Here is a 72,089-nt window from a genome sequence, read left to right as displayed (position 1 = left end):
AGAATAGGCTAAGTTTTCTCAAAGAAAAATATTCTTGGTGTATTTCTTGTATCTTAATGATGTGAAAACAGGCCACTAGATGGCATTTTCAGACTACTTATCACTGTGCCCCTTCTCTCCTTATGTGTGCTGACATTTAAGCATAATACCTTTGTACTTCTATAGCAGCTCTCCCCTGATGGTCTCAAATCACTTGATAAAAACTAATTGAGTCTCATAATATTCCTGTGGGGCATTATTATCCCCACTTCACAGACAAGGAAACAGGCACAGAGAATGGTTTAATGATTTGCTCAAGGTCTCACGGCAAATCAGTGACCGTGTTCAAAACAAAACCCAGGAGTTCTGACTGCCAGCCTCCAAGGCTAACTATAATTAGCTAGCTACATCCATTTTACAACACAATAGCTTTTTTTTTATTTAATAAAAGTGACATTCTGGTCAAGCTGAAACTACTTGGTGTTAGCTGATCTGCATATTCTACAGCATAGGAGAACGAGTAGGAGGGGGTCATGCTATATGGGTTCTGTTTCTCTAGAAACTTTAGGGCCTCATTGTACCTTCATTTTCTCCTCTCCATGAGAGAGCACAGTGCACATAATTTGGGTTTAGATTTTAGGGATCAAATTTGTATTTTTGTTGAGCTATCACAAATGACATCTGATGTAAAGGGCATATCATTTAGTGCTGGGGAATATTCCATTTCATTGTTCACCGTGGTAAACTACTTTAAGAAAAATCTGTTGTCTTTAAACAAGTCTACATCTGCTTAAGAGTTCATTCACAAACAAGAATCTTTTAGAACCTTTACATTTGTTGAAGGCCTTCATAGAAATGACAATGGACAGTCCTAAGCAAAACAATAACTAGAGAAGGGCACACAAGGACACCCTGCACTACTCTGGTAAACAGCCAAACAGAGGACTGTGTGTTTGAAACTCACTGCATTGTATAGCAACACAGAATGCATATTCATGGCCCAGTCCAACTCCCTACTGAAATCAATTCATATTGGACTGGGCCCATAGTGACTTTCTAAACCATGGAAATGAGTCTGGTATTCTTTACCAACAGGGGCACATGCAGGAATTTAAATTCCACCACTTTTGGAGGGGCACGTTCTGTGCCTCCACTGGGGCCAGAGGAGTTTGTGCCCCTGCCAATTATTGCAGGGGTGGGCCTGCCCCTAGTTGCCCCACCAATTGTGCACACCCATGTTTACAAAACAGGACTGATAAAGGGTATGTCTATACTTACCTCCGGGTCTGGCGGTAAGCAATCGATCTTCTGGGATCGTTTTATCGCGTCTTGTCTAGATGTGATAAATCGATCCCGGATCGATCCCGGAAGTGCTTGCCGTTGATGCCGGTACTCCTGCTTCGCGAGAGGAGTACGCGGAGTCGACAGGGGAGCCTGCCTGCCGCATCTGGACCTGCAGTAAGTTCGAACTAAGGTACTTCGACTTCAGCTACGTTATTCACGTAGCTGAAGTTGTGTATCTTAGTTCGAAGTGGGGGGTTAATGTGGACCAGGCCAAAGTGTTCCTTTTACTAAGAGGCTTGTGAAACTTTAATGCATTTCAGCTGTCCCTATTTATTTAATTTATTTATTTATTTATTTTCATATGGACTAATACATGGCTCAGGGATTTGTAATGGGCTATAGAACCTTTCACCTTTAGCCCCTGATTGCAGATTTGACCTAGGTCATCAGTGACTGATCATCATTAGTGAATGAAGGCTGTTCAGCAGCCTAAGTAAATTGGTGTTCTTAATCAAAAAAGTCCCTGTAGCAAGGCTTATCTAGTCTGAATTTGGAACCTGCTGCTGCCTCAGTTTCTCCTCAATTCCCTAGGGAATGAGACTTGACACTAGAAGCGTTTTCTCCTCTTTTGGGAATCTGATTTATTAACATAAAGCTCGAAACATCAATCTTTCTATCCAGCCTTCCTCGCTGGGCACACCTTTGTGTAGGGTTCTAAGTCTTGCCCCTGCTGAGGCTCCTCCTCCTAGCAGGTCTCCCTCCCAGGCCTTCTGCCTAGACTGTTACTCAGCCTACGCTTCCTCACTGGCCCTTATCCATTCTTAAAGAAGCACTCACTGCCTGTAACGGGGCAGAACGCACTACCGTGGCGCCTCCTGCTGGCCCTCCCAGGAATTAGCTCAGTCTTTTCCCAGGACGCCCTCCTCTGGTGGTGTCTCGCCACCATCACTTTTGCTCTGCACCCACATCACCTCAAGGACCTCACCTTCCGGCAGTGCCCCATTACAGTCTCCTCCCCTTCTAGGGGAACAGCAGTCCTCTGTCCAGCCATTCGCCTCCTTGGCCGACTGCAGCCCAAGGTTCTAGCCACTTGCCTCAGTGGCAAACTGCAGCCCTTCACTGGCCACTCCCCTTAGTGGCAAGTGTGGGTGAGGTGGGGGGAGACCTGGGCCCGCCCACTACTCCGGGTCCCAACCCAGGGACCTTCAAGGCCACAGCCATGCGCTGTATCTTGTTCAACCCCCACCGTCCGTTTCCCTGGGCCACTTCCCTGTAGCCCTAGCACCTTCTCTGCCCCTGTATCAGGGCTTCAGTCTTTCAACCAGTCAGGCTGGAGCTCCCTCTTGCTCCCCTGACCCAGCCCAGGGTGTTGGCAGTTCCCTCAGCCCTTCAGGGACCCAATCCCTTCTCCCTGAGCTCCCAAGAGGGAACTGACTCCTCTGTCCTGCAGCTCTCTTTATATATATATGGGCCTACTCTGCCCTGATTGGCTGCTTATTGCAGCCGCTCTCTGATTAGCTGTCTGCTGCGCAGCCCTTTCCACCCCCCCGGGCTGCTTTTAACCCTTTCTCCACCAGTGTGGGGCAGACACCCCATCACACTGCCAGATCTACTCATTCTGGACTTTCTACCCATTGCTCTTGTGATCGGCGTTGGCCCACCTACCCGCTAGGGGGCGGTGGGGAGCTATGAGGTCACTGGCCGGCCTGGGTCACGCCTCCGTCAGCGGGGAATTAGCGGCGGGGCGGCCGCCAGCCAGAGTCTGTAGCGCGCCCCTCAGGCAGCGGAGCGCCGGCAAAGGTCAGTAGCGCGCCCCTCAGGCAGGGGAGCGCCGGCAAAGGTCAGTAGCGCGCCCCTCAGGCAGGGGAGCGCCGGCAAAGGTCAGTAGCGCGCCCCTCAGGCAGGGGAGCGCCGGCTAAGGTCAGTAGCGCGCCCCTCAGGCAGGGGAGCGCCGGCTAAGGTCAGTAGCGCGCCCCTCAGGCAGGGGAGCGCCGGCTAAGGTCAGTAGCGCGCCCCTCAGGCAGGGGAGCGCCGGCAAAGGTCAGTAGCGCGCCCCTCAGGCAGGGGAGCGCCGGCAAAGGTCAGTAGCGCGCCCCTCAGGCAGGGGAGCGCCGGCAAAGGTCCCGGCGTGGCTCTGCCGGGTAGGGGAGCGCAGGCCCACCCTACACCACTGCGCTCCAGCCCAGGGCCCTGACAGTGGCAGAACGAGGGTCCCACCACTGGGTCAGCGGGGTCGTCCCGCTACATAGACTCACCACTGTGCAGCTCTGTCCCTGGGCTACTTCCTACCCGATTGCTCGCCCGAATCCCTCTGGTCCCGTGAGTGCGTCGGGGTAGTCCGCTGCTGGCAGCTCCGGCTCCCCCTCAGGCTCAGGCTCCTCCAGCTCCTCTGGGTACTCGGCTGCTGGCAGCTCCCGCTCCCCCTCCGACTCCTCCAGTTCCTCTGGGTACTCGGCAGCGGGCAGTCCTGGCAGCCCCAGTCCGTCCTCCAGGTGAGGTTTCCACAGGTCCAGGGCCTCCCCTGGTGTGGCAGCAGGCTCTGAAGGGAGCAGCCCACAGTCTGTGTCTGCCTCCCTCCCTGGTGCTGCCCTAACTGAGCTAAGGGCCCCGCCCTTTATACTTCCTGTTCCACCCCTCCCCTTCCGGGGGGTGGGGCGAGCTTGGGCTGGCCCCGCCCACTCAGGCTGAGGGAAAGGCACTTTACCCTCAGGTTCGGAGGGAAGCCACCCTGGCTCCCTACAGCTCCACAAAGGACTCCAAGGAGTCAGTGGTCACTGCCCCGAGAACTCTGCATGGATGCACGAGGAAAGGAAGGAACAGAAGTGGGTCCCAGTCGCAGAGCACAGCCCCCATCAAGCTTCCTCCTCCTGGTCTGTTGAATTGTTATCTTGACCAGTGCCAGAAGGAGTCTGAGTAGGAGGCCTCAATTTTCATGGGGCAGCACCTGAACAGGAGGTTCTGGAGGAGCCAAAAAATGGCTGTAACCTGGCACACTATAGACAGACGTGCACTAGGATCTCTCTCTTGCCACAAAAAGAACAAGTATCAGGAGACTCTGAACCACACCAGCCATGAGCCCAGGCTCATGGCTTCATGGAAGAGTACCAACTACTATCCCCAGCAGGCTATGGGGCCTGAGTAGAAGATAGGTTGGCCCACCACAGCTCCTTGCCCTCCATTGGTGGTTAAGTGTCATGCCATTTAGTGTCCAGGCAGGACATAAGGGCAAGAAGTGGATGGTATGGAACACAAGTGCATAGAGTTGTTCACAGGGTACGGTTCAGACAGACCAGCTGGCAGCATGCAGCCAACTTGGGTCATGCACAGGGGAAGGGAGGAAGGTCTCAGTGATCAGCTCTGGAGGGCCTGGGCGCACTCTCTTGTAGAGCGCACTCAAGATAACCAAGGGAGGAAGAGCAGCCTTGACGTCCTGGAGTACATGGCAGGTGACACATCAGGGAGGCAGCCCCATCCGCTAGATCCACCCACTCCTACTGGCCATAACCCAGGAGGTCTCCAACTCTGATGACAGCACCCAGCACACTGGGGGCTCTACCACTTGTGCCCGAAGATGAGGGTAGTGCAGCAGGGGCTCAGCAAGGAGGTCTTGCAGTGGTCACTACAGACCTGGTCACTGAAATAAGCATCCAGGTCCCTGAAGTCTCTCCCAAATTGCCCCAGGCTGCCTTTTATGTCTCCCAGCAGGCCTAGGTCTTAGTCACATACTCCCCATCATGTGACCCTTGAATTCATTCTCTCCGCCTAGGGAGGTGGGCTAACGCTGGCACAGGTGAGGCCCAGCCCAATCCCCCTTAAAGGGCCAGCTCACCCTATGAGAGTCCACAAAATAACCACCACCATTGTAATCAATACTCCTATTGGTAGTAGCAGCAGATAGGTCAACGATTTTAACAGGCAAAGAAACTAATGCCTGCAGGGAACATAAGAAAGCTTAGCCTGTTGCTGCCTGTGCAATACCAGTAACTCTCCTGTGGGCAGAGAGCAAGCTTGGGCTTAGTTCTCCACTGCCTTTTATCTTGCATAGCCGCCCATAAGCACCTATGGAAAATGGGTGCCCGGTGGGTGTAAGAGTAAGGCAAACGGATTGGAGAAGTGTAAAGGAGTAGGAGTATGTCCAATCATTTACACAGTTTAAGGCACAACTACGTTTGAGCATAATGAGATTTAACAGTTGTTTGCAACCTTGAAATACCCTGCCATTGCTGAGCTGCCACAGAAGCACCTGCTACCGGGAAGTTACTTGTTCTACCTGTGATCTAACGTGTTCATGATGAAAGAGTTCCAGCTGAACAGGCTGATGAATAGTACAGTGTCAGGGGTACGTGTTATTTTGTTGTTGCTGGAATTTGTACAACTTTTTAATGTTTATCACTTTGTCTAGTAGATATAAGAAACAACTCCTGTTTTATTACTGCCACAGAAGGAGCTTAAGTTGGAAGTTTGTTCTATGGCCAGTGCAAAACATTTTCAATCTATTACCAGTAAGTTGGTGTTAAGGGCTACTGGCCTTCAGGACAACTCCTTTGGGGGCACATACACTCAACTCCTGTTCAGGTCCTTTCCAAGCTTAGACACGTACCACCTTCTTAGGGTCTGATTTAGAAAGTCTTTCTAGAAAGGCTAACTTTGTTAATGGCACCAGGTCACCCTACTCTGAGTTCTTATAAGAGTCTGATCAGCTCTCAACTGTTCAAGAGATTCTCCAATTCCCTTCCTGGAGCTGGGGTTGTATGTCAACTGGTCATTCCCCCAAACAGGGAGTGCCCAGCTCTCCTCCTGTAGCTGGGGGGTAATTCAATCACTGTCTCTTCTCAAGGAAGGAGCCCCAGCTCTCTTCCTAGAGCTGGGGATACTTCAGCCCACTGTAGACCCTTAGTCAGCTTCTCCCTCAGCTGGCCTCCCTCAGGCTCAGAGGAAGGCTTCTGCTACTAGCATCTTCTTCCTGGCAACTCAAGGCTCTGCAGAAACCTTCTTACTCCATAGAGCATCTGCCGTGCTATGAGGCAAGAGGCAGCATTTATGCTGGTTCCCTTCTCCCAGCCCATTCTCAATTGGTTAGGGGCAGAGGGGTACCTGGCCCTGTCCTCTCTGCAAAGCTCCTGGTCTTGGGCTCCTAAAGATATAGTGACAAGATTTCCTCCCAAGCACCATTCATTCCTCAGACCACTTACTTTCTCTCCACATCTCCCTTACGTCCTTAAATGAACCTTCAAACCCTTAAAGGGCCATACCATGTGGCAGGGTGGGCTGACCCTAGGCACTACTGCCTTTAAAAGGAAGACCACCCTGTCATGGTTGGATTGTCTTATAAACATTTATTTGGTCTGGTTGCATTTCAGTAAGTTCTATAGTTTCAGATATAACTACATCCTAGTTAGTATTTTGTCCATTATAATTTTGACAGTGTTGCTCTCTTGTAAATGCTGCTTCCAGATCAAGGCCCACATAGCACAGACTAGGATAGATGTAAAGATAAATGCACTGATAGACTATAATTAACTATGTCAGTACAACAGATTCAGTGGAGGAATGCCTATTATCCCAGCAGGAGGTGAAGTGATACAATGGTCATGGCATCGTGTACTGTAATATTTATCATACTCTACTACAAATGCTGAGAACAGAATTGTATTACAGCATTGCAACTAAGGCCTGGTCTCCATTACACAGTTAGGTTAACATAAACTGCCTGTTACTGGCTTTCAGGAGCCATCCCTCAATGCCCTGCAATGACAATACAATTGATACAAGTGCTCATGGTGAGTATACGCACCACTGACACAAGGAGCCAGGTGCGCACACACACACACACACACCCCACACACACATAAGCGATTTAATAACTGTGGTGACTGTATGCCGAGGTAAGTTAGGTCGACGTATGTTTGTAATATAGACATGGCCTGGGATTCATGCAAAATAGAGGGTTCTTTTAAAAGTCAAATATAATTAGCTTAAACACTTTACAGATAAAGGTTAAGGGTCTGATCTTAAACAGAATTATGTATCAGTAAGAGTGCTAGAGTTGAATCAAGAGCAAAGATACATGCTCTGCTGTACTCATGCATTTAATTTTGAAATATTCTCCATTTTCAGTTCAATCTATTTCAGTGTAGACACTGTATTTTACATATAAAAAGTGCTGTTGGCAGCTAAAAAGTAGCAAGATCTCCCTGTCCTATTAATATCAATCAGAAATAGTGCAGGGTCCTTCATTCTGGGGCCCAGAAGACTCTGCTAGCTTTAGGTGATCTAGACAAGTGAATGTCTTTTTAATAATATGACAGAGACATTAGGCTTAGCCACAAGGATAAGAGACAGACTTTGTATGTTAACAAGTGTCTCTCTCAAATAGTTCCCAAGATCATTAGAAATTCTCTCTACATACTAGATGAAGAACAAGCTCCAAATGCTTCCCTTTATAGAAAACCTGCCATTTAGAAAAATATCAGATTGTTCTCTATATCCTGCCCCTTAAGGGGGATAAACTTTTCCCCTCTCTAATTCTGTGATAATATTATCTGCTCTGTACTGCTAGCTTTGGGCTTCCTCCCCATTTGCCAAGTAGATTGGGAAGTAGAGCTCAGAAGTGAGCCTGGATCTTTCATTTGGCTGGATTCTGACACTGCTCATGGAACTGAAAAAGAGAGGTTTGGGAGAATCTGAACTCTGAGGAACTGCAGTGGTTTGCTGTACCAGGAACATGTGATCCTCATTTATCTAGGAAGGAAATTCCAGGCAGATAATTACAACCTGTTATGAATCTGCAATTTTAAAGCTACAGAGAACTTCTCATGCCCTGGATCCTAGAAGAACCCTGCACTCTTGTTTCTGGACAGAAGTTTCAGGAAGAAGCCAAAGGTATCTTAGGGTATGTCTACACTACCCGCTGGATCTACACTACCCAGCGGGGATCGATTTGTCGCATCTAGTCTAGATGCAATAAACCGACCCCCAAGCTCTCTCCAGCGCTGTGAGGGGTGCAGGCAGAGTTGACGGGGGAGTGGCAGCAGTCAACTCACTGCAGTGAAGACACCACGGTAAGTTGATCTAAGTACGTCAATTTCAGCTACGTTATTCACATAGCTGAAGTTGCGTAACTTAGGCCTGGTCCACACTAACCCCCCACTTCGAACTAAGATATGCAACTTCAGCTACGTGAATAACGTAGCTGAAGTCAAAGTACCTTAGTTCGAACTTACCGCAGGTCCAGATGCGGCAGGCAGGCTCCCCCGTCGACTCCGCGTACTCCTCTCGCGGAGCAGGAGTACCGGTGTCGACGGCGAGCACTTCCGGGGTTGATCCAGGATCGATTTATTACGTCTAGACAAGATGCGATAAATTGAACCCAGAAGATCGATTGCTTATCACCGGACCGGAGGTAAATATAGACGTGCCCTTAGATTGATTCCTCCCTCACCCCCCCCCCACCCAGTGTAGACCAGGGCTAAGAAAAAGTAAATGGAATGGGGCCTTAGCCCTGGTCTACACTGGAGGGGGGGGATTTATCTAAGTTATGTGAATAACGTAGCTGAAGTCGACGTACTTAGATCAACTTGCCATGGTGTCTTCACCATGGCGAGTCGACTGCTACCTCTCCCCTGTCGACTCTGCCTGCGCCTCTCACGGCACTGGAGTACAGGAGTTGACGGGAGAGCGCTCGAGGGTTGATTTATAGACGCAATAAATTGATCCCCGCTGGATCGATCGCTGCCCGCCAATCCAGCAGGTAGTATAGACATACCCTTACTCTCTTGCAATCAACTCTGCTTCATTAGCTAAAATTTCCAAGATTCCTAATCTTAAATCCATACTCACATTCAGTAGTACTTACTCACACAAGTAGCCCTATTTTGTTTATTACTCAACATAGATAAAGGGTACAAAACTGAGCCCTCAGCAATTATCAGACCTGAAGCACAAAACCACTTGGTAAAGTTTCATTTAAAGTAGAATCCAATGCTTTCCATGATAACTAATTTCTGTGCAAGGGGTGCCCGGTTTTAGCACTGTATCTCAAGTGATCTGTATTGGCCACTACAAGACTATGTGGCTTTTGATCACAGCTTCTTTTGGAAATAACAAGCAGTCTTTCCCAAACCCTTTGTTCTCTACTGCATGGCTCTATTCGGAAAGAACGTGGAATATATTTTAAAACTCTGCCTTTAATATTTCCTGGAAGCTCAGCATGAATTTTCAGTCTTTCAATTCTAGAATGTATTAGACTAAATAATGCTTAAATAACAACAGAAAATCATGACTACTTGCTTAAGAGAAGACCTATTAGATTAAAAGGGTCTTTCCCAATGTGGGCTGCAAAATGAAAGAAAACATCTATCTGGAATAAGAAAAGCTAAACAACTGCAATAAGTAAACTTGACTCTGTATTACAAATATATATCTATCCTGATATAAACATAATATTTTTCCATGTTTGATTGTGTATATTAAATTGTAAAATGCTATTTGTACATGTGATCTTTGCTAAACTAGCCAGAAGATGGCAGTCACTAATAAGGAGAGTATAAGAATCTATCTGTTTAATTCCACAGATCTGTGCTGCCTGAAATACAATGTTTCATTTTCAGTTACCTGTACTGAAGTTTAGGAAAAGTTTAGGGAAAATGGCAGTGTTGCTAACTGTTCCATTTTAGCATGAGTCTCACAGTATTTGTTTTTTCTTAAACCAACTCCAAAAGCTGTGTGATTGCATGAGAATCTCAGCTAGTTTTCTTTTTCTTTCCCCCCCCCCCTTTTTTTTTTTTTGAGAAAGGGAGGTTTCTGGCACTTGTAGTTCCACAGAAAATTTGAAAATGTCAATTCTAAAAGCTACAACACCAAAAGGCAAATATCAAGAACAAAAAGGAACTTATTATTTTAAAAGAACTCATGAATTTTAAGCCAATCTCATGATTGCAGGGCCTGATTCTTGATTTTTTAATACTCAGGGTTGGCAATATTGTAGAATCATATAGACAGAAAGATGGATTAGGTCACCCAGTCAATTCCTCAAGGATCAGTGCAGGATTGCTCCCTGAAACATATTCTCTAGTGCTTTTTCTAACCAAGCTTTAGTGGCCCAACCAGTGTGAACTCCATCACTTTCCTGGGGACACTATTCCAAAATCTAAGAGGTAAAACACTTCTATTTTGCCTCATAATAAAATTAAAATACAAGGGAATAGAAAATTCTGAATGTGCAAGGCTGGACATTCAAATCCCCGATCTCTTACCTCCTCCCCAAAATGGCCAGTATTTCCCACTGAAGGACTAACATAGTTAGTGCTATAATGATGGTGTAAATACACTAGGTCAGATTTTTAAGGGCAGCTTGATCTAGCTCCATTCAAGACAATGGGAGTTTTTCTATCAATTTGACTGGCAGTAGGACTAAGCCTGATTACACTAGTTGAAGACCTGATCCATAATATCCTCCATTTTGATATGGCATTTCTCTTCAGGATCCACAGGGCACCAGCATAACACATGCAAGTGTTTGCAGCCATAGATGTGTTTTGACAACTCATCCCTTAGCAGCAGTATTTAGTCATGCCATATTGAAGAAGAAGGTTTTGCATGGGTAATAATACAACATTATAACAAAGATGATAGAAATACAAGGCTGGCAGTATGAAAAATATTAACTTTTTTTTGTTTTGTTCTTGTTTTCTCAACTCTTTGCACAGCATCTGCCATTGATTTCAGTAATATGCAAGGAGAGTAATGGAATTTATCAGGAAAGTTATGAATCAACGTTGTATGGATCAAAATACAGTAGAACCTCAGAGTTACAAACACACAGGTTACAAACTGACCAGTCAACCTCATTTGGAACCAGAAGTATGCAATCAGGCACAGAGACAAGGTAAAAAAGCAAATATTGTATAGTACAGTACTGTGTTAAAAATAAATTACTAAAAAAATGTAGGGAAGTTCAAAAAAGATTTGACAGGGTAAGGAAACTGTTTCTGTGCTTGTTTTATTTACATTAAGATGGTTAAAAGCAGCATTTTTTTCTGCATAGAAACGTTTCAAAGCTAGATTAAGTCAATGTTCAGTTGTAGATTTTTGAAAGAACAACCCTAAAGTTTTGTTCAGTTACAAACATTTCAGAGTTACAAACAACCTCCTTTCCCTAGCTGTTCGTAACTCTGAGGTTCTACTGTATAGAGAGATAATTTCTGAGCCACATCTTTCAAGAATCACACCAGACTCCTATTTCTTATCATCCCAGATTTCAGGAGCAATCCCAAACAGGAGATGAGTGGTTCTGTGTGTTACAGTTCCCTTCTAGAGCCAAATCCTGATCCCATTGGTAAAGCTCCCTTGAATTCAGTGGGATCAACATTTGGCTCATTGTGACAATGTGATTGAGCCGCTGGGCACTGAGATGAAAGCAACCATCAAGGGAAAGAACAGAGAAAAGCAAAGACAGAATTGTTTCTGGAGTGTCACGGGGGTGACATTGTTGATTGGCCTGGATTAAGGTGGAAATATTTTTGAGGCAGTTTCCTTTGGGAACAAATGTTATCTTCATATTTAGCAATATCTGGGCTAGCAGGAGGCTGTGTTAGATTTTACAAAATATATTCATGTTTATTTCTGCAAGTCCTTAACCATTTGGAAGATGTTCTTTACTGGAATGTAGCATTATACAATATTCATATTTCTGTTTTTCTTAAAGCACTGAATCAAAAAGGGATCAAGTACTTGAACAGAAAAAAATATTGCTCTGATGCAGTATAATAGTGGTTTTCAATCTTTTTTCATTTGCAGACCCCCCAGAAATTTCAAATGGAGGTGCACGGACCACAGGTTGAAAACCACTGTACTATGGTAACTACAACTTTTCACAGACCCCCAGGGTCCGCGGAGCATAGGTTGAAAACCACTGCAGTATAAAACCAATAGATAGATAGATATGCAGAAATTTGTTTGTTTACTATTTAGCTTAGTCACTGAGACTGTGTATCACATTAGGATTTCTACAAACGGGATATGCTATCTAAAACGGTCCTTGGTTATTTTAATCCCTCTGATTATTATACCACATTTCCTGGCTGACGGCTGGTGTACCGCCAGTTTTGGACCAATACAGTTAAATTGCTGTAACCCATTAGCACTTTTAAATAAATATAAGTGTGTCCACACTAAGGGTTTGCACCAATTCAGCTTCTGTCAGGCTGGCACTGAATTCCAGCAAGTTACAGATTTCCAATGTATATAGCGCTGACAAAGATAGTTGTGAAACCAACCAGATGCCTGGTTTTGACACTGGGGCCCAGATTTTTTTACTGTGCATGTGCAGTAAAGGGCATATACTTTGTACAATTGTCATAATTGCACACACAAATGATCACATAGTTGGCCAATTAGCTGTTGATCTGTACAATCCAATATGCAAAGTAATGCACATAGTAGGACTTTATGGAATATTTCATTGGCACGATCTGTATTATTTTCCACAGGGTAATACCCACACATTTGGGGAGGACATAATATGACAGAGAATGACCATCACTCTCCCCCCTCTGTACTAAAGTATATTCACTCAACCATGGAGCTCCAGACACATGGACTTGAGATGGAGGGGCTTCTGTGTGGGATCACATGGCAAGGGAGAGCATGGGTTTTGCTCCCCTCTGCTGATTTTAGCACATGGGATAATATAGGCTCATCTCTGAGATGCCAAACCTGAATGTTGGGATATGCTTTTAAAAAACGTAGCCATTCAGCTTGATCATTTTGAAGGTTAGAGGATCAGCATCTATGCTAGGAACAGTTAAGATTCGACAGTCTGAATGAATATGTGCTCTTATTTCTAAGGGCACAGTCATTAGCAGAACTGTGCTAAGTGAAAAAAAAATCCATCTACTCAATCAGGCTCTCCATGTTACATCTTCTGAAGAACTGGTTAGATTGCTGCTTTGTGGTTTGTTAGTAATGAGTTTAATTCTGTATGCTACATTTTTTGGGTGGGAGGTGGATTGCATATTAGAGATCTTTTCAACTTCTAATATGAATGGTTCCATTCCTTTTTCAATATTCCACCTCCTGCTATCAAGATATCAGCATTATAACATTCACTCCCCAGGAGGTGCCAGTAGCTAATGGTTGCTGTTGGTTCATGACATTTCAACTGCACCTGTTATGAGTTTGAGTAGCGAACAATATAAACAAAATTCTGCTCTCATATTACAATGGGTACTACAAAAATGCTTCTCTAATAATGATTTTTAAAATGGAGAAATGCAGTTACTGTTAATGGTAAGATTTCTTAGAATGTATTTTCCAATTACTCTGTGCTTGTGGTTTACACAATTTATGTTTCATTGTCACTCTATTGTGAAACTTAACATATCTTATAAAATGCTGATATTGTCTTAAAGCTCTGTAGGTGAAAGACTCACTGTGACAGTCAATGCTATTATGTTCACCACTTTTACAAGACTAGGATAAATGTACGAAGTATGCCTTGTGAGGTAGCATTTGAAAACTCATCATGTGCTGAACATTATTGTCCTGGTAAAATAAGTGTATCAATATTGTATGTGAAGTTATAAGATTCTGCTGTATAGCATTGTTATAACATGCTCCAATATTAAGAAAAGCAGGCCCAAACCAATTTTTCAGAGACAAAAACACACTGACACCCCAGCCAGGTGTTAAAGGGCTGTCACCTGCTTACACAGCCATTCTCCAGCAACAGGAAGGTGTGAATAAGAAATTTACATTCCATCACAGGGACGAGTCAGACCTCACAAGAGACTACTTGTCTCCTGCACCCCAACTGGGGGCAAACCTCAAAGAGAGCAGGGTGGTATAGGAACGAGAGACAGTGGCCTCCAATTTACCTCTCTCCTCCGTCATCTCTGCTCATGACATCAATGACTTTCAAAGAACAGAAGTAAAGGGAAAGGGTCCCAGGCTGAAAGGAGACTTAGCCTGTGAAATTTACTGCAGTGTATTGGGAGACAAAATCTTTTGCTTTTATGTTCACTAAGTTTGTTAAGTTAGGTATTAGCTTGCGTTTTACTCTTTTATTTCTTTTGTAACCAATCCTGACTTTTACGCATCATCACTTGTAATCACTTAAAATCGATCTTTCTATAGTTATCTTGTTTTATCTTAACCAGTGTGTTTGGATTAGAGTGTATAGGAAACTCCATTTGAGATAACAACGCTGGTGCATTATCATTTTCCTTTGATGAAATGATGGACTTCTTATGAGCCTGTACTGTACTGAGCAGTACAAGATCCACATTTCTAGGGGGTGGTGGGGATTAAGAATTTGAAGGTGTCACCCTGTATGTAATTCATGAGTGACTGGTCAGAGAGCTCATGTATTTCACTGGGAGTGAATTTGCATGCTGAATGCTGTGTGAGCAGGCCAGGAGTGGATGTTCTGACAGCAAAGCAGTGTAAAAGGCACCCCAGGCCAGAGAATTAAGGGGACACAGCTGATCAAGGTCCAGATTGTACCCTGGATAATGTCACACTCACCCCTTTATAAATGCAAAATAATTACAAAGGGAAGTAAATTTCTGGAGTGTGTACAGCATATAACTATGACCCATATTGTACACTTATGCTTTTTTTACAGGAAATTCCAGTGCTTATGCATTTTGACTCCATCAAGAAAAACATTAAGGAATTCATAGTGTAACTTTCCTATCAACAGATTACACTTAATCACCGTAAGAACAGTTCACGCTTTCTAACCTCAAAGCAAAACAACTCCTAAATATGGGCTTGTTTACACAGGGAGTTATTCCTGATTACCTGTTCCCAATTAACCCCACTCTTATTCTGGAATAGTGCAGACCTTTACAGAAAGAATGGAAGTTGAGAGTACTAAGCACCTCTCAGAAGCAGAGCAATTTGTGGGATTGGGCCCCTAAAGCTCTTTACAAACAGTATTTAAGGGCTTGTGTATATGAACACGTAGTTCTTGGCAAGCTGGGCTGTAAATCTACCATGTATTAGTCTGCTGCACACTAAGTGTCCATGTGGACTGCCTAGTGAACTTTGATCTACCCCCTCATCCCCTTTGAAATGGGGAAAGATTGCAGCACATCATGGAACTTTTAGTGCATGACAGCAGGTCCACACAGACATTTAGTACACAACAGGCTAGCATGGGGTAAATTTACACTCCGGCTTTCCATGAAATAAGTGTTCATATAGCTAAGCCCTGAGCCTCACAATAACCTCAAGAAGTAAATATGATCCCTGTCTCATAAATGAATAAACTGAGGCAGAGGCAGATTAAGTGACATGATCAAGGTCACAAAATGCCTGTGGCAGAATCAGGAACAGAACACAGGCAACCTTGGTTTAATTAGACTATGTTGCCTTCCTTGAGGGTCTCCGTTCATAAGAGGAGTAGAGGATCCCTTAAATTTCTTCAATCATATAGATGTGCAGAATGAGAGAATACGTTGAAAATCTTAAATGGTAACCTGGCATATAAATGGCTTTATTGCTGATAATTAGAAAGAAGTGATGTTCCATGATGGTATTTTTATTTTATCAATAAGCTATTTGTGGTCAACACAATAATTTCATTATTGCCTAAGATGTGACCAGAATAAGATTTTTATTAACCTTGAGACTATCAAATCTATGTTTTATTTTTAAATGCACACCTTACATTTTAAAATGAGGGTTTGTTTGGTAGATTTTAGCTAAATAAGAACATAAGAGCTACCGTACTAGTTCAGGCCAATGGTCCATCTAGCCTAGGGGTTCTCAAACTGGGGGTCGGGACCCCTCAGGGGGTCGTGAGGTTATTACATGGGAGGTCGCAAGCACTCATAGGCTTGCTGTGTGAAAGGGGTCGCCAGTAAAAAAGTTTGAGACCAACTGATTTAGTCCAATATCGTGTCTCCAACAGTGGTTAGCAGCAGAGCTTCATGGGGGAGTGCACAAAACAGGACAATTCCAACAGTCCAAGGTATAGGGTTGCCTAGAGTCAGCCATTGATAGACTTAACCTCCATGAACTTATCCAATTCTTTTTGAACAGACACATATAGCACTCATGACATCCCTGTTCATCTCTGGCACAAGGCAAGAAAAGATCTAGCCAAGACTAGAGCTGAATACATCAGATACAGAAAGATGGTGGCCAAGAGGTGCTTTAATTTAGATTAATCCATTTAACAAGAGTGGACCCACTGAGCCGCAGAAGACGGGTAGATGCTTTTGTGAAATAAATATGGCATATGTTAGAAATGCTTCTTAGAATACAGGTTTCAGAGAAGCAGCCTGCCCAAGTAAACTGAATTTTTTATATCAAATGTTTGAGAGGAGATAAATCATATCTGTATTTGTGCTGTTCACTATGCAACATTTCAGGGTCCCTTTGAGACTATTGAAAACTTGAATCATTAAATAGTTTGGAGCCTCCCTTGATCTCAGGCAAATCTGGTACAGACTTATACAAAACAGTTCAGGAGAAAAAGAACACACAGCATTTCTCAGTTATGGTAGTGGGGGAAAGCCCTAGAAAAAGTGAATTACAGCAGGGTGCGGGGGAGTGTTCTTCTAATGCAGCACAAGAATTAGACCTGTTCAAAAGAGACCTAGAGCAAGACCCCACACACATTTATTAAAAAAATATATTTGATTTGTTAAAGAAATTGAGAATACCTTGTATAAAGAATTCCTGCCTTCTGCAATAGCAGCCTGCACTACAGGCTGTACAGATCACATTCATAATGGTCAATCCATTGCACTTCATAATGATTTTCCATTTTGGTAGCACCTTCCAGCCAAGGATCTCAAAGGACTTTCTAAACATTGCTGAATTAACCCTCACAACATCCCTGTGAGGTAGGTAAGTATTACTATCCCCATTTCACAGATAAGAGAAGTGAAGGATGGAGAGTTTTAGTTTAATGCACAAGCTGCACAGGAAGCACCATGTCTAGAACCCTGCGCTCCTCACTCCCAGGATTGTCTCAATCACAATACAATGCCTTCTCTCCCTGTCCGAGGAGACTTGCTCATCTGAGCCAGCTCTTCTCTTTTTTAGATTCATTGCTCCCCTATGCGGTACAGTTTTTTTTACACAGCAGGAGGGAAGTGGGGGCAGCCTTGGTTGAAAAATAGAGATTAGACAGAATGGTTGAATCTTACCACTTTTCCCTCTGAATTACGCAACGTGCACGTGTCATTCTGCATAGGGCTCAGGATTTCTGGAATGTGGTGATGTCAGTTACAACTAACATCAACGTCCGGTTGATTCGCTAGTACAAAAGAAGTCTTTGGCGAATTTTGCCACCAAAGTGGCAGAAAATCTGATCATATTAATATTTTGCCCAGCTGGGACAGCACCTTTCCTCTGAGCAGGTGAAAGCACCCAGAATTAGGGTGACCAGATAAGAGAGAGAAAATATCGGGACACATGGGGGGGGAGGGGTGTCCGCCGGCAGAGCCAAAAAAAAGCCAAGTGCTGCTGGCGGAGCAAGAGGAAAAAAAAAAAGCCGAGTGCTGCTGGCGGAGCGAAATATCGGGACGCGGGACAAACACCTGAATATCGGGACGGTCCTGATTTTATCAGGACGTCTGGTCACCCTACCCAGAATTGAAGCCTCACAACTACAAGGAGTGCTCAACTTACCCCTGAAACCTAGGGGCCGATTCACACATCAGCTACACCAGTGTAAGTCAGGACTAATGCCAATGAAGGCAGTTAAGTTATAACTATTTCAGGCCCCTTAAAGAGGAACACAGCATCTGCTTAACTATGCACAGCAACATCATAAAGTTTAGGACAAGAAATGAAGGAAACCAGGCTGCAGAGGCATGCACTGAGTTGAGGTAGAATTTGAAGGGTTAACACCCAGGCCATAACAACAATCGCTACACGTGTACCCGACATAGTAAATGACAGCACATCCAGCAGCATGGCAGCTCGTCCATTATTTCACACATCTGGCACTCCCACAGAACAGCACCACCTGCAGGATCCCAGCACCATTTAATGCAGCATATAGGTAGAAATCCTCCCAGCCCAACACTGACAGGGCTAACCCTACTTAGTTTCGTAAGATCAAACAAACTCACGACACAAGGCAGCTGTAGGACTTTTAAGTGGGTGTAGGGTGACCAGATGTCCCCATTTTATAGGGACAGTCCCGATATGTGGGGCTTTGTCTTATATGGCGCCTATTACTCCCCACCCCCGTCCCGATTTTTCACACTTGCTGTCTGGTCACCCCAAGTGGGTGTCCGTGGGGTATTCTGTACTAATTCTGTTGTGGCAGGGTTGTTTGTTTTCTCAGTGATTTGTCCTTATTCCTATTTTAGTTGTGAACACAAGGAAGAGTTAAAATATTTACACTGAATATATTGTGATACGCTGACTTCAGTGGGTCTACTTGTGGGGTAAGGTAGTACTGTTCATGAGTGTGAGTATCACAATCTGGCCCCTGCTTATTCAAAAATCAACTGCCCTCACTGCTTCTGGGTTAAGTCTGCTAGCAAACTCTCACAATCCCCCACCCCATTGCTCTGAGAGAGTGGAATAAGATTAAGCACTTGTAAACACTGCATTTACTCTAGTTATTTTAAGGACAGTAACAGCTGTCTCAGTCATCTGAATGTAGCCTTATTCCTAAGGAACATCCTTTCAACTGAATTAAGCATTGAGGCCCGATATTTATGCATGGCCTACTGGCTTTGGGTGAAAGTTTGTACAAAGTACAATGATGTGCAGGGAGATGGGTTATTTGTGAAGCACTGAGTGCTTTTATAACACTAATGTGAGTTATTTTTAATAATAATTATTTTAAAAATGTTAACACTAAAATTGTGTGAATTAGGCTTCAAAGTCAACCCCATTTGAGGTGAATGGAAGAAATCACATATTTTTTAGTATGTGCTACTGTTTCAGGCTCTGGTTGCATGTAAGAAGGCAACTGCAACTAATTAGAATATAGTCAAAGTATCTTCTAAACGAGAGGAGCTGGTCAAACTAAATAGAATCCACAGGAAATATGCAGGAAGATCTAAGCCTTTGATCTTCCAATGTCAGAGCTCATTAATATTATCCCACTCTTTATTAGATTATGGACAATAGCTCTAATCATTAGAAGTTGTGTCCATCAATATTATTAGATCATTGCACAAGCAATTTCCCATTCTAAAATATTAAGATACAAACTTAAAATTATAGTTAATAATATGGAACATCACCACGCTATTCTACTGGAGTACACCCTGGATTACTAAATTATTCCTGATTTTTAAAAATGTTCTCTTTTTAAGAGAACAAGATCCCATAATAATTATTTTAAAAGAATGGATCTGGCCCATGCAAAGCATAAAACCAAGAGGTATTGACTTTTTTCTGCACCACAACACAAAGTGTTCATGGAAATGGCTGTTTTACTTTCTCAATGAGATAGTCATCTGAAGATCAGTGATCTTGTGAGGCCTTTCAGACATGGAAGCACTTGGAAGTTTGAAGCTCATTATTAATTTTCTTCTTTAGGCCTTGAAGGAAGCACGAATTATTCTTCCCTTAAGAGGTTGAGGGGGGCGAAAATTATTCACCATCTGTATCCTTTCATCTCCCTCGCTGGTGAAGAGAAGAGTTCGGAATTTCTCCAGCTGTAAATTCATATGAAATAACTTTACTACTTGCAAAGGCAATTGGTGTTAATGTCATTGAAAAAAGGTAAGAGGAAGGCATTCAATACTTTTCAATCTGATAATAGAATATTTTCAAGCTAAGAGCCTAGAAAGACTATTAATGGCAGATGAAGGCCCCCAACGGTGACTGAATATTAGATACCTCCAAAAGTAATTTGTTTGAAATGCATGATTGGCTCACTTCAATATGTTCCACTGTTTTCTATATTTGGAATCTTTAATATGGAAGGTACACGTTTCCACTTCTGAAGCTTCAGTTCCAGTTAGAGATGAAAAAGACCTGTTGGGTCATCTAGACAATACCCCCACCATTATCAGACTATTTCCTATGGTGTTTTGCTCAGTCTAGTTTTAAATGCACCAAGAGACTGTATTTCTATCACTTCCTATCGGGGAGAATATTTCAAATGTAATATGTCTCACTGCCAGGACAGTCTCCTGATAGTCAGCCTAAAGTTTTCCTTTCTTTGGGCCAGATCATACCCTCTACTGTGACTGGATGGTTCAGGAATGCAGAAGATCCTGGATAACATTCTCAGTTTGTAGTGCAGTGCAGATGGAAAAATAATAAACAGGGGTCTAGAAATATTAGAAAACATCAGAAGGAGATTCAGCTTGGAAATCTGCAAACTAATATATTTATGCAAAACTTATCGGAAACTCAGATATCCAATGGGAGGAAGAAATCTGGAAAACAGTAGTGCTAAGTGACCTGGGGGTAGAGGTTATCAAATTAATAATGAGTTATGTTGTTTGGCAAGGGGTAGGCTTGTATCTACAAAACCGCCACCACCACCACAATAAAGACCAGTTGACAACCCTGTAAGACACACTCAGGAGAGAGGCCAAGGGTTAAGTGGGCAAGGAGAAGACTAAACAAACTTCTCACCCTCCAAGGTGAAGCACATTGGCGGGGCAGTGAGGGGAACTTGCACTGCTGCTGCCTATGCTCGACCTGTTTTGTAGATAAAGAATCTCAGTCTCCAGGGCTGACAATAAGGCACTTTTCACACGCACTAGAAATTCACACAAAAGAACAAAACAATCTAGTCAATAAAATCAACAGGAGATTTACATGAAGCGAGATTCTGATGGAGGTGTTAAAGTTAGGAAGAAAAGAGTTAGAGACCTAAAATATAAAATGCTTGGAAACACGATGAATGTGCAGTTGTGACTGCTCTCTTGGAAGATGGTTGGAATGGGAGGAGGTCTGCTCTTGTGGCTAACACAAAAGAGTGAAAAGTCAGGAGATCTGGATTTTATTCCTGGCTCTGCCACAGACATCCTATGTAATCTTGGGCAAGTCACTTGATCTCTCTGTCTCAGTTTCCCTATCTGTAAAATGAGTGATGCTTGTACAGCAGTTTTGAAAATACATAAAAAAAGCGAGTACCAAAGATTTTTCTTGCTATACCAAAGATCATTTAAGCAACAATTTTAAACAAGATTGTTTGGAATGTGTGGGCACTGAAGATGGCAAATCTGGGCTTGGAGTGAGATATTACATTATGAATAATGATTTATTATTCACTCTATAATACCAAGTGTGCAAATATCATCATTGGAAATTCAGAAAAAAATTAAGCCCATTTTATAAGTCTGTGCTTTAAAATGTCTACAGATAGGTTCAGTTTCAAATCTCCCCTGCAGTCTCATGTGGCATCTACTTCCCATGATATCAATTACTATTTGGGAAGATGTTATATGAACATTTCTTTTACATTTGGTCAGACAAATATCAAAGGCTAAATCATGCTGAGTTACACCAGTTTTTGTTAAAACAGAATTTGGCCTAAGGGCCAGATTTGTAAAGGTGTCTAATGATACAAATAGGTATCTAGTAGGATTTTCAAAAGTACCTTGGTGCCTAATTGCCATTGAAATCAATGGGAGTTGGGCACCTAGGTACATTTGAAAAGCCCACTAGACACCTATCTGCATATTTAGGTACCTAAATACCTTTGAAAATCTGAACTTAAGTTTTTAAGTCATTTTCCTGGCAAATAGAGTGAAATAGATAAGAGAATGTTAATTTGACAGATAGCAAAGAAATTCCAGGCAGGTCCTTGCATTCAACTAAGACATGGTTGCATGGGTATAAATGAGGGCAGAATTTGGTCCATTATATCTTTATGGAGGCATAACAAACAAAATGTTGGCTTTCTACTTTATCCACAAAATCCATCATTCAGTACTTCAAGACTAGACATCTCAGGCTATTTGCCATTTCTTAAATTAGTCCCATTGTACAAAGAAAACAATCACTGCCATAGATCCCATTTTGAACCCTAAAAAAATGAAGTCAGGAGTATCAAAACTTGGGGACAAGCTGACTGCAAGTTTACCTGTTTCTCAGAAATCCTGACAGGCTCTTTCAGCACTATCCACGTTACACTCTCATATAGAGGAGGTGTTGTTAGAGAACCAGGATATGTCCAGTAATTTAGACTTGAGGGCAGGAGGCATTTGGGGTTGAAGGTTCTGAACTGAGCTTTTGTCCCCTGGAAAGAGCAGACACATTATATTTCTTTTTTAAAAAACTGTGTTTAAGGAGATAGATATTTATTGAGAAACAGAAACACCAGCTGATAGCTTAAAATTGCAAGAATAATGGGATGATAATTTGGCTTTGTCTAAGCACAACAACATCACGAGAATAGCACTCATCTAGTATTGTGGTGATATCACATGAGCTGTGGTGATCCCAGACCCAGATGCTGGCTTAGGGATGTATGTCCCTGCTGCCTGTGTTAGCACTGAGATAGTAAAACAAAAGGTCCCCTTGCAATTAATGCCCCTTCCCCATCGGGAAATTAGGCAGAAAATCTCTCCTCTGTATAGTGCCCAGCACGAGCTGCTAACGGTGCACACTTGATCCCTAGCATTTGCTTCTTCGGAATTGTGGAATTCCTGTGCTTCTTGTGCCTTACTACTCTGCTTGGGGTCTGGAGCAACAAGGCAATCTAGGCAAAGATTGCCTCTGCAATCAAACACCCAAATCTAGAACAAAGAGCAGGTCTATCCTGAAGCTGCAGGTGTAATTTCCAGCTCGGGTAAGCATGTGGCAGAGGATACTGAGCTGGCACAGAGTGCAGTGCCAGGAGAGGTTACACGACTACCTTCAGGGTTACAGTGGTCCAGAACAGGACTCCTGGATCCAGGCATTGTTACTGAGAAGGAGATCAGGAGGAGGAAGCACCTGGATCACTCACACTCCACAGCCATGCAACCAAAAAACGCCAATGTATCTGCAAAATTCTGCTCACCGCAGAATCCAGCAGGAGTAAGGACAAGGGCATCTCATCCTGAAGGGCAGTCCTGCCATTTTTAAAAGGAATTATAAGAAATGCCTGAATGGGGAAACGCTTCCTTTTCAAAGTGGGGAAGCGAGTTATGGCCAAGCACATATCCACAACATCAGAATTCAATAGTCCCTTCTCAAAACACACAGAGGCAGGAACAACATGTTCATTCATTCTGAACTCCTTGATAGCAAAAGGGTATTATATTGAAGTTTTGTGCATTAGATCCTACAATTCTAGGATACAAAGCAACCACGAGTGGTGAGAGACAATACATTAGAATGAAGTGTGTTTAAACTATCACTTTTATATGCCCTTGTATTATATTACGTACTAATGATGGGTGAATTTCGGGGGGGGGGAGATGGAATTTGCTGCTTTAATTTGTTTTTATTTCACTCAAGCTTGTGCACAAGTTTATACTATTTAAAAGTTATCCAAGTGAGGGGAAGAAAAAAAATACAAGAGCAAACAAAAAACTTACTTTAAATTTTACCATATACAAGGCATCAGTTAGTCTGTTCATTTTGGCATGTTCTTCTCCAGTCTACAAGTGTAATGGATACAATTGCATGAGAATATAGATATGATATAGTTAATAATTATGCTTTGAATATATAACAGGCCATTTTCTGTCTTAGGCATGTTCCCACTGAAGTAGGTTTAATTGCAGTCCGCCTTGAGTCACTGCTTCCAGTAAAGTCATTTATTTTCCCCAAACAGTTCTTCTCAACTATGTGTCTTAGTTCTTAAACAGTTGACAGTTTGATGCGCCTCTACACATAAAACACACACCATTATTTTCATGACTCTTACCTCCAAGAAAATACCAACTACCGCCAAGCCATCTGGAGCTGCTGCTGCTTCTCCAAATGTTGCATATTTCCTGGCATTCCAATGAACCAAGTGGAGCTGTGAAGGGGAATCATAAAACAGAAGTATGAACAAGCTAAATGATAAAGGCCCTCACACAGGTTGTATTACGCTTAGTAAGCAATAACATCAGTCCGTTTATCACATAATAAAGCTTTGCTTGAAGGGCAGATTTGCCAGAAATTCTGGGACAAACCAACTCAACTAGGAATTTACCAAGTTCCAAAACAGCAGTCGTTTGAGCGGATTAGACAATGAACACCCCACCACCCCAAAAAAAGCACTTCCAGGGTCAGCTAGAACTACTTCTCTTCTTCCTTATCTGCAAACTGCTATTGGCTGCCAGAGCTATGGCCCCACCCCCAAAGCCACGTTTATTAGGGTAGTGCCAAAGGGCCAACCAAGAATGGGGCCCCCTCATGCTACATACTGTATGGACACAGTAATAGACAGATAGAGCACAGGCAAATATAAGCAAGAGATGCTGGTTACTTATTTAAAGTGTGTGGTGCAGAGCTGTTGCTTCCAAACCCCATTGTGGATAGAGAGAAATGGCCAGCTAGAAACTGCATGTAGACAGCATTTCAGTTAATGAATATATAGATAGCAATATATTGCTTGGTTAAATGGATGGATGGGCCAACCTGCAAAATTCAAATCTGGATGCAAACTGTTCCAAATTTTGTTTCAGGTTTGCATCCTGGCTGTAGTAAAGTGGTTGTGAAAAAGTTCTTACCTCAGAAGGAAAAGATTTGCTGTCAACTGTGTGCTCTGATCCCTGACTGTGCTTCATTCCCCAATGAAAATGAAACTGCTTTAGCCTATAGGGACCTTCAAGGGGCCCCCCATTGATCACTGTAAATGGAAGTGCATAAAGAGAATGTAAAAGATTAAATATTTGGTTTTTTTTACTGCCTGACTGTAGAAACTAGTTGGGTCAATAGTGGAGAAACAGCATCTCTCAAGAGCCAGGAGGAAAAAAATATATATATTTCTGATATACAGTATACAGAAGAGAAGCCAAAGCCACAATTAACAAAATACAAAGAAAGTCCTTTATCTTGGCTCTCAGGTTATTAAAATTAATAACATAGGGAAAATTTATTCCTGGTCAAAGTCAATGAAGTTACATTAGGGACGTATCTGACCTATGATCCAGTGCCACCAAATCTGTTGGAAACTCAAATATCATCTGTGTAAGTAAATATCTTATGTCAGCTCCTCCATCCAAGTTTAGGAGAAGGTGAGTGAGGGTAAAGAGTTTTTCTTCCTGGCTGATCAGAGATAGCAGATTTATACTAGAAGGAGAAACAAATTTTTACTGACAATTACTTATATAAAAATTTATCATATTCCTATTTAGCCTTTGGAAAGGTAAATTTGAGGTAAGGACATAGCAGCTATCCACCAAGCAACCAAGCTATGGATGCTTCCTATTGAAATTCAGAAAGCTGAACTGGTTTTTGTATTTAAAAAAAAAAACAATTGGAATTAGAAACAGTTTGTGATGTGTTTTTAAATAACTTTTTGGAATTGTAAAGGTACCGGGACTTTGTGGAAGACAGGGAGTGGATCTGTTGAGTTAGAAGGTGCAGTTTTACACAGCCATATATCATTTTGCTACATATTTCCTCTTTAGGATTATCTTTTTCCCTCCAGCAAAAGTTCTCTATATTCTGTTTTCTGTTAATACCTGATCCTGGTAGAGGAAGTTAATGAAATACCTTGTACTTAACATAGCACCTTTCATAAGAGGATCTCAAGTCACTTTACAAAGGTGGGGAAGACAGATAGGAGAGATTATGGGATTTGGTCAAGGTAAATACAAACTTTTAACATTTTAAATTTTAAAATAATACTTTTAATAAATGCAGCCCATTAATACCTAGGCAATGTGGCCTACATTTATAGGAAGAAATAAAATTTCAGCAGGTTAATCTGAGGTGTGATATTGCTAGTTGAAATTTTTTTTGTGCTTTAAAGCGACAGGACACCAAGAAGTTCATCTTCTGTCAAACAGAACTGAAAACTGGTAATTAATTAAAAAAGTATTGTAAAGTATGCACACACCATGTCTATAATGTATTTTTTAACAACATAGTCCTTATCATTTTATTTGCTTCTAAATTTTTCATGTTATGGAATTATTTCACTGCTCTTCACATGGAATATTAACTTTTAAGAGTGCAGTCCACAACCCCACCACACGGCTCAAATTGGACTTTGGGGTATAAAGGCTAGTTTCCTACACAAAGCACATAAGCACATGTTTAAGTCCCACTGAAGTTAACTGGACTAAAGTCTATCCCCTTAAAGTTAAGCACATTCTTATATGTTTTGCTAAATTGGGGCCTAAATGGGGGCTTATAGGGTAGATGAAATGCATCCCCCTCGTCCAACCCCGCCTTCCCCTGTCACTGGAACTATCCAAGTGCAGCTCTAGTAGCTTCTCTCCAGGTTTGCTCTCCTCCAATAGACCCCTTCATGCCAGTCTAGTGGATGGAAAGTCCCTCCATAATGCACCAGGGGCAGAGAGCCCCTACCATGGATGCTGCAGTGATGCCCTCCCCTTGAGCAGCAATGCAGGGACCCTGTAGTGCAAACCCTCTGAACCTAGGTGAATTTCACTATTAAATGGACAGATTTCTATTATTTATAACTGAATTAAAATTGTCTGTGAAGATTGTAAAATGTATCTGGAAAAACTAAGTCACTTTCTAAGGCCACATGCTTAAAAGAATCTTTAAAGAAGCTAATTTTAGGCAAGCTCAGATCCATTGTCTTTACTGAAAACTCAGAAATTATACTTGCAAATTGATCATTCACTGAGCTGTTTGCTTGTCCTTGGGTTTTTTTCTTTTAAAAGATCCAGTGGCTGTAACTTAAGCCCATACCTGATAATGCTCTGACAACCTTATGGGATTATTTCAAAGGCAATAGAGAGTACCTCAGGCCATTGCAGGTTATTCATTTCCCAGCAACCATAACATTTAGTTTGAATATCAAAATAAACTGGCATCAGCAAAAGCACCAAACTGGATGAATGACCATTAGTTGCTGACATAAGTTAAAATAAAACAAACTAGCCCATCAGAGACCATTTATATAAAAGCTCTTCTCTACTTATCAGTTACTAATAGATTTATGATATTCTGTGCCTCAGAATCAGTGTGTAAGCGAATCAGAGCACAATTTTCTATAGAGGCAAAAGGAGAACAATCTAATACAGGGTGGCCGAACTGTGGCTTGCGAGCCGCATGCGGCTCTTTTACAGTTAAAGTGTAGCTCATGGAGTCCCTCAGGTCCCCCCCGTTCTCCACCTACCAGACTGGGGGGGGGAAGCTCGGGACCTCTGCCTTGCAGCAGGATGGTCGGGTAAGGGTTTCTGCCCAGTAGGAAGGAGGGTCTCGGGGCTTCAGCAGAAGCGGAGCTGAAGCCCCGAGCCCCGTCAGGCACCTTCCACGGGTCTAAAGCCTGGAGCCCCAGCAGGTGTGCCCCGGCTCTTAAACTTCTGAAGATTGTCATATGTGGCTCAAAGGGTCTGCACGTTTAGCCACCCCGATTGAGTGTTTAACAGCACCAAAACTCATATTGCCTAGAGCTGAAGATGAAGGATAAAAGGCAGCTGCAGCTTGTGTAATATGCACAGTCTGCCTCCTCAGCAGAACTAGCCAGAGAGTCTGTATCATTTCTGAAGAAGCCTGGGAAAGAGGAATCAATGAGGCACCATGTTTCTGTGCTGATAGGTCTAGGTCATCAAGAGCACTTGATATCTACATGGTCTGTATTCAGCAGAAGTGACCACCTTTCCTCTCAGGACAATTCAGAGGAACCACCACAAATTGAAATGCAGAATTTCCTGTCCGCAGATTGAATTCTTCCTTACCATGTAGGGATGTGGATCTGCTAAGTGACACTCTGCACAGAGACTGAGCACCCAGTCTCTCCACTTTTCAAACCTCTGCCCAGATTGTGATATTAAAAAAAAAAAAAAAAAAAGGCAGGCCCAAGAAAATGGTAAAACAAAAGTGGCTCAAATCACATATCCCAGGCAAGTAATGCCACTGGTCTCATATCAGAAAATTTAAATAGAGCAAAATTGTACACTAGCCTTTAATTTTACTTCACATAATGTATTTTATCATCTCTCTAGCTAAGAAGGTGAAGTAATATAAGCTGTGAGATCTTAATTCTAAGACAGCATCAAGCTCACCTGTCTTGTCATCAGCATCTTCAAAGTCCACCATGACTGAGTGGCCATTGTTGGAGATTTCAAGAGATGTACACGATTCATATGAGATAATAAGAGGCTTCAGACTAGGATCATAAACTGCTTGCATGGAGACTATATCAACAGGTGACTGACGATGTCCCTGGGCAATGGGATATGATTTGTACCACTCAGAAGGCCCTTTGAGACAAAGGAAAGGAAAACACCATTACTTCACTTTTGCCACAGAGAGAAAAGAATCATTAGAAGTTTTTATGAGCCTCGGAGTGATGCCACGTTCATTGGAAATCTTTCACTCAGTGTTCTAGCTTTAACTCAATCATGTATAAACTTGTTTTACTGGTGTAACATCAGTCATTCATCCATCCATTCTCTTCAAATGATATAGATATTGTACAAATTTTCAGGAGTCTGCTTAGTCTCCACATAAGTTTTCTTTACACATATACTTTTTTGAAGAGTGGGAGGCGCAGAAAGAGAATAACTTTAAATTAAAGGGGCTGTTAAACACCAGGAAGAATAGTATGGCTTGTTTAATAAAAAATGCCTCCAATATTTAAATACTGATCTATATAATTTCTTGGAATTCAAGGAACCTATATAGCATGAATATCACATTTTAGTCATCTTAGTGGGATCAGACTGTCCATTACCACTCCACCAAATCTCCTTCATTCAAATGATTGTTTTAGAGGGAGAAATAAAACCCCAGTTTACTATTATCATTTTGCGGAGGAGATGGCTAAAATATCTGCAGGGAAGACTCTCAATGTCCTCCACCCCCATTTAAGAAAGATGCAGGTTTCTTACACACAGATTACGGCAGTGCTGCTGATTATGACAGGACCGCAGCAGGTGAAGTTTGTCATCTCCAGGTGCCCTTCTTTTGCTGTTGTTTAATACTGATAAACTAGTTAACTGCCTGCTGCACATTTGATGCCTGCAGATGATGAAATACAGGCATCTCTGCAAGGATTAGACAAGGATATTGAGGAGCTGATGATCGGGAGAGAAAGAGAGAGAGAGTGATTAGGTTAGGAAAGGATGGATGTAACATACCATCATCCTGTCCGTATCCCCAGCAGTGGTGTCCGGTCATTATGCAGGCTGCTGTGCTCTGCTTTGCTCTCAGCTCTTTGATCCAATTGCTGCTGCTTACCTGCCTTTATAATGGCTCATTTGCAGGATAGTGTCAGCCTCTTAAAGACACAGAGCAGCTAAAGCAATTCCTGCAGGAAGAGGGAAGGATCTTGGTTCCTGATGGTCCCAGCTACACAGATTCAACTCTAATTTCTGCTGCTAGTGCTCAGCCCATTTCCAGTGCCTTCTCTGCACTGGTACAAAGGGAACCTCTAGAATTCTCTGTGCCCCATTCCCAGTATTATAGATGCATTCAGTTGGCCAGAAGACAATACGCTGTCAGGTGGCTAGTGGCATGTGTCCTATATCCAGGGTCAAAACTGGGACAAAGTAGTAGTATTCTCTCAAGCTCCATCCACAAACCGAGCCCTACCCACTTGACCTGCCAATGTTAGACATCAGTCACAATAAACTGTGCAGATCTTCTTAATAGCATCTTCCTTCTTTCTTGGGTGCTCTGCACGGAGTGACATCATCTGATTGTCATCTTTCTTCTTTTTTGAATATTTTGTTCAACAGTGAAATAGTTAATAATGTTTACATTGAAATGATCATTAAGCTTCGGAGTCAACATGATATTAATTAAAGGATTTTTCCCTTCTCAGAGCTATTGACTCATGCTGTCTGCAGACTCAGGCAGATACCACTATATCGGTTTATCCTCAATTCACAATTTGTACCTTTTCTTTGTAATCAGGTCGTCTTTGTAAGGAGACTTACATTTTGTAAAAAAAACCCCAGCATCATAGCTTAGTTTCTGGAACACAAGATGGCAGACCTGAAAGAAAAGTACCAGCTTGCTAAGTCTCCATAACCTGGTCCAGTTCAATGCCTCCTGTGTCCTGCTACACCATAAAAAGGTCAGAGGCAGCCAGATGGGCTATCCAATCCGTTGCTGCAAAAGTTCAAAAACCCTGCGGAAGCTTTGTGACAAGAGGGACCACTCCTCATCATGGCATGAGAAAGAAACGTAGGGTCTGGTAGCAACAATCTGGTTGTGGCCTGGCTTAAAGGTATCAGCTCAGATGTCTCTACTATGCCAAAGAGACTGTACCAAAAGAGACATGTAAATAAAACATTAATTTATCCTTAGCTGGACCAATAGCAACGTATACTGTAGTTACCAATTAAGATAAATGGATCTGCACCTGATTACATCTGCTCTGAATTGGTCTTGGTGGCTCACACTAACTCGGAGCAATTATTGGTAAAAGCATATTTTAGGGATGCATGTAGGCATTCAGACTAATCGTGCTTCCAAATCCATAATTTTTTGCTAGATTTGAGGGTGCTAGATTTTGTCAAGACTGCATTATACAAATGCATCAGTAGTTTTAATTACCGCAATCGCACACAATGATATGGAGGCTCTTACTACAGAACCAAGAAAAGGAAAGAGACAAAAAGAAATAAAGAAAAATCAATGAAAATATGGGTATGCAGTACTCACATTCTTGGAGTTATTTAATATGATTTAATTTTATTTTTCTGAACCTCTCAATTTAAATAATGAGCCTGATATGAAACCTTTGTGATTGACTGATGCAAGTTAATCCACTGTAAACCAGCTGTAGACTGATGCAAGTGTGTCCACACAGGACTTTTGCACTGGTTTAATCAAATTAGTTTTTACATTGATTTTAGCTAAACTGGCGCAATATCTGTATTAGGTCACTCAATAGGTCTGGGAGACCAGATGACATTTGTGAGATGGGATTTGAAGAGAATCATAGAATCATTTAACTGCAAATAGGCAGGAAAGCTGTTATACATGATCGGGGCAAAAACAGGAAAAGGATCAGCTACTCACTCTGGAGTAGCCAGGAAAGGGAAGGAGTCTGGCATTCCAGGGCAACAGGGAATAGGCCATAAAATTGTAAAAGCTGAAGTCAGAGAAGTGGAACAGGGACAATTATATAGAAAATCTTGAAAATTCTCCTCTTACATACAGCACAATGCCACTGAAGTCCATTTGACATTATATGTAATGATTAGTGTATATTTTCTCCATTCAAAACTATCAAGCTTTCATCTCCTTCTATGTATATGTTTACATGTGGATAAGAATTTGGCCCTAAGAGGAGGGCACAGGAAAATTTCTGAGAAGAGAGGAAACATGTTCCTTTCAGATGTGGGAGAGGAGATAAGCTCTTGCATTATGAAAAGAATTTAAGTTTGGATAGTTGGGATTCAAGGAAAGTGAAAATGCAGGAATAATAGTAGTTGAGAGAAAGTGATAAAGACATCATGAATAAATGTTCCAACACAGTGCTAGAGATAGTGTCTAATGCAGAGAATATGTGATGTAAAACATCCCCAAAAGCCAATCAGGTTTCTCTCTTTTAGAGGCAGTGTCTATTCTGATGTCAAGAATTTCCCTTCTAAATGGGGGGAAGGGTGTGTATCTGATTTTCATATTTGAATATGTCAAGTAGATTATTATATAATTCTGATGGTTCCATTTGCCCTGGATTTCCATTGATTCTGTCCCTGAAACACTTTTTAATGTTAAGATGAGGGTAGGAGCCAGATTCTGATCTCACTTATTTTATAAACATATAAATCAGGAATAATTCCACTGATGTCAATCAAGTTACACTGGTTTCAGTGAGGAAAATCAAGTAGTAGATGTTCAATTTTGAGCTGAAAGAGCAGCTGCACTTTCTCAGCCCATCTGAGACTGTGATGCTTTTCACATGTTTTCCATAGACATATTGCTACATCCTCAGATCATTTTCTTGTTTATTGGTAAATTGCAATAAAATATGAGAAATCCATCTACGTCAGCAAAACATGACAGGTTAAAAGGGCATTCAACACAATGATTCTTAACAAATAACTTTTTAAATATGTCAAGCCCCCCTAAGCTTCATTCTATTGACTCCTGTTTCTCCTTGATGTAAGAGATCATAGCAGTGTAGTCCAATGAACAGACCACCAGCGGGTCTATCATGAGACTTAGGTTCTATTCCTCATTCTGTCACTGCTGTGTGATGTGAACAAGTCATACCTACCTCAGTTTCCCCAACTATAAAAGGGGAATAACCTGATTTGTAAATTAATTTGAGATCTACAGATGAAAACTGCTGTATAAATACTAAGAATTATTGCTAAATAACTCCAAAGGAGACTGGAACTGGTTCCATAGGGGCTGAATAAGTCATGTTTTTCAGATTTAAAAAAAATATACATACCTGAATTTTTATGAACAGGCTCCAGACTCCAGACAGACTTTGTGTCAGCTGTGACAACATAGTTGGTGCATGCTAACGTGCAACTGTAGAGAGGAGCTAATGAGCACAACTTCAGGGACTTAAAAGAAAAAAATAGTTATTTGGCGGTGATGTAGTGAATGGCTAAGAGGTGCTTTGAGTACATATTGCTCAAGTAGATCTTTTGTGATTTTCTTTGTAGCCTAACAACAATGGAAGTGGTATATCTGAATCGGATGTGTGACACCCTGGCACCCCAATATTCACCACTGTCATGTAATTAGGATGTGTTTTGTACAAAGTGAGCCTTGTGAGGTGTCATTCTAAAAGGTTTGATCTTCTAGACATTAATATCTTGTTGGAGGGCATGTGCTATCGTTCGTTATATGTGAAGTTATGAAGTTTGGCTATGTATGTGTTACTGAAACATGTTGAGAGGCTGAAAACACCCACGAGCAGCCTTTCGTGTACAACAGTAAAAAGGCCAAACAATGTTAATGGCTTATTGAGGAAATGCACACAAGCATAAGGATTACCCCAGGAACTGTGTACAGTAGAAACCTCTCAGAGATAGCCCTACACAATGGGAACTGTTTGACCCAGGTCACAGCCGAAGAGCTTTCCAGCAAGTGGGAAGAAGGCTGGGAGGCTGGTGGTGAGAGGGCCTGCATGTGACTGCAGCTGGGTGTGTCCCTACCTGTGTGAATGCTGCTGGAAGTGCAAGGTTGGAGGGCTTTGCAACTTGTCACAGCAGCACAGTGTGAGCGGGAGCCCAGGCTGGTGGGTCAGAGGTAAGCCAGTTCCAGGTGGCACCCCGGAGGGAACCCATCACAGGGTGTCAAGTGCCTTTTTTGTTTAATGCATCTATAGATGTGGTTGACACTTCATTGCATATTAACAAAATATTGCAGAAGTACTATCAGTGTGGATATAGGCTGTTCACCTTCTGAACCTTTGAATACATTAGATCAGAGCAGATTAAATGTTGAAATGCTCACCATTTGAGAACCAGCAAGCACCTCAAGTTCCTGAAACAGTATCTAGTTTATCCTGATAGTGCATTCTCCCCTTACACTGCAATTATTGATGCTGTCAGTTTCTAGGCAATAGTTATATTAAGGTTATATTTGGATTTTATGTGTAAATTAAAAGAAATTCTAACTAGTTAGTAGATTTTTTATTATAGTACAAGAACTCCACACAGAACTTTAAAATATGTAATACATGAAATAGAAAGTAATATAGCCAACCTCAAGCATTCAAAAATTAAGTCATATCACCCAAAAAGCATGAGGTTAGTTTAAAATTCATGAAATTTTAAAAATTAATAAATTTGGGGTCTTTTCGTTTGTCTTCTGATGTCTGAGGCTTAGGGTTCATATTGTCAAGCTTTTTCCGCAACCATGAAAGTTAGAATCTAATTTTTAAAACATTTAACATTGAGATTCTCATGCAATCATATGATTTCAGGAGCTGGGGTTAGCTAACCCTAACCTTTGGCCATCATCCACCACCAAATATCACAAATTGACACCTTCCCCCTCTCCCAATCCCAAATATCATAAGTTGGCAACATTGTTAAAATGACAAAACCAAACCAGACCAGATTCCTGCCCCTAAAAGCTGATAAATCTTCTAAAGTGATATATTGGCACAATACAACTAAAAATAAGTTGTGGGCACATACTACTGCTGGTAGGCCTCACTGAAGTTTTCTGAGGTTTCAGAAGAGATTTCAAGGAGGGGAAGGGACTTGACATATATTAACTAGGCAGCCATTCTAATAGGTGGGCTAAAAGGAAAAGACTTAGGAGTCGGTGAAGGAGAGAAAGGAAGGAAAAAGTAGCATAGGAAGAAATGGAAGCCAAGATATGAAGGTTCTATTGGATTCATGGGATGGTTTACATAAAGCAAGCAACATTTGACCATTGTAGCAGTACACTTCTGACTGAGAGCTATAGTTAAATTGTGTGTGCGTGTGTTAAAACAATGTATAAAAAGGTAACTCTTTGGGATTATAATTTATAATCAGTTTGATCACTGAGGATAACAGGGAACTGTACAAAGACACCAGATAACAAGAATGAAATAAGTCAATATTTGATTTCTGTAAACAGCATATACATGCCAAATATTTTAATAGTCACTGAAGTTTCAACAGAAGGGAAAATTTACAATGACTTGGCAAACATAAAGCCTGAGAAAAATGAAACTAGCAAAGTAAAAAAAGGGGAAGCACTATATTTTCTTGCAATAAATCATCTATCCAATATACAACTCTAAATCATAATTGCACGGTTGTATATTTTAATTCAGTGGATATTTAACAGCTCCCTCATACATAGTATCCTTGAATTAGACTAAATCTACCATGTGATACGTTTTATGGGACAACAAATTGGCTAGAATGAACAGGTTTTAGGTTGCATCTTTGTTTGGTACTTTTTGCAAAAAGCATGGTTCACACCAGTGTAAAATGGGATAGTTTGGTCTGTCAACTACAATGTGTGTTGGTGCCACAGAGAGACTTTTATGATATGAGAACATCGTTACATTAAAGTCTAATGATGGTGTTAAGAGTGATCTCACAATTATAACTTCAGTGTTCTAATAATCAGGGCATTTTCAGTACATCCTTGATACTGCATGTATTGTACAATACCTCTCCTGGTATAACCGAACTACAGTTTCCTAAATGTGGGAATCAGAAAAAGGACCTTTCTCTCATTCACATTGATATTTAATGTTTTAGAAATTTGATATGGAAAACTGGAGTGAGAGTTCTGAAGAAACATGAATAACATAAATGTCAGAGTCCAGAAATGAGCTTGCAAAGTTAGAATTACAACCTTCAAAAGCTCAGTCTCACAAGGCTCTGCGCACAGAACTCCCATCAACTTCAGTGGGAGATCCTCTACTCCAAGGACCTACAGGGTAAGCCCCAATTGAGATGCAAACTTTGCTTAGATGAAAGATAATTCCACACCACCATTAATTTTCTTTATACAAGACCATGACACAAATAAGATATCTGGACAGCAAAAATAATAAAATAAAATCATAATAATCATAAATAAACATATTACCAAAGAGATTAAGCAATTAGGTTATTGCTTTACCCTTGATATTCCTATCATTTGCAAGACATGCTTTAAAAAGTATTGTGAGCGAGTAGAGTGCTGATTTCAGGAGGCACACCCTGGAATCCCTTCCTGGAGTTTGGCTTTATTATTACTCTAACAGCAACACATAAATCAGCCAAGACTGTCTCTCCAAACTTAGCTATTCCTAGTCTTTTCCATGCAAACTATCATAACTTAGTTTGCATTAAAAGGGGACTCTAATCGCTCTTAAATCCTGGCTGGAATTAATAAGATCCACCTATTAGCACGAATCAGCAAAAACACCTCTGCATCTTTACACAGTGTTCAAACTCCTAACATCTGGGTGACTTGATAGTAAAGGCTTGCATCCATATGTGGGGTCCTAGAATCTACTGTGCTCTTAAAGAGATGTCCACAATAATGGCTACTAGTCTAATGCCCTGATTCTGGAATTGTGTGCATGTGCTTAACTTCATGTACTGTGAGTAGATCCATTAAAGTCAACGGGGTTATTGACAGAGCATAGAGGTAAACACATATGTAGGCTTCTGCAGGTTCAGGGCACATGGGTGATTTACCATGCAAACTGAATAGCTATGTTTATTTTTGTTTTGTTCTATTGGGTAACTAGGTTTTAATTTTCTGGGTAATTTTAGCTTCAGTTAATTTCCATATTATTAAAATAATGTGTATATTTTAAATAATGTGCATTTATTCAGATGTATGCAATTACTAAAACTGGGAGTCTATCCGTATGTTTTAGGTGCCCTTGACATAGCTTCAAAATATCTCAAACAAATACTCCAAGTGGTTCCGTGCAATTTAATATAACCCACCTGCTGTAAAGCAGGAAATTTAAAAACTAAAATTATCCTTCTGCTTCAATAATTGCTTTCAGTGGGGTCTGTGTGGGTGCTGGGGTCCACCCACATGAAGCCCCTAGCAGAATTGAGGCATTTGGATATGACTATAATATTCAACAAAAAGAGGTCCTGGTGTCAGCAAATAATTTATTACATAACAAATAACTCAGACAGTGAAGTCAACTGCACTTTTCTCATGGTAATTATCTGGGAAAGTATGACACCATAAAAGACAGTGCATGTGTAAACCCAAAATACAATCCATTCCCATCATTCCCACTGTTCAATTTCAGCAGGTTCACTTGGGGTTTACAATATATAGACGTTTTATAAAGAGAATGAATGGCAGAATAGGAAACTTTCAGAAAGGAACATGAGACAAAACTTTCCACAGTATTACTGTGTCCCAATCAAAATGAGTTCTAACATTATTATTTGAGTGAAAGGTCCAGTTCATGTATCAAGTACATATCTCTCACTCAATATAGAAGAGAAGAACAGGGAATTGGAAAATACTGTGGAAAAGGGGGCAGAGGTACAGACAACTTGGTAAGACTAGTTAATCTTACAGATAGAGCCCTGCAAATCTGCAGATATCCTCTTTATATCCGCAGCAGACCTGGATATCCGCAGACCATATTTGCAGGTCATGGATGGATGAGGATCCAAATTTTATATCTAGAGCCCTGCAAATCTTCGGATATCCACTTTATATCTGAGGATGTGGATATCTGCGGACCATGTTTGCGGACTGGATGCAAATACAAATTTTGTATCCGCGCAGGGCTCTACTTATGGAATTCTCTGAAAAGCATCTACTTAAGTGAGAGGAGTTTGGTAGAGGTGTGCAGGGAACAAGTACTCCGAACTCAGCAGATCCAGTTACCTCTTGACTCTTCCTCACCTCCTCCTCCCATCCAGCTGCAGACATTAAGGTTGCCCTGGCAACCATAAAGCTAGCATTTCCAAACCCTTGAGTGCGTGATTTTGCAGACCTAAATAACATTCTTTTAACATAGTTTTTGAATGTAATTTCCTAGGTGTTTTAAGGACACAAGTAATAACCAATTCTATTATGTGTCTGTAACAGCCCACTCCTAATTATGCACCACCTACCTGGTATGTACCCATAGCCTTTACTACTGCTGCTCAGACGGCTTTCACTTGAGCTACAGGAATAACTACATTAGGTGGAAGCAGCAGAAGGCTGTTATCCCAGAGTGGGGTGAGTCCGGAGGGTGGGCATGGGGAGTACTGCCCAGCTCAGGTGTGTGTGTGTGGGGGGGGAGAGGTGCTCGTGCTTCATGTGATGCCCTGGGTGGCTGTTGGTACCATGTGCTGGGACTGGAGAGAGCTACAAGAGGAACCAAGCTCAGCTCCTTCTCCCCCACTCCTGGAGTTGGGGAAGCTGGTGCCACCAGGGAGGAACATGGGAAGCTTGTGCCTTATGCTAGGTCCAGGGGCATTCCAGGAGCAGCTCAGCTTGGCTCTCTTTTGCTGCTGCCTCCACCCTCCAAAGATGAGGGAACTATTGCCCTATGCGGGCCCCCATGGGGCCCAAATGCTGGGTTGGGAGAGCAGGGAAAGGGCTGAGAGGGTAAGCCCAACTCTCTCCTCCCCCTTCCTGCTACAGCTGCTCTGGCAGCTCACAGGTGTTCTCAGTGCAGTATCTGCTGCTGTTTGGTGGTAGCATGAGCCTGTCACTGGAAACTTCAGTGATTTTGGCAGGCTGTCAAAATCTTTCTGAGGAATGGAAGGGAGAGGAGAAATGGTGACTTTTAATACTATCTCACTTCAATAAATCTGAATGGAATTTCACAGGACAAAGGAAGGGCACTTCTCTATATTGAGGGGACTTCCCCTATCAAGTATCAAAGGTCTGCTGGAAACAATGGAGGTGTGAGACCTCCTTAAGGAAAAGATCACAATAAAAGGAAAGTGTTAGGCAATCTAAATAAAGGTATTGCAACCAGCTCCCCCTATGCTAATCTATAATCAAGATTACAGCTGTGCATGAAATATTTATTAATATCAAATTATTACCACAAGCCTGATCCTTATCTAGGTTATTCCATGGTGGCTATGTCTGTAGGAGGGTTGCCAGGTGTCCGGTGTTTAACCGGAACGCCTGGTCGAAAAGGGATCCTGGCAGCTCCGGTCGGCACCACTGACCAGGCTGTTAAAAGTCCAGTTGGTGGCGCAGCGGGGACCTAGGGCTAAGGCAGGCTCCCTGCCTGCCCTACCTCCGCAGGGCTCCCGGAAGCAGCCACCAGGTCCTTGCTGCTCCTAGGTGCATGGGTGGCCAGGGAGGCTCCGTGCACTGACCCCATCCTGAGTGCTGGCCCCTCAGCTCCCATTGGAGCTCTCACCCCCCTGCGCCCCAACCCGCTGCCCCACCCTGAAGCCCTCTACCACACCCCAAACCTCTCATCTCTGGCCCCACCCCAGAGACGACACCCCCAGCTGGATCCCTCATTCCCTTCCCACACCCTAGGGTGACCAGATCACCAAATACAAATATCGGGACGCGGGGGGGGTGACGTGGCGGGGGGGCGGGGCGGGGGGCGGGGCCAAAAAAAAAAAAAAAACCTTCCTCCGCAAGCGCTAGAGGGAGGCCCGGGAGACTCAGGGGAAGCGCGGGGCCGGGGTGAGTAACAGTCCGGCCTGGCCGCGAGCAGGACTCAGTCGGGTGGTTGGGCGAGGAGGGGGGCGGCCCGCGGGGCCAGGCAGCGGCTGCTCCCGAGTCCCGCTGCCCGGGGGTGAGAACAGCCGCCGCCTGGCCCCGCGGGCCGCCCCCCTCCTCGCCCAACCACCCGACTGAGTCCTGCTCGCGGCCAGGCCGGACTGTTACTCACCCCGGCCCCGCGCTTCCCCTGAGTCTCCCGGGCCTCCCTCCAGCGCTTGCGGAGGGAGGAGGAATGGTAAGCCCGGGGAAGAGGCGGGGATTCGGGGAGGGAGCCAATCGGGGGGGAGGGGGCGGAGTCGGGGCGGGGGGGTTGCGAGTACTTCCGGGCTCTAGGCTCCGGGGCATTTCCTTGTTTGTCCGGTTGTCCCGACCGCATGTCGGTCGGGACGCGGGACAAACAAGGAAATATCGGGACGGTCCCGATAAAATCGGGACGTCTGGTCACCCTACCACACCCCAAGCCTCTGCCCCAGCCCTGTGAAAGTGAGTAAGTTTGGGGCAGAATGAATGATGGAGGGAGGGGGGATGGAGTGAACGGGGGCAGGGCCTCAGAGAAGGGGTGGGGCAAGGGCAGGGCCTTGGGGAAGGGGCGGGGCAGGGAGCGAGGCAAGGGTGTTTGGTTTTGTGCCATTAGAAAGTTGGCAACCCTAGTCTGTATACACATATCCCAATTTTTTTGTTTCTCACCATCATCCCATCTTCACTGTCATTCTGGAAGTCAATATAGTTGCAATACATGCAGTAGTTCTCCACACAGAATACAAAATCAATGATTTATTTAAATGATTTTTATGAAAACAGAAATTGAACTTATTCATGGATGTCATTTCAAAAAACAAAAGTAATTTTTTTTTTCACATTTGGTTGTCTTAATCTGGTCCTTGTATGCTGGTAATTATACCCTTTTCCCATTATTTTTCAATGCTCTTTCAATGTAAAACATTTTTTCAGTTTGTACAAACTAAGCCTATTATTCATGCAATAAGCAAAACATTTCATGTATAACATCAAACCTGTGACGTATACCACTGAACTATACATGACATAATGCCAGTCATCCTGTTTACCTTCCCATCTACTCTATCTTCATTAAAAATATCTAACAAAGTTCTTATCTGATTAATTAAGTGAATTACTCTTTCTTTTTATACAAATTCAGGGTCTTTTGCGTGGTGTCCCCTTTGTACATATTTTTATCTTCCAAATACCTTTTTGCAAACTAATAATTTATTAGAAAATTCATCACAGCTATATATTAAAAATAATCAAAGTTTGACACTGAATACTTTTAGGATGAGCCCGATGTTATGCCCAGCCTGTTGTTAGCGTCACACACTTGTAGTCATACTACATGCTACTGTCATAGGCCTAGATTCAGCAAAGCGTTTAATCAGAGTCAGTTCTTAGAAATCGAGTAGACCTTGTGAAGCTATCACTGAATATTCACATGCTTGTGCACAAATGTGCTATTTTTATTTGTTTTGGGGTTTTTTACATCAGGAACATATTCTCTTACAGTTTTGTTAAATCAAATTTATCAAACATTTCACACTAAAACTTGATGTAAAGTATCAAATATATTGCCTCCAGTTCCTCAGGAAGCTTCTGCTATGTTTCCTTAGTACTCAAAGAGTTAATTATTAACTTTACCTTTGAATCGTTAATATTATCTATAAAAGAGAAATATATAGCCATGTCAAAATAAGTTATAATTCTGTTATTTTGCCTCTCTCGCCAAAAGGGAAGTCATATGACCAGCAGACAATTGTGTGAACTATGAGGCTATATGCAGACACATTATACCTATGTAAATTGACAAGGACTTCTTTTAAGCACCAAAAACGTGTATGATCATTATGAAACATTTCAGGGGAGGGGGAGGAGGAAGGAAGGCAGCTGAGTACATTATTTCAGATGGAGAAGAGCTGCCTTATCTAGGCACGGGGCTACATTGTCCCCTTTAACACCCATCCCTTCCAGGGATGGAGAACTGAAAAAGTGATCATCTACTGAGGAACACAAGCCCTCTGTCACCCACACCTTATTTTTGCAAAGGGTCTGGTTCATAAATTACATAAGACATGTTTTAGTGATTTTAAAGACCCACCCACACCTTTTAATACTTTGTAACACTAAAATAACGCAAAATAAAGGGCTCACTCACACCTGAATGCTTTAGGTAACATATGTACAGCCAGGGCTGGCCTTACCATGAGGCAAACTGAGGCAGCTGCCTCAGGTGCCAGATGGGGGGCAGGGGGCAGCACCATCAGGACCCAGATTGTAGAAAATTGTGTCTGCTGCTGGTGCATATGTATTCTCTCTGCTCTAGATGCACTGAGATGGTGGAGTGCTGTGCTGGAGGAAGGAGGCCACAAGAGACGTAACAGGCAGGCAGGAGAAAAGGTGAGAGGGAATAACAGAAAGCAGCAGGAGCTGCAGGGAGAGAGAGGAGGAGGAGCCCCTTATGTACCTCTCCAGCACCCCCAGGAGCCTGGACTGATTAACACTAGCTTCTCAGGGAGCTTCCTGTTTCCTGCTGCTTCCCTGAACCCACTTGAGGAGAACAGGCAGTCAACTGAAGTAGTAGGAGCCAGTTAGGCCCTTAAGATACTGATATCTCCCCTCACTCAGGCCCTGCTACCAGCCTGCTTATTTGTCCCTTTCAACTGAGTGTTGAGAGCCACTATAGCTGGCACAGAACAGCAGTCATGAGTGAAAGAAGAAAACGCACCTCTGGGGCAGCATTCAGAAAAAGAAAGAAAGCAAAGGAAGCTTTTCTATCTAAGCAGGAAGGAGCTCTCCTGAAATACATAGACACAAATAAGCAACAAAGAGTCCTGTGGCACCCACAAAAACTTATGCTCCAATACATCTGTTAGTCTATAAGGTGCCACAGGACTCTTTGTTGCTTTTTACAGATCCAGACTAACACGGCTACCCCTCTGATATAGACACAAATGTTCACGGTGAGCCTTCTGGCCCCAGTGAGGATGTGAGTGGCGAGGAGATGCCTGATCTTCCAGTTAGTCAGAGTGCAGGTGACCTGGCAGCTACTGCAGCATCCATCTCTCCATCTCAAATGGTTGTAACCATGCACATTCCTGAAGAAAGGTGTAGATCGGAGAAGAGTGTGGTGGAGGCATAAGAAACAGCTGCTGCTGAGTTTAGTTCCTTAAGTCTAGATGATCCAGGACTGTGGACCCACTTGAGCAGTAGCCTGAGGGACTTCCTTGTACTGCATGGGCCACAGCAAGTGAAAAACTTCATGTTCCCAAAGACAATGAAAATAGAAGTTTCCATCCAACACATTACTGGCGTGAAATCCCCAATGGTGACAAAAGTGGAGATGCCATGGCTTATGTACTCAGAAACCCAGAATGCTGCATGCAGTTTTTTTTGCTAACTCTTCCAGTCTAATGTTCCAGCCACATTGGGTTCTACAGGAACACAGGACTGGAAAAATCTGGCTAGAAATCCTGCATGGCATGAGAAGGCAGCAAATAACCAGAGAGCATGGTGGAATAGGTGGAAAGAGCTTGAGATGAGACTAAGGTTAAAGGCCACCACAGATGATCAGCATCAAGAGAAGATTGCATCAGAATCTCTTTACTGGCAAAATGTTCTGAAAAGGCTCATTGCCATTGTGAGAATGCTTGCTACCCAAAACCTAGCACTGTGTGGCACTTCAGATCAGCTGTATGTGCCAAACAATGAAAACTTCCTTAAAATTGTGGAGCTGATAGCTGAGTTTGATGCTGTACTCCAGGAGCATCTAAGAAGAGTCACCACCCAAGAAATGTACACACACCACTACCTTGGAAAGCAATTAAAAATGAGATCATACAGTTACTGGCAACAAAAGTTAAACAGAAGATTGTGGCAGATCTGAAGTCAGCAAGATATTACTCTATTATTCTGGACTGCACACCTGACATCAGCCATACGGAACAAATGACATTAATGGTGCATTTTTTAACAACAGAACCTAGTGAAAATGTCCCTGCAAGAGCATTTCTAGAATTTATTGACATTGATGATACTACAGGAGCTGGTATGACAAATGTGCTTCTTAAAAAATTGGAAGATATGGGAATTGCAGTAGCTGACATGAGAGGTCAGGGCCACGATAATGGTGCCAACATGAGAGGAAAGAACAGAGGAGTGTGGACACGGATCCGAGAGTTCAACCCTCGAACTTTTTTTGTCCCATGCAGTTCTCATTCATTGAACTTGGTGGTCAGTGATGCAGCATCAGCTTCTAATGAGGCTGCTGAATTTTTTAATGTAATTCAAAGCATCTATGTATTTTTCTCTGCATCAACTCATTGATGGCAAATTTTGAAGCAACATCTGGGAACATCCTCTCTGACACTGAAACCACTGAGTGCCACACGATGGGAAAGTCGAGTGGAGGCAATAAAGCCTATCAAACACCAAATTGGGAAAATAGATGATGCCATTATGAAGGATAATGCTATGACAGGAACTGTTCATGGGAGAACAGTGGCAGAGGGAAATGGAATCACCAGAAACATACATAATTTCAAATTTCTGTTTGGCTTAGTGTTGTGGCATGACATACTGTTTGAAATAAATGTTGTAAGCAAGAAACTCCGAGGTGTTGACCTTGATATATCTGGAGCAATGGAACAACTGGACAAAGCAAAGTCATACCTACAGTCTTACTGGTCAGATGAGGGATTTCAAAACATTCTGAAGAGTGCACAGAAGTTGGCAGAGGAACTTTACATTGAAGCTATTTTCCCACCCATTCAAGAATACAAGAGTCACCGAAGAAAAAGACATTTTGATTATGAGGCACAGGATAATCCCATAAGAGACCCCAAACAACAATTCAAAGTTGAATTCTTTAACCAGGTGCTAGATTGTGCAATACAGTCAATTGAAGAACGTTTCATGCAGCTCAAGAAACACAGCAGTATATTTGGGATGTTGTATGATATTCCAAAACTCCTCACTGTACCTGAAGAAAACCTACACCAGCAATGCAGGGCACTAGAGACAGTGTTGACACATGATGACATGCATGATATTGATGCGAATGATTTAGATGATGAACTGAAAGCCCATTCAAGATACATTTCAGCAGGATCACTCCAAAGGCTGTTCTGGAATATATGTGCACAAATAAGATAACCACTCTCTTTCCAAATGCTTTTGTTGCTCTGCGCATACTTCTAACACTTCCTGTAACAGTTGCTAGTGGAGAACACAGCTTCTCCAAGCTGAAGTTAATAAAAAACACATCTATGCTCCACAATGACACAGGAGAGGCTGGTTGTCCTTGCAACCATCACAATAGAGCATGAGCTGGCCCAGACTGTAGACCTTCAGCAGGAAGCAGTTCAAATCTTTGCAGTGAAGAAGGCACGGAAAGCACCACTTTGATTATTCAAACAGATAAAAATGCCAGCGTTTACTATGCAGACAAGAAAAGTTACATTTGCTGTTCAGGCATTTGAAAGTTAAGTATTACTTACAATTTTTGAACAAGGCATTTTAAGTTGTTAGTTCTCCTTTATTGGGGTAGGTAGCAGAGCAGTACCATGAGAGGAGTACACCAGGAAAAAGGCAGAATGAAGACCTTTCAAAGTTTTGGCCCAAGCGAGGGAGCATGGGGGCGTCATTTGAGCTCCCTCCTCAGGTACCAAAATGTTGTTGGCCGGCCCTGTGTATAGCCCAAACACTGTAAATTGTTCCCTTCAATTTGTTATTTTTTATCCCCTCATACTCTCCCTATCCTGGAGTTACCCCAGTCATATGTCTAGCAGGGTATCTCCTCTCCCTTCCCTATCTCCCACATTTTTCCCTTAATTTTGCCTGTGTGCTTACTCCTTCCTCTCGCCCCAGAGGCTTTATCCCCCTCTGGACGCACGTGTTGCCCTCTGCACAGACTCCGCCCATACTGATGGCAAAGAGACGGGCAAAGGGACAGCCGTGCCTTCAGCAGGCGTCATTGAGCATGTCCAGGTCGATCGCGCATGCTCAGTGACAGCAGCGCGACCAATCCGGACGGTGCCCTAGAGCGGACAGCGCGGACCTCAGTTGTTTTACAGGGGGGGCCGGCACCATGGCGCAGCAGGGCGGGCTCAGCATGAAGGAGCAGAAATACGACCGGCAGCTCAGGTAGCGGGGGCTGCCTCCGGCCGGCTCTCAGGTCGCTGGGCCGGCCCAAGGCCGGGTGGGACCATAGCCTGGACCACTGGGGGCGCAGCGCCCCGCCCCCTTCTCCCGGGGGGGGCCGCCCGCCCTGCAGGCTGCTGGGCAACCGGCTCAGCCGCCTGCCGGGCCCGCGGTACAGGCTGTGGGGCCCTGCGCGCCGCCTTCCCGGGCAGCCCCGGGCCGAGGTGCGCCTCACGGCTTGGCTAGTGACCGGCCCCACGGGGCCTGCCCCCGATGGCTGGGGTCTCTGCTGGCTGGGGCGGCTTCCCTGTGTCCCCGAGAGGAGGGGGTGTGGGCAGGTCGGCTCTGCCTGTGACAGGGGGCGGTGTTACTGGGGAGGGGGCTGGTCACGCTCACACACCGGCCTCGGGAAAAATTGGGGGTTTGAGGATGTTAATGTTCGTGAAAAACGATTTTGTTGGAGAAAAACCAGCCCTTGAAGACTGAAATGTCTTGGTACTCAATGGTTTTGTTGGATACTCAACGTTTTCCAATTGGAGGCATAGGGGAGGCAGTTTTCTACCAGCTCTGATCACAAGTGTCCATACTGCCTCGTTTATTTCTATAATCCAAATAGTGCTCGTTAGTGAACTCTTGGAGATGATGTCCATATTTCATGCTTTTATAATTGGATTCTTTTAAAAATCCATTTTATGTCAGCAGTTAAATCGGTATTATAAAGTGTGTGGGAATTGAACAGTTGTCAGTATTCCAAAAGGTTTTGTTTTAAAAAACACTGTTAAGGCGGCAAATGGGGGAGGGCTTATTTACCTGTCACATTACTTAAACTAAGCTACTTTGCTTCTTCCCCAGTTTCATTTTTTAGTCTGACTCTCCAGTCAGTAGCTCCAGTGTCTGCTTATCCTCAGGTTTCAGAGTAGCAGCCGTGTTAGTCTGTATCCGCAAAAAGAACAGGAGTACTTGTGGCACCTTAGAGACTAACAAATTTATTAGAGCATAAGCTTTCGTGGGCTACTGCATCCGAAGAAGTGGGCAGTAGCCCACGAAAGCTTATGCTCTAATAAATTTGTTAGTTTCTAAGGTGCCACAAGTACTCCTGTTCTTTTTGTTTATCCTCAGAGTTTAATAAACTTGTACTGGGGTGAAAATGACTTGATTCTTGAGAAAGTCATTGCTCACTAGTTTCTACGTAACAGCAGTGAAAATTAATGAGACTCTTCCATACCTTTTTTACTCTGAATAGCAGCAGAGGTGCTAGAGCTGTAGGTCTGCAGGAAAACATTTTTGGTTCATGTTTAGAAATTATTTCTGCAGCCATATAGGCTAGAATTTGCCTTTAAAACAAAAACCCAGAGCAGGTGTATAAGCTAATTGGGAGTTTGGCCAAATAATCCTTTGGAAACAGCTTAAAAAAAAATCTATACTGGGTCACCATACAGAATGTGTTGCATCTTGAAGACAGAAATCTTCAGCAGTGAAAGAGGAGCATGTCTGTGAGCCACTGTCTGAAAACACTTGCAGTAGTTCAGGAGTTTATTTTTTAAGTCTCACAGGACAATATGAATGGTTTTAACTGTTGCTTAACAGTTTGGAATCTTTTGCTCTGTCTTCTCCATAGACATTTTCCCCCCCACATCTGACGGACTAAAGGTAAAATCCTGGCCTCACTGAAGTCAGTGACAAAACTCCCAGTGTAAATCATGCTCCTAGATATACTACTTAACGGTGTATGGAGAAATGGTATGCTAAACCACATGGACTATGACATCAGATTCCCACTGCCATTCAGACTGTATTTGTTACCACAAGTTACTTTTTCCTCTGAATGCTTCTGTGTTTCTTGTTTTGTAGGTTGTGGGGTGATCATGGACAAGAAGCTTTAGAAGCTGCTCATGTTTGTGTGATAAATGCAACAGCCACCGGAACTGAAATCCTCAAAAATTTAGTACTACCAGGTAAATAAATTTCAATCCTAAATTTTAGGAAGAATTTCAGTTTGAATAATTAAGAGTGCATATTTCTTACTGTATTATTTTCAAGGTATTGGCTCATTTACGATTGTTGATGGGAATCAAGTCACTGGAGAAGATGTCGGAAATAAGTAGGTTTACTATCAGTTTTCTACACAAGTTCAGCACTGATAAGGTTTCAGTAGTTTTACTATGTGCTGTTTAAAAATAATGGTTAACTTTCTGTAACTGTAGAAGTTATGCTCAAAACAAGCTGGTTTTAGGGGGTGGATTTTTGAATAGTTGTGAAATGTACTTTGTGTCAATAGGGCAATTAATAAGAAATTCCCAATTTTTAAATGCATTAGTTGGAAAGACCATATTCTTAAAAAAAAAAAAAAAAAAAACCCACACACCAAGGATGTGTAGTGAATATTTTACTCTCCTACTGTGACTTAAGATTCCACAAACTTTTTTATATATCTAAATATAGTTTCATGGCTTTTAAACTGTTTTGTCATCAAAACTTACCACTTTTATTTAGAGAGACAAGGTGAGGTAATATCTTTTTATTAGACTAGCTTCTGTTGGTGGAAGGTAGAAGATTTGAAACCACACAGAGTTCTTCAGCTCTGGAGAAGGAAGTGCTGTTCCTTCAGTATGCTTCCATAACTCCTGAAAAATGCATGCAGTTAGGGAAAGAATAGAAACCCTTACATAAATAAAACAATATATGTAAATGTACATCAAAATGCAACTTCCATGGACTCTGTGTAGCTATTTAATGGTAATAACTTAGGCCTTGGTCCTGTAAGGTGCAGGCAGACTCTTGTGCCCACATGAAGCTCTGTTGACTTTAGAAGGGCTCTGTGAGCATAGGGTTCCCTCTGCATGGAGAATTTAGCAGGATGAAAATTCACCTGCAATGAGTTCCTCACTGGGAGAGTGAAATTCTGCATATGCTACAGAGTTTGCAGATTGTAGGGCCTTGGGGACTGGGATAAGGCTTCTTTAAAAATGACTTTACAAGATTCAAAAAGACTGTTTTCAAAGAAGTCATGTTAAAGATGTGATTAAAATTAATAATTGAAGGAAATAGATATTAAAGGACTTCTTTTTTCCTGCATGAAGCTATATAATATGTTCTGCACTGTAGGGAAACTTAAAAGCTTAAGTTTTGTGGAAGGTATTATTAATGTCACTTTCTACTGTCTCTCTTTTCTCAGTTTCTTTCTACAAAGAAGCAATATTGGCCAGGTAAAGTGATATTAAACATGGTTTGTAAGTATATTGAGAGAGTGATTGTGTATGAAATGGAAATTAGACATACACAGATAAAAAATTTATTTCTTCTATAGTAGTGAGTGAGGAGAACAGAGCTCCAGGAGATGAGTGGGAACAAAAGCCCAGTTTTGGCTATGTTGAGTTTAAATTGGTGGCTGGATGCCCACAAGGAGATGTTGAAAAGACTGGCTGTGACTTAATCTTGATGGAGGAAGACATGTCCAGGGTGGACAGGTGGATTTGTCATTAATAAAAAAAAAAAATCAAGAACAGAAGGGAGGGAAGGATAGAGCCCTGGGAGACCCCCACCAAAAACTGAAGTGTGTGTGGGGGGGAGGTGAATGAGAACCCACTGAAAGAACAATAAGAGGTAGTAAGACAACCAGGAGAGGATAAGATTCCAAAAGGAGGATATGGTTGACTGTGTCAGACGGACTCAAGATGTCTATGGGAAAGGAGCACTAGGCCTGTGTTATGTCTAGCAAGATATTAGAAACCTTGGTTAGAGCAGTTTCAGTGGAATAATGAGGACGGAAGCTAGACTGAATTGGGTGTGGAATGGAACTTAAGGAAAGAAACTCAAGATGATGGTTGTAGACAATTGTTTGAGATGGGAGAATAGAATGTGGATGATAATCTGAAGGGGATTCAGGACCCATGGTGAATTTTTAAGATGAGAAAGACCAAAGCTGAATTGGGAGGGGAATAAACCTCTTGAAAATGAGAGGTTGAGGGGACTAGGAAGCTTAGGAGATGGAATGGTCATTCAGGCAGAGGGAAGAGCTGGAGAATCGGGAAGATGTTCAATGTCAGTGAGAGTGGAGGAGGAGAGTGCGCTAGAGTGGGGAGAGGGATGGAGGAGATAATACGGAGTCTTACCTCTTTCTGTTTTTTTGTTTTTTTTTTTAACTTTGATAAATCAATAAAATTCTGAGTGGAGAGGGAGTAGGGGGCAGTTTTATTAACTTAAAAAAAACCTTAAAAGTTGTATTCTGTCTCTGTTCATCACTATTGTTTCTAGTCTATCAGTAGAAAAGATTTTGTAAAACCATTATTTTCAAAAAATTTAAACTGGGGGTGGGGACCTACATTATCTAAAAGAACATTGACTTGCATTTTCTAATGTTAGTTGGGTTTGTGCCATCTACCTAAAGTTAATTAACATATATGATAAGTGAAATAAGCTCTAATCTTGGATATTGGTGAACTATAGTGGTTATAAGAATGGTTAGGACCAAAGAATGGGTTTTATTAGGGGATTGTCCTCACTATTCTGCTAGTAGGTGCTGTTGCTTATCTTCCCTTGTGTCACTCTTCTTCCCCCCTCCCCAATCCTTTGGCCTCATCTTCTGCTGTTTCCTTCTCACATTGTAAGTAGCTCTTTCTCACTTCAATATCTTCTTGCCATCACTCTCACTGCTCTGAGTTTCATTAGAGCTTGCTTAGCTTTTAACTTAACAGTGCTTAAGAAAGCTGCATCAGGAGCTTACGGTGCTTCCCATACAGTGATTTTAAAATTCGATATAAGCCAGTTATTACAGTTTTCCATTTTTAGACTATTTTTTTAATGTAAAGTACAGCCTGGCTCAAACAAAATCCTTGCTATTACATAGTGATTTTAAGATGAATGTGAGGTTTGAAATAGTTGAACTATATCAATATTCCATAATGTACTTGCTTGTAATACGGCATCTATACTACTGGTAATGTATGTAAAACACAAAATCAATGTGTAAATTATAGGTATGTTTAAACAGGTATATTTTTAATTGTTTTAAAACAGAACCGAGCCCAAAGTGCCACAGAGCTCTTACAAGAATTAAATAATGATGTTTCAGGAAATTTTGTGGAAGAGGTTTGTATCCTTGAATTCCTATCCACGTTCTGGTGTTTAAGTGCATGGTAAAGTATGATAAAATAAAGTCATTAGTTACAAATTTATCCATAATTGCAGTGTAAGAATTTATGGTAATACAGATCTGGAAATAAGATCTCAAATAATGTGGGTCAAGTTCATTTATGTATATATGTAAATAATGTTTGTACCTAATGATAATAAAGATTCAGAAGCCACATCTAGCATTTTGAATCCAACTCCAGTGTTGAATACATATGTTCGCTTTAACTTTTGATATGCTTGTGTCTTTCTAAGATAAAGCAAAATTTATGTTCCAATATATGTGAATATTTTTTCTCTTTTATTTAGAGTCCAGACAAACTTCTAGACAATGATCCTTCATTTTTCTGTCGGTTTAATTTAGTGGTTGCAACCCAGTTACCAGAAAGGTAGAGTCCTGTTCAGATTTTTTTCAATCTTCTTACAGCTACAGTTTTGTTTGCAGCCTTATTATGGGAAAATATAATTTATGTGAAGCAACATTGCCCTTTTTGCTGTCATATGCAACATTTAAAGACAGGAAAGCTTTATGATAATGATTTTCATTATATCTTTTGTATGTTAATACACTTTTTTTTTTTTTTTTTTTTAAGTTCTTGTATTGACTCATTGTTAGGCACAGTCTTCAAATTCACTTAAATGTTGAGTCCTTCTCTCTAGTTAGGGAGCTCTTCCTAATCCACCATAGCTATGTCAGTTTGGTCATCTAATTTGAGGCCTCACATGTAATGGGATCCGTGATACCTTCAAGTCTTCATGAAGGTCTCTTTATCACCTATCTAACTCCCTCTTTTCTAACTGTGTACATAATTGTATTGCCACACATTACTTTAGTAAGAAGAATTGTATGTGGCTCTATCAGAAACTTTGTCAGGACTGTATATTAGGAGTTCTACTTTACAATTTGTGGATCCAACTGACCTCTTTCTTTCCAATTGTTGTTTTATTTGCCAACGTTCTTTTTTTTTTTTTTTTTTTTAAACTGATCTTTTAAAAGTTTGGGACCATAGAAAACAATGCAACGCTAAAAAGCCATTGGCTATACATTATCTGGTAATGTCTTTTTGCTGTACTTTTAACATATCTCTTCTGATCTTATTTCATATACATTTATAACATCCTTTTGATCATGTTATATTTTTAGCTTTGAATGCCTCTAATGTGGGAAACAGTGTATTTTTTTAAATTATTGTCGCACACCTGATTATCTCTTATACATTCTAAGAGTCATTTTATTTTTATTTTCAGTATATTGGTGCGTTTAGCTGAAATTCTCTGGAATTCTAACATCCCTCTGTTAGTCTGTAGGACTTATGGACTAGTTGGCTATATGAGAATTATGATTAAGGAACATCCAGGTAAGAGATTTCTTTAGAAATTAGACTTAGATGGATTTAAAGGTGGAATTGAAAGCTCTTTTCTAGAAGTTTTAGTTGTGGTGTTTATTTAGATGACCTTTATATGTTTAAAGAACTATTTCATTTTTATCTTGTGAAGTATTTAGTGTTAATAACCTTGGCATTTGCAGTTGGAATTTCCCACCCTAAAAGTCATTCTAGCCATGGAAATGACTTACTGAAAGTTGCATGCAACAAATAATTAACCTGATGATGAAGCAAAATGGGAGACTTTTGTCCAATACTATACTGCATTATATTATGGAATACATTTACAATGAGGCACTACTTCCATTAATGTATAATTATGCTAGTGGGACTCGCATAACTAAATACCCAAGCACTGAATATTTACTGTTATGTTTTGTAGCCTACAATCTGTCTTGTTTATCTTTCAAATTAAATTATCTTGTGTAACTCTTTGGCAGTCGTGGAATCTCATCCAGACAATGCATTAGAAGATCTGAGACTGGACAACCCATTTCCAGAGCTGAGGGAACATATGCAGTCTTATGATTTGGATCATATGGAAAAAAAGGTTGGCATGAGACTTACATTCTAAAATACATTCAAAATAGGCCCCATTCTTGCAAGTAATTCCATGCGGATGGGTCTCTCCTCCTGCACAGAGCCTTACCTGTGCAGAGATGGTTGCAGGATTGGAGCCAAAGGGTCCTATTTTTATTTATTTATTTATTTATTTTTAAGAGTTTAACTGACACCTTCAGTGAATTTGGCTACCGCAAAAGCTAATCGTGAATTAAAATACCAAACTTTGTCTGTGCTGATGTAAACATCACTTCACATAGTAAGCATTCTGAAGCCACATTTTTGGGAAACATCCTTCCTTGTGTTAGGTGGGATAAGTGTAATCTGGCCATAAAAGTATGGTAACTGGTGGCACAGAGTCAATGTGAAGTCTCTTGCATAATTTGTCCCCTTTATGGCTAGAGGAGGAAAGATGGTGTAGCTGGTATGTCCTGTGCTATGCCAATTCTTGGCTGTGTCTTTGACCCCTGTAGTCTTTGCAACCCAGTACAAATTAGAGCATCCTAAGGGTAGATAGAATGACTTTCACAGGGTAGCAGCAAGATTAGGAGAGTATAGAGGTAAAATTTAAACCACCATTTCACACTGCCCTCTATTTAATCTCTGTGCAGTGTGGCCATCCCCAGTTAAGGAGGAAAGAAAAAGGGTTTTTGACAATGATTATCTGGATTCCTCAGTTCAAACAGCAAGTCCCAAAGCTACAAATTAAAAAATATAAACTTTGGATCGGATTACTGTATGAGTAGCGCCTGAGCAGTTAGGAAAACAAATAGATAATCCATATGGAAAATATTTTTTTTCCAATCAGGTAAAGGTAACTGACTGATATTGTGCAGAGACAAGATGGGTGAGGTAATATCTTTTATTGGACCAACTGTTGGTGAAAGAGCAAGCTTTGAGCTTACACAGAGCTCTAACTTGCACATTCTTCAGCAATACTTAAGACGAGGTTTTGTCCTTCCTGAGTGTAAGTGGCCAGGTACTCGTTTACTTGAAGTTTCTACCCTCACCCTGATGGTGCTTTAGGCATGCCAGAACTCTAAAAAATTACTTCCTGCAAATTGGTCAAATACTTGTTGGATCATTCAAATTGGTGCAGAAGCCAGATCTCTGAATGTTTCTGCTCATTAAATATATATATATTTTAACAATTTGATATATCGAGACTATATGGAGTCTGATTTGAGATCAGTGTGAAGATTGTCCTGGTAGGTCAATTAGTCAAAAAAATGCCTGTTTTCTTCTGGCATGATTTCAAAATTCATTACATTAATGCAAGAAATACAGCAAGAATAAAAACTGCTTCAGTATTTGATATTTATAGTATATGTGAGTACTGACAGAACCTAGGGGTATGAATTGGTCTGCATTTTAAGATGTAAATTGGGGAGGAAGATTCTAAACAGTGATGTGTGGCCTAAATCTTTCACTTGTGGAAATGCAAGTTTCATGCTCCTGTCACAGGTTTAGCAGCAGGTCTCTCTTTCCAAAGAGAGTACAGGGAGAGTTGCAATATGAAAAAGAAATACCTTTAGCTTTCCTATTGTAGGGCTGGTCTATATTTCTAATCTCCTTTTTCCTGCTCTAACCTATCAAAAGTATGACATCTGGTCACTACCCTAATGATAATACTAGACCAGGGGTCAGCAACGTTTGGCACGCGGCTCGCCAGGGTAAGTACCCTAGCGGGCCGGGCCAGTTTATTTACCTGCTGACGCGGCAGGTTTGGCCGTTTGTGGCCCCCACTCGCTGCCGTTCACCATCCCGGGCCAATGGGAAGCCGCGGCCAGAACATCCCTTGGCCCTCGCTGCTTCCCGCCGCCCCCATTGGCCCGGGATGGCGAACCGCGGCCAGTGGGGGCCGCAATCGGCCGAACCTGCCGCGTCAGCAGGTAAATAAACTGGCCCGGCCTGCTAGGGTGCTTACCCTGGCGAGCCGCGTGCCGAACGTTGTCGACCCTTGTACTAGACCTTTGGATCTAAGAGGGCTTAAACTTAATTAAAATTATTAAATCCACATGCAGGACAGTTCTAAATAATTGTGCAATTTGTAGTTCTCAGATTTAGATTTTAAACTGTATAACACATCATAACTTTTATAGACAATTAGTATTTATTTGCTCCCCCTTCTTAAGATTTGAGATATGACAAACATAAGAATGGCCATAGTTGGTCAGACCAATGGTCCATCTAGCCCAGTATCCTGTCTTCTGAAAGTGGCCAATGCCACGTGCTTCAGAGGGAATGAACAGAACAGGTAATCATTAAGTGATCCATTTCCTGTCGCCCATTCCCAGCTTCTGGCAAAGAGGTTAGGGACACCATCCCATCCCTGACAAACTTACTTGAAATTTCATTTAATTGCAGAATCTGTTTACATAATGTTGCAGGCATTGCTGTCAAAAACTAGGAAACTTTATTGAATCAGAAATGTTGATCTTAACTCTCTTATGGTGCCTCAATATTACAGGATTTTAAAACTGTGGTAATCTAACATACAGAGCTGTCAGCTTTAAAGAAATATTCTATTTTTAACCACTTTCAGAATTATGTCCATTACAGATTTTTTTTCTGTTTGTTGATTGCAGGACCATAGTCACACTCCATGGATTGTGATTGTAGCAAAGTATTTAGCAAAATGGTACAGTGAGGTATGTTGATAATGTCTTATCATGAATCAAACGTATAGCATCCAGTCTCTCTAATGTAGGCTTTTAATGAAAGTACATCTGACTCCAAACTAGATCACTTGGGAGTAAAAAAGAATTGGACTGGTGATAAAAAGTACCACATTGAACAGTGTCCAAAGATTTATTTTTGGGCACTGAATGAAGCCTGTAACTACTGAAAAGTGTCTGGTTTGTTTTTTACCCTATGTTTCCTTTACCTCTTACTGAAACACAAATATATGTGTATTAACTTTGATACAAACTATCTAGAAGGTAGTCATGTGACAGGATAATTGTTATATATTAATCTATCTTTTATTTATACTTTCAATTTAGAAAAGTGAGCAGATACCTAGGAATTACAAAGAAAAGGAAGCCTTCAGAGAGCTGATTAGACAAGGTAATATATGTTATGGGCATTTCCGCCACTATGAAAAGACATACAAGACACAACTTGTCACTGTGGCTTGAAATTGAACTTACATCAATGCAGATTCATGATTTCTTGAATAGGTGTGTCTTAGGATCCTGAGTCTGCTTATGAAGCCATCTGGTAATACTTGTTTCTTTTTCTAAGCAAAGGCAAGCACCTTCATTCTATTGCAGTTCTTTAAAGAAAAGACACGTGCTAACTTTGGAAAACATAGCTAACTTTGCCTAACATTAAAATTTTGCTAAAGTAGGGGTCTGGGTTTTCCTTATTAGTGGAATTAAGAGGCTGTGTCACTGGTATAAAATCAGCCTGAAAATATCTGTTGGCTGATGGGCCAATGTGAAATAAGTTTGTATCCATTTCATTTTCAAATGGTTGTGTCCACATCTCTCATGCTTGCACATGCATGTGGGTGTTATGCACACATACAGATCAGTTCCAAAGTTATTCTTTTCTTAACAGCGTCAGCAGAAAGGTCAAGGATTACGATGAGCATGGAGGTTGAATTACTTTCTCAGCCCTAGAGGTGGTGATTCTATGGAGAGATCCATTAGTGGGTAGCATGGGGAAATGTACATATCTAGTGACCATATTGTAATTAATCTTTGGATGGAGGACTTTGCTGTTAAGGGCTGTCAATCTAGCACCCTTCAGAAGCATGAAAATGTGCAGAATATTTTTAAAAGAAATGTAAATAAAGCATTTTAAGTTGTTATAGAAACAAGGCCATGTTATTTCCAGTTATGAACAGACTTAGTTTCTGGTACAAACAAACGGACTTATTTTTCTCTTTATATCTAAATCCTATTTACATCACTGTAAATTATTCAATAAATTATTTATTTGTATTAAAATAAAGATTGGCTCCCTAATAGAACTGAAGTGCAGCGTTTTATGCTAATTGGATTTTGCTGCAGCCTAGAGTAAGTACTCTATTCAGCAGTTGTATTAAAGTGAAACCGTAGTAATTTTAACAACGATATTTACAGTCAGTAACATTTCCTTACCTCCTTATGTTCAACTATATTTTTGTTTTGTGTCAAGTAAAGGGAGAGCTTCAGTGTTTCATAACCTGAAAGTCACTTTACAGATATCAGAAGTATTTTGATAAGTATAAGATAAAGAAACAGTTGTACGTGAGAGAAATGATGGTCTCATCATATATCTGTACAGTCATTAAAGCACTTGACAGAAATTCAGGACCTCTGGATTCTGTTACAGACTTTGATTCAAACTTCTATATAATCATGAGCAAATCACATGCTCCATCTGTGCCTTAGTTTCCCTATCTGTAAAACTGGTGATAGCATTTTCCCTACATCCTATACATTGTGACGTTTAATTCAATAATGTTCATAACATGAACTTTGAGATCTTATGATGGAAGATGTCATGAGTGCAAAGTATTTTTAATACCATATCAAAGTATTTATACACATGGATGAGGGAGAAGGTAGCCGTTTTTGTCTCTTAATGTGGTGGTGTATATATGTTTTGTGATGACAGAATTAGAACAGTGATATGTCACAGATTCACCAAGAGAAAATCTGATGTGTTCCCAGGACATAAATGTAATGTGGGAGGCGGAGTTTGTATTATTGCTTGTGTTACTTCTTTCTTTTCAAATAGGAATCTTAAAGAATGAAAATGGGATCCCAGAAGATGAAGAGAACTTTGAAGAAGCTATAAAAAATGTAAACACAGCACTAAATGTTACTAAGGTAAAAGTAGTTTATTAAGTTTTAAAAGATGAACGTAATGCATTTGAAGAGCTAAGGGGACCATGTATCTTTTGATAGTATCATTGTTTTTTCAGAACAAAAATTCTGCAGCAGATCTACAGTCAGTTATTTTGATGACCTCCTCTTATTCTCTTTATAAACCAAACAAACATTTTGGAACAACTTGGCAGGACTAGTAGTATGTGCACAAGAGGGTAGTTCCAGTTGGGCTGTAATACAATGGCACAGTTGTATTCGGAAACGTACAAAGCACCTGTCCACCTGCTGCCTGATTGGAGCCACTTGCTAAACTATTCTTTCTTCACTTTCATAAACGCTGCATTAACTAATTTTTTTAAAATGGTCCGGATTTATTAAGAAGAGCAAGGCCTACTTTTGGATATCATCGCCTGACTATTTTTTATGAAAATTGGGTGTTTGTATCAGAGAAATGTTCCTTCTTCTAAACTCTGCTGCTTAACTAATGTTAAAGGCCTTAACTCCTCAGCAATGAGCACAAATTCATTAAAAATACTTAGTGAAGCCAGATAGTAGAACACAGTCTTTCAAATCAGTGTCAAAAGCATTTCCACAGTATAACTTATGGTTAACATGAGTGTTTAAATAAATTAAGAGTGAAATAAATTTTACAACTCTTATTAAATTTAAAGTATTCATTTGCATAGAACTTACCAGTTCTTTCTTAACCTAAATCAACAGATCTACAGAAAGTTTTTAGAGGGTTATGGATTTCCTGTAACAAACATTATATGTTTTGGAAAACATTGTTGCATGGTCTTGTGTACTTGAGGCATTAAGCTTTTCTTAAAGACACATCCAACTCACATATATTATCAAACTTCAGGTTATTGCAGAACTGGTGTACTCCCCAGTTAACATACTGTGTTGATTTGTGATGGGCCAAAGGAATGTTTGATGGAACAAAAACTCCTATTTGACCAATAATATTAGTGTGGACATGACCAGAATCTATTAACATTACCAAAACTAAATGCCAGAAGCATCATTTGCTATGGGGTGGGGGGCAGTCGTATTTCTTCCCTTCCCCTGACTTTGGATGCAGTCATTAGGAAAACAATAATTGCCCAATTTTTCTTATTTGTGTTGCTATTTGGTCTGTGTTGCTAAATAGTCTGTATGCTGACACATTTTTTTCCTCTTCCTCCTGCCCCTGGAATTTTTCTGAAATGATGCCCTTGCTAAATGTATGTAATTCCTAACATTGGGACAAATGTTTCCGTATCTTAAACCCTCTCCAGTTCCTATTGAAACTGCAAGGGTGTTGCAAAGGCCAGATTTGGTATGTAAAGTTTGAGTTAATTAGAAGCCTACACTTTTAGCAATTGACATTTTCTAAATATGATGGTAAAGAGGTAATTTATCCTAAAGTATTTGTAGCCAGTGGGAAGGATTCTTTCATGGAGGTTCAGAAAAGATGACTTTGAACAGTATTTAGATATTGAATTGCCCACATAATTACTTTTGGGACAATTCTTGAATAAGAAACTTGGGTAAGTGTGTGTGTGTGTGTGTGTTATATATACATATTTTTTTTCTTACAGATTCCAAGCTGTATTGAAGACATTTTTAATGATGATCGTTGCATCAATCTCTCACAGCAGGTAACAAGAGTAACTAAGGATAAGATGTTTGTATAGGAATATTATTACAGCTACTTTTGTGTACAAGAAAAATAAATTACTGCTATTTGTACTCTTGCAGACGCCGTCCTTTTGGATTTTAGCTCGAGCTGTAAAAGAATTTGTAGCAAAAGAGGGGCAAGGAAATTTACCTGTCCGGGGCACTATTCCTGATATGATAGCAGATTCGGGTAAATTTATCAAATTGCAAAATGTGTAAGTATTTGAGTTTCTTCTTCAAAGACAATCAGCATTATAGTAATGGAGGGCATTGATTTAGATTTCACAGGATGGGCCAAATTCTCAGAAGCCATTTCTTAAAAAAAAAAAAAAAATTAGACTGTAGATGGTGCTACAACCTGGTCCTACCCTCCCATCTGGATGGACGCCACTTTGTTTTGATTGGATCCAACAGCTGAAGCCCACATGCCTCTTAGCGCCCTGGTTCTGGGAAGTGATCACTGTTCCTAGCTCTGGGTCTCTTAAGCATGTCTGAGGTAGGGATCGGCAACCTTTGGCATGCGGCCCGTCAGGGAAAGCCGCTGGTGGGCCGGGACGGTTTGTTTACCTGCAGCATCCGCAGATTCGGCCGATCACAGTTCCCACTGGCCGCGGTTTGCTGTTGCAGGCCAATGGGGGCTGCGGGAAGCGGCGTGGGCTGGGCCATCACTTCCCGCAGCCCCCATTGGCAATACACATTTAGCAAAGGAAATTCTTCACCATAAACACTTACTCTTTAAGCAGCACTAGAGTTTCTTGAGAAAAATGCAAACAGTCCTGAACACGTTGCCCCTCAGTGGGACTTCATGACCCCTGTGAGTCTCTTCTGTGTAGTCTGAATCCTGGGCTTGGCTTCAAGACTTCTGGCAGTAGAATTCCTTGTCCGTCCACTGCCCATCCACCACATGCTTTAAGCAGCCTTCTTTTAAAAGTCTATCACCTTTCTTCCTGCTGCACTTCCATTGGCAAATTTTTAGGCTCCAAATTCAGTAGGAAAAAAGTTGTTCAGTGTTGGCGGCCCTTGATTGCTTCCTGGACATAGCCTTGGCTACAAAGTAGATGTACTAATCTACAACAACAGTTGCAATCATAAATGGCATTCATAAAACAAAACAATTAATAATTCAATACAGACATGTCCCCGAAACGGTCATAGATGGCATTAAAATATAATGTAGATTAGATTTTAATATATTTGGGAGGAGTTCTGTAAAAATGTTTTCCTTTGGGAGGAAGGGGGAGCGAGAGCATCACCCTGTGAGAGTTCTTCCGTGTAAGGAGAGAGAAAATGAACCTGTTGCCTCATCCTGCAAAAATGAAACCGTAGCAAAGTATTAAGTGAATTATTGGATTTGCATAGGTATGAAAGACATTTTTAGTTCTCTAAATTCTTGAAGGCCGATATTGTTTTACAAACCTATTTTGTAAAATTATAAATAATTCCTTGATACGCTTCAGTTTATATTTAAAAGGAGTATTAGCATAATGTTTCATTCATTCCAGAAAAAAATATTGAAAATTAACTATTTAAGCTATGAGAGAGATAAGGTAAGTGAGGAAATATCTCTTATTAGACCAACTTCCGTAGGTGAAGGGACAACCTTTTGAGCTCTTCCTCAGGTTTGGAGAAAGTCACCAGTGTGTCTGAGCTAAATACAAGGTGACATATTGTCAAGCATAAGGGTTTCCATGCATGCTGTTGGAGACCATTTAAAATGAAGTGGGCAATAAGGATTAGAAGGCAGTAGGGGATGTTATAAATTGTTGTAGTGAGCCATAAAACCAGTGTCTCTGTTAAGTACATGGTTTTTACTGTTCAGCAGAGTTATGAATTTCAGTTCCTAGCCTTGTTTTTTGAAAGTGTTGTGCAGGTTTCCTTTGACGATGTGAATTGAGAAGCCAGACATGGAGTGATCATTTTGTGAAAAGTGTTTTGCCCATGGGCTGTAGGGTCTTTTATCATTTTTCTTTGTGAGCTCATTTGAGAGAGTAGTGATTATCTGGTTTCATCCACATAGCTGTTAGAGTATTTAATGCACTGGATGAGGTATACCACATTTTGTGATAGGAACGTGTGTGACCCATGGATCTTGAAAGGTGTGTTGGAGGAAGGTATTGGTCATTGTAGCAATGAAGGTATGGCTGCAGGTTTTTCATGGATTCTGGCAGGGTCTGCTGCTGCTTTGAGTTGGTGTGTCCTGGTCTGTGGGGAGCCTGCTTCTGATGATGAGCTTGTGGGCGGGGGGAGTTGTTTGAATGCCAGAAGAAGGCATTAGGGAAAGATTTCTTTCAGCATGTGGTCCCCATCAAAGATGGGTTGTTTGATAAAAGCATCAATTGTTTGATATCCCATATGTGTTCTAAAGTGGGATAACAAGTAACAGCTAGGGTTGTGTGGTCAGTGGGTTTGGGTTTTTTTTATTTATTTTTTCTTCTGTATTGAAGCAGGTTCCTTCAGGGGTATTTGGTGGGATGTCATTGTTTAGTGAAGGCAGTTTTAAGTGTGTGTAGATATGTATCCCAGAATTTCTCTTTGGAGCAAATTCTGTGGTATCTGAGTGCCTTGCTATAGACAACAGGCTTCTTGGTGTGTCTGGGATGATTGCTGGTTCTGTGGAAGTAAGTGTATTGATCTGTGGGATTTTTGTGTATAGTCAGTTGTAGGGTTCCATTGTTAGAGCTGATCTTGGTGTCCAGGAAGTTGATGCTGGTATGGCATTGGTTTTCTAGAAAGAGTTTTTGGTGGTTGAAGCTGTGGTGGAAATCTGTGAAGGAGTTTAGGTTGTCTCTTCAGAGGATGAAAATATCAACATATTTCAGGTATATCATTGGTTTTATGGTGTATTTGTCCAGAAATTCTTCTCGAGATGGCCCATGAAAAGGTTGGTATATTAGGGAGCCATCCTAGTATGCACAGCTGTTCCCATTGTTTGGACAAAGTGATTGTTATTCAATGTAAACTTATGGGTGAAGATGAAATGGATCAGTTTGATGTGTTTTGGGTTGGATTTTCGAGCACTGTTCATTATCTTGTACGGTGTTTGAAGCAGGCAGCAATGCCATCATGGTGAGGGATGTTGGTGTATAAGGAGGTGACATCCATGCAGAGGTGAAAGTAGGCCGGTCCGGTACGGCATACCGGCAAGAGATGGTACGCCGTGCCGGACTGGACTGGCTTCTCCAGTGGTGATTTAAAGGGCCTAGGGCTCCAGCCGCTGCGGGGAGCCCCGGACCCTTTAAATCACCGCTGGAGCTCCGGCAGCCGGGCTCGGATGGGGATTTAAAGGTCCCGGAGCTCCGGCCCTGCAGCGGAGCTCTGGCAGTGCTTTAAAGGGCCCGGGGCTTCCCGCAGTGGCCGGAGCCTCTGGCCCTTTAAATCGCTGCCAGAGCCCTGCCGCCGCTACCCCAGCTGCGGCAGGGCTCCAGAGACAATTTAAAGGGCCCCGGGCTCCTCGCAGTGGCAGGAGCACCAGGCCCTTTAAATCCCCGCCCGAGCCTGGTTGCCGGAGCCAGGCTCCGACGGGGATTTAAAGGGCTGGGGTTCTTCCCGCAGCAGTTGGAGTCCCGGGCCCTTTAAATCACCTCCGGATCCCTGCTGCCACTACCCCAGCCCTAGCCTGAGCCCTTTAATTAGCCCCTGAGCCCCAGGGCTCCCAGATGCCTCTGCAGCTGGTAGCTCCAGGGTGATTTAAAGGCCACAGCTGGCGCCCCAGGGCCTTTAAATCTTGAAAGGCCCCACCTCTTCCAGTTGAGTCCCGCTCAGGACTCCTGCGTACCGGTAAGTCCTTTAATTTACCTTCACCCCTGCATCCATGGTGGCAATGATGGTGTTCTGGGAGAGGTTGCTGATGTTCTTGAGTTTCTTGAGGATATCGGTTGTGTCTTGGAGGAAGCTGGCCTTTTGTGTGGCATATGGTTTGAGGATGATTTCTGAAAGTCCTGCTATTCCTTCAGTAAAAGTGTTATGACCAGATATGATGGGTCTGCCTGGGTTCCTTTGTTGTTTAAGGTATAGCACTTTGAGCTTCATAGTGTGTCCTGCTACTGAGGTGCGTGGGTTGCTGCCCAAAGAATTAATACAATATAATTAAAACATCATAAAATACAATATAAAAATTGGTCAGTTGTATTTGTATAGTATACTTGGTTCAAAGTTTTCTTTAGTGCTGGTCCTCTCATTGTTGAAAGGAATTAGTATTTTTTGCCCTGTAACTTTCCACAGTAATATTCCTTTTAATGCTTACTAATGGCAAAGTCATTCCAGTGAACCGAGTTATGAAGCTGCTTCTACAAGTAACTTAGAGCTACAGCAAAACAGTCATGTGATTGCTACCATTGGCTCTTCTGCTGCTGAGGTAGCTGATCTTCTGACTTCATTCATGTTTACAACAGATAGGGGAAGAAGGGTTATAAAAGTGTTGTTCAATTTTAGGCTCTTAAAATAAAACTGTAGCTTTAAACTATTAAAACTATTTCTTACCCTTTACAGATACCGTGAAAAAGCAAAGAAAGATGCTGCTGCTGTGGGTAACCATGCTGCTAAATTGTTACAGTCAATAGGCAAGGTAGTTACATTAGAACCTCATTTAATTTCTCTCAAAAGGACAATAATTTTCCATGTAGTCAGTAAAGAATGGGGAAAGGAGCACAACAGAGACAGTAAAGAGCTGACTTAACTACCACATTCTCTTGGAGAGTCTTACTAAAGTTCTAATATGATTTCACTATACATACAGTGTGTGTATTTCTGCATTGTTTGTAGTCACTTTCTTGTGACTATTTAGAATGTTAAGTGAAAGGGACATATGAACACATAAGTCTTCCTTGGTTAACATTTGATCTAACATCCATTTCAGTATAATTTTGAAAATGTAAATCTTCTAACCATTGTCTTGTGCAGGAACAAACATATTCTTGTTCCTTTTCAGGCACCAGAGTCAATTTCACAGAAAGAGTTAAAATTGCTTTGTAAGTATCTTTGGATTTTGCATTACGTCATTCTTGTTTTATGCACATACAAATTTTCAGGAAGTCTTAAAATTATTCACAGTGTAGCTATATTAATCTCTAGCTCACAGTATTTGAATCAAATGTTGTGCCTCTTCCTGAGAAGTAATGGACACAAATATCTCCCACTGACTTCCATAGAAGTTGCAAGTGCTTAGCACCTGTCAGAATAAGGTGCATGGAAAGCTATAGGCAGATGGCTGAATGTTATATGCCCACAAAAATAAAATAAATAAAATTAATTACTGATGATTCTGGATGGAACTACTGTTCATTTGGGCAAAGTTTGTTTTACCCTTGTATACTAATAAATACTAGGGCATATGACAAGGAAAACAGCAGCCATCTGAAACTATAAGTATTTGTTTTATTTGAAGTGCTGTAGTTGTAGCATGTATTTAGAGTTTTTGTTTTGTTTGAGGTAGTTTTTTTCCCCCTTCCCTATGTTCATCCATATTTGTCTATTTTTCTCTTCCCCTTTCTGCCATTTTACCACTGCCACAGGTTCACTTTTGCCCATCCCCAACCACTGATTTTTTTAGAATGTTGCTCTCTCTAGATTGCCTGTTGCCACAGAGAGAGTAGGCAGCGCTGCAGGAAGCAGCATTATTTAGTGCAACTTAGGAAAGAGAACAGCTTTTGGGAGGATAGAGGAAGAAAATGTGGGGCTGATGCCTGTGGTCCAACAGATGACCATAAAAGAGGAGGAGGGTGGGGCATCGTCCTTTCTGGAGTCTGGTACCACATGTATTGACAATCCTTATCACAGCGCAATAGGCAACATGACTGGAATTTTGAAGTACACAAATACAGAACATTTTAATAAAACTGTTTACTTTCATAGACCTATAAAGAAAAATTACTTATCTCAAAGATTTTATTACATTGCACCACTGAAGAAATACAATAAAAAACTAAAATAACATCAGTTGGTGATAGATTTACTCTACATTGTTTAACAGTAAGTAAATTCTGAAATGCTGAAGAAAATATTGCACCCTTTTAACCTGTGCTCCAATATTTCTTTTCTGTGTTTTGTTCAGGCAGCAACTCAGCGTTTCTTCGAGTAGTGCGGTGTAGATCCCTTTCTGAAGAGTATGGTTTAAATACATTTAACAAGGATGAAATTAGTAAGGACTTCTATTTTTATTTATTCGTAGTTTTTCTTTGAACCTCTTTCTTTTATCATGAAACCATACTTAAACAGAAAATACATATCGTCTATATTTCTAAGCATAATTTAAAAATATTTTTTATGACAATTTTGTTTTAAAAGCTCAAAGATGAGCCACTGAATTAATGTGTGTGGTAGTTTTCCTTGGCAGATATTTTCTCTTCAGCAGCCATGTAAGTAAAACATTCATCCTCATCAAGGTGTTATAGTCTTTTTAAATTATATTCTCTCCTGTCTGACTTAAGTTTTTTGTAACAGGAGCTAGAAAGGTTCTTCCTCAGGAGCAAATATTTAATTATCTTTTTTTAGCTACTGACAGTTGTTGTATTTTGTGAATAAATTATGTGGCAAAGTATCATTTAATAAAAATTAGGCAAATAACTGCTACAGACTTTTCAAACATACATAACTCCAAATTCCAAGGTAAATACTAAAAGGGAAACAGCAGTCGTTCAGAAAAACAGCACTCGTTTAGTATGTGTCTTTTCAGTCTTGTCATAATGTTTTGGCCAAAAGAATTGTTTTTTTGTTTATCGCATTCACAAAGTACATAAGTAAAATTTCCTTGAACTGGTTCATATTATGTAGGGTACAATAATTCAGGAACTTGTTTAATTTTACATTTAAAAAGTTCAATATGTATTGTCCCTACATCATTTTTTGTGCCTATCTTAAGGAGACTTCCATTTATTATATAATTATTGTCCTTAGTGTTTCTTTTGTAAATATACATTATAAATAGGCTTGGAAGGATTAGATTTGTATTGGTAAACATTGATTTCATGAATGAAAATGAACAAAAAAAATAGTTCCATTGATTTAAAAATCAAAATTTACAGATAAGCAAAATCTTCTTGAAGTAAGAGTTTGACTTTAGGATATTTCCTTTGTGTATTTTGATGTAATGTTGACAATTTGATTTTTAATGGTTATAAAGTTTAACTTTTTGACTCTCAATGTCTGTCTTTAAAATAATTGGCTGACCTCCCCCCAATAATTTCCTGCAACTGTGTATATTTAAATCAACAAAAATATTTTAAAATGCTTAAAAATAGACTATTATCAATCACAATTATAAAAATATAAAAATAAAGTTCTGCCAAGTGTAATTATGAAACTCTAATTGTGACTCGAGGTAAATATCACAACCAAGCAATTGTTGGCATTGGTGGAGTTTAAGTAAGAACAGGTGGACAGCTCCAAACTGAGATTATATAAAAATATATGGGTACATAACTTTTAGTGTACTTCGTCACTTACATATCTAAACAATCCATCACTAAAACTTGAAGGGGAGACCTCTCAGTTGTCTCCCATGGGGGTGTGGTGGCAAAACTGTAAAAAATGCATTTTACATTCAAGCAAATGTGAAATACTTTTATCATTCCATCTATTTCCAAGTCTATTTTAAACCAATTTAAAATCTGTATTTTGGTTTTTTGTTTTGTTTTTGTTTTTAATCATTTTCAGTTTCCAGCATGGATAATCCAGACAGTGAGATAGTGCTATACTTAATGCTACGAGCTGTGGATAGATTTTATAAACAGCATGGTAGATACCCAGGTAGGTTATTACAATAGTTTTAGATATATATCAGTCACTCTAGGAAATACACCAATCTAATTTATGATACAGTAATACATATGAACTATAAAAATGATTAAGCAAATATTTGAACTAAACTAGAGTATGTTTATTGTGCAAATATTACAAAGTGACCAGATGCTTAAGATTAACAAATGAATGTAGATTATTGATGATGGTTTTAATTGCTTGTAAAAATTAGTTAAATTACATGATGATTTAGTATTCTGCTGAATGAACATCATCAGTGGTATTTGATTGTTCAGTATTGTTAGAGCTAAAATTAAATACAAATGTATGTTACTTGAATAAAAATGTTAATGACTGCAATAACAAACAAGGTAATCATAGCACAATTTAAAAAAATGATTGGATGTGTTAACTCTGGCATATTAAAGTCCAATGAGGAGAAATGGCTTATAAATTATGTCCTAGGTGTGTATAACTACCAAGTGGAAGATGATATTGGAAAATTGAAATCTTGCCTCAGTGGTTTTCTTCAGGAATATGGGCTGTCTGTAACAGTGAAGGATGATTATGTCCATGAATTGTAAGTATTGTATGATAAGATGTCACTTTCATTAGTTTATTTAAACTGCCCTAAAATACTAATTATTTTACTTTTTGCAATCTAGTTGTCGCTATGGAGCTGCTGAGCCACATACTATCGCTGCATTCTTGGGAGGTAAGAATACCACTTTACTTTCACAGGTCCATTTAGAACTGTCAACCGAGCTATTTTTGAGCCAAATTTTTATTATTTTAATGGAATTCCTCTTCAGTATATTTGGAGCAAAGGGAATAACTATGGGCTGCAGACAAAGACTGCATTAGTACTGCAACATTTTAACGTCGGTGTGTCATATGCTATATGGAAAAAGTTGTCTGAGAAAGTGATCAGATTGGAATAAAAGAAATAATGGGAAATTACAAAATGACCTTATTAGGTCAGTTATACTACTTATACTTTTTTATTACTCTAGTTTAAAATAAAATTTATAATGTGTATATGTGACTAGTGAAAGTACAAAAATCTGAAGCATTGACGGAAACAATAGTACACTCTGAGTAATTTTAATTTAGTTCTAATTTCAGTGTAGACATTGCTAACTCTGCGAACTTTGTAAATCTGTACCTAACCAACATTGCCTTATTTCAGGCTGCAATAAATATTTTATAACCAAGATGTAAATCATTTTGAAATGTATATAATAGAAGTATTATTGCAATCTTAACTATTTTTGCTTACTTGTCTTCTTACAGTACCAGTTGAAGTGTTAGTTATATAAACAGCTTGGATTTTTTTTAAAGGTTAAAGAAAATTATATTGCCATGGGTGTACGTGGTACTTTAGAAAAATGTATGAAGACAAGATCAGGGTTCTTAAGGGTATATAATGGCAAAGAAAATGTGAACACAGTATTTTTATAGCGGTATTAAAAGGGGTTATAGCAATAAAATAAAATTTAAGAGCTTGTTCAACAGTTAAAGAAATAAAACGTAGAGAAGCTAATTACTAGCTAAGTTTTCTATCACCTGAATTTTCCAATACTCAGACTCTAGACTGCATAATCTCTTTTGAAAGGAAAGGGGATTATTGAGTGGGAGGGTAGGAAGTATTTTAGAGAAAAGGTTGATTAGGAAAAAAAATCAGGTTGGGGATGTAGACACTTCTCTTGCATTAATTCAGAAAGATCAGTTTCTTTTTCATCAGTTCATATGATAAAATATTTACATAAACTTATATATATGCCTTTTTAAAAAATAAAATTGAAAAACAAATACCAAATCACTTTTTGCCCTGATTCAGGAAAGCATTTAAATTCAGTCTGTCAAACTGTTTCATCTTTATATTGAAATCTGGACCAGATACTGTTGCTCTTGGTTTTTTTTTTTTTAAATATAATTACCTGCCAATGTTATTCTTTTTCCCCCTTCACTTTAATAGGTGCTGCTGCTCAAGAGGTTGTCAAAGTAATTACAGGACAATTTGTAATTTTTAATAACACCTATATTTACAGTGGAATGTCACAGACATCAGCAACTTTCCAGTTGTAGAACTATGGTATATATGTTGGAAATTGTAATTGCCATCAGGTTTGCTCCATTCTGTAAAATATCACTAGTGTGGTGTGGTACCAATAACTAAACTCTTCTGTATTTTCCTCCATATTAAAATCTTATTGCAAATAAAGGGTACTCTTATTTTATTCTGAGGACAAGACAAGTAAATCACACCATAAAATGGAAGATATTTGTTTTCATGTAATATGTAGAATTTTCTGACCATTATTTCGTCAAGTGTCTTCAAACAATGCAATGTGTATTCTGTGGTAATAGAAGTTAAATTTAGTCACTTACACCTTGCTGACTTATGTTAAAGCAGAGACTTGTTGAATGACTCTACTTGGTCCATAATTAGCCTCTTTATAAAAGCGTCTAAGCAAAATAATAAACCCTTGTACCTGAAACCTGTTAATGTAAGGCAGTACTAGAACAGTATTTTAATTGGGAGTATAATAAGCTATGGGAAAATAATCCCCTTAAACCTGGGTCCTATGGCATAAGTGGGAGAATTGGCATCATTCTGCCACAACTATGCAGCTTTGTGCAGTAATCAAAAAATGCTGAGGACGGTGATAGTATTAAAAGCGTTTTGGATGGAAACAGGTGAGAGAGAGATGGGGGGGGGCTGCCTTCATCCTTACCACCTTTACCAGAAGAAACCCACCAAGCAATGAGTCATCGATCATTGTTCCCAAGGAAGGTTGGAGAAGACTCGCTGCAGGGGCAGGAAGAGGCAGCGCGCCTAACCCCTGTGTAGGGCCAGCCCTCCCCGGGGGGGGAGGACAGTGCGTGGGGACCGTGTTAAATGTTGCGGGTGGGGGGGGGGGGTTGCGTGGCGAACTCGGCGCTAGTTCGTATAGGCCGTGCCTGCAGTTCAGCTTGGACCGGGGCGGAGGTGAGGGGGGCCTTTGGCAGGGCGCTGCACGCGCTGTCCTCCAGCAACAGCGCAACGGTCTGCTAGAGCAGCCTGAGGCGGGAGAGACAAGCGGGTCGCTCCCACCAGGCGCGGGGCTGAGGCGCCCTGCAGGAGCGAGCGTCCGTCTCCGCAGTCCGCGCGGGCGTCTCCCCGCGGAGAGACGGGGCGGGGGCTGGTATGTGTCTGACTGAAAAGCGGTCGCTTTCTCCCGTCTTCTGTGGGGTGACTGAAACCCCGGAGGGAGGGAGCGGCCCGGCCCTGCCTATTGACAGGTCTTGGCCGTGCAGCTGCAAGAGCAACGGCTCCGAGAGGCGGCCAGTGACGCTCATAGCCGTACGCGGGGCGAACTGCCGCCGCGCTCAGCGCCAGGACCCGGCCCCTTCACACAGGCTGGTTTCCTCGGCTGGGCGGGAAACAGGCGACACGCTGCAGCTCGTGGGCGCTGGTGCTGCGGGCAGGGCAGGGCAGAGCTGCTAATGGGGTGACAGGGCTATGTCTACACTGCAGTTGGACATCCGCGGCTGGCCTGGGCTCAGGGCTGTTTCCTTGTGGTGTGCAGATGTGCAGGCTCCTGCTGCAGCGCTGAGCTCTGGGACCCTGCGAGGGTCACAGCGCTCGCTGCCAAGTCTGTACCGCAGTGAAACAGCCCCTTAGCCCGAGCCCCATGAGCCCGGATCAGCAGACACGGGCCACCCATGGGTGTCAAACTGCAGTGTACCCATACCCTGGGAGCCTCGTGACAGCTAGGACAAGCCCAGGGACAAGCAGTAACTTTGGGAAGGGGCAAAGGGGTCATTCTGCCCTTCAGCCTGTTACGTGAAGGGTGGGGCCAGTGTGCCTGGCTCTAGGGCCTGCTGCCTGGAGTGCTACTCCCCCTGTCTTCCCCACACACACCAGGGCTGCCCAGAGGATTCAGGGGGCCTGGGCCAAAGCAATTTCAGGGGCCCCTTCCATTAAAAAAAAGTTGCTGGGGCAAATTGCCCCACTTGCCTCCCCCTGCCCCTGTGGCCCTGCCACACACACTGACTCTGGGAAGGTGATGTTGCCCTAGGGTCCCTATTACCTGAGCAGATACAGACAAAGGCAACAAAAATGATTAGGGGTGTGAGTAGAGATTAATATAGGGTGACCAGATGTCCCGATTTTATAGGGACTGTCCCGATTTTTGGGACTTTTTTCTTATATAGGCTCCTATTACCTTCCCCACCCCATCCCGTCCCAATTTTTCACATTTGCTGTGTGGTCATCCTAGATTAATAAAATGGATTTTTCAGCTTGAAAAAGAGACTACTAAGGGGGGATAAGAGAGAGATCTATAAAATCATGATGGGTTTAGAGAAAGTAAATTAGGAAGTGTTATAAGGAGTAAACACAAGAACTAGGGGTCACCAAATGAAATTAATAAACAGCGGGTTTAAAAGGAAGTATTTCTTCACACAATACATACTCTTTGCCAGAGGATATTGTGAAGGCCAAGACTATAACAGGGTTCAAAAAAGAACTAGATAAGTTCATGGAGGATAGGGCCATTAATGGCTATTAGCCAGGATGGACAGGGATGCAAAACCGTGCTCTGAAGTGTCTCTAGCCTTTGTTTGCCAGAAGCTGGGAATGGGCGACAGGGGATGGATCATTTGATTACCCGTTCTGTTCATTCCTTTGAAGCACCTGGCATTGGCCACTGTTGAAAGACAAGATACTGGGCTAGATGGAGCGTTGTTCTGACCCAGTATGATAGGCGTGTCCTGAAAGCTCAAGCAACCTCTGAGTGATCATAGCATCTCAGCAGAATGGGTGGGGGAAAGCACTTGAGTTGCTGTCTAGAGTGGGACTCTAAAATCCCTAACATCTGTTTGGGGTGGGGTAGAGTGGACCAATAGTTTGTTTTTTTTCGGTGCCTGATTACTGCAATTAATTGTTTCCCACCCCACACATTGAAATCATTAACATATGTGAGCCATTGTGGGGGGAGAGATGGAATGAACACATAGGTGGCAGACTAGGGGATCAGAAATGATGACCATCCTAAGTGTTGTAAGTTCACCAAGTTGTTACCAATGAATGATAAACACACTGGTATGTTTGGAAATATAGAGGTCAGATCCTCAGCTGCTATAAACTCATGATTTCAATGAAGCTGTGATAGTTTACACCAGCTGACAATCTATCCCTAGGATTTTAAAAACTTACAGTTTTAAAAAAGGGCTTCATTAGCAGCCAGAGAGAATTTGGGATTTTTCCTTTCTATTTGGTGTTACAGCAGAATGATTGAGTCAC

General features: G+C 41.4%; 2 protein-coding genes across 2 annotated transcripts; one reads left to right on the top strand and one right to left on the bottom strand.

Annotated features, from left to right (window-relative positions):
* Positions 1 to 18,117: 18,117 nt before the first annotated feature.
* Positions 18,118 to 29,473, bottom strand: CA7 (carbonic anhydrase 7). Its single transcript, XM_034788502.1, has 7 exons — positions 29,412 to 29,473; positions 28,335 to 28,532; positions 24,858 to 24,976; positions 24,065 to 24,160; positions 23,733 to 23,795; positions 22,292 to 22,447; positions 18,118 to 19,904 (listed from the first exon to the last, which is right to left on the bottom strand). Exons 1-7 carry the CDS (start codon positions 29,449 to 29,451, stop codon positions 19,782 to 19,784), a joined length of 795 nt encoding a protein of 264 aa, XP_034644393.1. The 5' UTR covers positions 29,452 to 29,473; the 3' UTR covers positions 18,118 to 19,781.
* A 15,892-nt stretch (positions 29,474 to 45,365) lies between these two features.
* On the top strand, positions 45,366 to 69,023 carry NAE1 (NEDD8 activating enzyme E1 subunit 1). Its single transcript, XM_034788501.1, has 20 exons — positions 45,366 to 45,507; positions 47,356 to 47,459; positions 47,545 to 47,605; positions 48,680 to 48,710; positions 50,521 to 50,592; positions 50,944 to 51,023; positions 51,883 to 51,992; positions 52,460 to 52,569; positions 55,169 to 55,231; positions 55,586 to 55,649; positions 57,312 to 57,403; positions 58,987 to 59,046; positions 59,147 to 59,280; positions 63,554 to 63,629; positions 63,993 to 64,032; positions 65,115 to 65,201; positions 66,716 to 66,808; positions 67,265 to 67,379; positions 67,465 to 67,514; positions 68,778 to 69,023. The coding sequence occupies exons 1-20, from the start codon at positions 45,452 to 45,454 to the stop codon at positions 68,885 to 68,887; spliced, it is 1,608 nt and encodes a 535-aa protein (XP_034644392.1). The 5' UTR covers positions 45,366 to 45,451; the 3' UTR covers positions 68,888 to 69,023.
* Positions 69,024 to 72,089: the final 3,066 nt, after the last annotated feature.

Source organism: Trachemys scripta, chromosome 13, assembly GCF_013100865.1.
Source record: "Trachemys scripta elegans isolate TJP31775 chromosome 13, CAS_Tse_1.0, whole genome shotgun sequence".
Lineage (NCBI taxonomy): Eukaryota > Metazoa > Chordata > Testudines > Emydidae > Trachemys > Trachemys scripta.
This window is presented reverse-complemented; position numbering and strand designations above follow the sequence as displayed.

Coding starts and splice junctions, on each gene's coding strand:
- NAE1 (XM_034788501.1), top strand. CDS start 45,452: ATGGCGCAGCAGGGCGGGCTCAGCATGAAGGAGCAGAAATACGACCGG. Junction 45,508..47,355: donor AAATACGACCGGCAGCTCAG/GTAGCGGGGGCT, acceptor CTTGTTTTGTAG/GTTGTGGGGTGATCATGGAC. Junction 55,232..55,585: donor TAGCAAAATGGTACAGTGAG/GTATGTTGATAA, acceptor CTTTCAATTTAG/AAAAGTGAGCAGATACCTAG.
- CA7 (XM_034788502.1), bottom strand. CDS start 29,451: ATGACCGGACACCACTGCTGGGGATACGGACAGGATGATG. Junction 28,533..29,411: donor GGGATACGGACAGGATGATG/GTATGTTACATC, acceptor TTTGTCTCAAAG/GGCCTTCTGAGTGGTACAAA. Junction 24,161..24,857: donor GCAAATCTTTTCCTTCTGAG/GTAAGAACTTTT, acceptor TCCCCTTCACAG/CTCCACTTGGTTCATTGGAA.